Below are 72,089 nucleotides of genomic sequence, written 5' to 3'. Positions count from 1 at the left end.
GCGTATACGGTTCGTAATTACGGGTGAGGAGATGGTCCTGGGTTCGATACCGGCCTTTCTTAGCCAGCACGGTAGCTCAGCGTGTTCGTTCAGAGGGCTGTGTGGCCTCTGTAAAAAAAAAAAAAAAAAAAAAAAAAAAAAAAAAAAGTTGCGTAAACGAATCAACGTTCAACTTGAACGGATGTCTTGTGACGTCCGCATAGACCAAACGCAACGCATTATATCGAACAAAATGGAAAAAAAGAAAAGAAAAGAAGGAAAAAAATGTGATCAGCGCGACAGAATGTCAATCCTGGGGGCACGGGTTCGATTCCCGGCTGGGTCGGAGATTTTTCTCCGCTCAGGGACTGGGTGTTGTGTTGTCCTAATCATCATCATTTCACCCCCATCGACGCGCAAGTCGCCGAAGTGTTATCAAATCGAAAGGCTTGCACCCGGCGCACGGTCAACCCGATTGGACGCCCTAGTCACACGACATCACAAACCATATAGAGACTATGTTATACATCGATAACACACTATTGCAAGACATAGCGTACTTTTACAGACTTAAATTACAGGGCGAAAGCAACAAAGTCCAACACACCATTATATACACGTAGGAATTCTACGCTGTGATACAGACAGAGACATGACAGACCAGCTATAAAATTCAATATTTAAGGACAACGAGGGGAAACATGTTTCAAATGACATAATTATTGCTCAGCATCTGACAGCTGAAATTTCGTCTTCCAACCTAGCCTACACAAACTAAGGTACAGAAGAGTCAGCCACCACAGACAGGTTTTTCGCTATCACATTCGGTGGCTTCGTCGAATCACAGCCAGACTGTTGCATTACAACCTGACCTAGACCTCGGGCTACGCTAAAGATCAGTCTTTCACGCGCGGTCTATCGACAGCGTTTTAGTTTTTATCCGTCATAGCAATATGGCGAAGGCTATTTAATTTTTCCTTCTGGACCTCCGTTTCAAGATGGCGTATTTAACAGACCATTTCCACAACCCTGTTTTTAACTGGCGTCTCTTCCGTCGATTGGGATTGACGTGTAGCTGTTTTTAACTCCTCTCTCTCTTCGTGTTTTGCAGTTTTGACATGGGTGCGTATGACACTAATTGTTTTTGCGCCCTAAAACAAAACAAAAGAAAACAAACAAAACAAAACAGTCCATCACGGACAGGTTTTTTACAGTCACACATATGTTAACAATTTCATGATATTTTACCAGTCAGTGGGGTAACCATAGGGTCGTAAACCTGCATTTACATTTATACTTTACTAATCACTTTGAACTGCTTTGCAAAGGGCACTTTCCATTGCACTAATTATTAGGGCTTCTTTCAGTTCCATTCACACTCTGATAGTCGAAAGAGTTGCAGTGTCACGGAATACTAAAGAGTTGGAAACGTGGAATATTGTCAAAGTTTCGTCGCCTATGCCGAGAGCCAGAGGCAGTAGGTTAGCCAAGAGGTAGGAGGATTGCACATATCGGAATGTGTCGCCTCGCAGGGGCAGTGGCCTGGCTACACACAACAGGCGAGAGAGAATTGCTTAGCACGCGGGTTTGCGTTAGACGGAGACTTTCGTAGAGTGCAAGACAGAGGTATAGCGTCAGCTGTACTGCATTTAACAACTTCGCGTAAGTCTGCCGCAACAACACGTAACTCTGTCGCAAGAACACCTAAGGGGTGAGTACGACAGATGAATCAGCAGTATAAGTGGAATGAATGCGGTCATTACAAACGAGCATGGCGTCAGGACGTCACTCGTGCTTCCTTTAAATACGCCAGCTTTGATAGCGACAAGGCACTCGCACTCGCAATTAGACTTGCAGTTAGGTGTGTACTGGGTCGCCGCGTAGCGCTCAGCTCGGTGATCGACATATTAATCTTTATTAGGGAGATGTTGCAGTAAGGGCGGCCCATCCAGCAGCAGACGTGAGGGGACAGTAGCAGCTCTGGTCCTCTAAGCTGCTGCTGTCAATCGTCGACCCAGGATTAGCAGACGTCGCGGCAGACTCGCTCACCGCCAATGCTGACCACATCAGTGAGCTGTCGTCGAGATCGTGTGGGGCCTAGGCCCTGTGCATCCGCCGTCACAACCGGGTGAGCCGACGACGCTGGGTGACTGCAGCCCGTTCCGCCCGTCCACCGCGGACGAGCCACCGGGAGGAGCAGGGAAGAAGACAGGGTGGGATAGAGTACACTCCGCACTACGAGAACGCTTCTGGTGACGACAGCGCCAGGGACTCCAACCCGGAGCCTCTACGCGCAGCAGCCTGCCGTCCGCCGCGAGCCAGCCGGGTACCACCATCCACGCGCGACCGAAGTAAGGACATTCCTCTGCTACCTCACAGCACGTGGCGCTGCGCTAGCAAGACTGCGCGGCCCGGATCTGATGTCATCGCTATGAGTCAGTGAGGACTCGGGGAAGGTCGTTGATATCACCAAGCCACATTGTACTCGGCAGGAATAAAGTTGTTATGAATTAATAATGTTTCTTTGGCGTTTCTGACGCATCCTCAGTCATTTCCTAGCATCATGACAACTGGAGAGGTCAGCGCTCAGCCATCCAGTCCACCGTAGGCGACCGGGACCACCGGGGCGCCTACAGATTTGGTGTCAGAAGTGGTCGCGCGCACCGCCTACAGAGTGATTTTGAAATCCCTCTGTGGGCTGTGATCAATCTCTTCCTCACTGTTCCTATGGAAGCGATATGTAGAGAGTTGTAGCACATTCTTAGATATTTCTAGATCAGAACTGACTGCGCCTATTTGTCACGATATTTTTGATAACCTTAATCCAGTAGCGTTTTACAGTTAGGCCGAACAGTATTTTTTAAGATTAATATTCAGTACCATCTCATATTTTCCAGCATCTGGAAGGTAACCAACAATTAATATATAAAACCACCGAAACCCTTATCATTTTCCCTAACACAGTTTTTATTGCTAATTAGAACCATAAGATACGGATAACAAAGATACTATTAGAATTATGACGAAAGTGCTTCCTAATTTTATTAATTCTGCATTATACGAAAGCCATTCCGTTTGGATTATAATTAGTCCATACATTTGCTGAGGATCTGTTTAAAATCAAAATATTACCATGGAGGGAAATCGTAAATCTTTTGTTTTGTAAGTGTGCATCTTTCTTCACCAGCATTGCTAGAACTGCCACAACCTAATAAAGTTCGCGCTTATTTTGGAAGAGGCACCACATACGTTTGTTTCTTATAAGGTTTGGCATTTCCGCCACCACAGGCGTCCCAAACGTCTTATAATTTCTGACTGGTTACATTACATTAATAACGCCATTTCGCAGTGATGTGGGACTCGTCAGTTAAACAGTTTCCAATGCACAATATTTTTTTCAGTTAAAATTTAATATCTAAAAATCTGTCTATTGAGTAGTAGTTGTTGTCATTCAGAAGTTCTTTTAATTTTTTAAAATATTGATTCACTATTTGTCAGACACTTGATGCTATTTGGCAAATGAGTGAAGATTCTTGTGGCAGCATAATTCACTCCTTTCTGCGCCAAAGTCAGATTTAACCCAGAATAGTGAAGATCATCCTTTCTTCTAGTGTTGTGGCTATACACGTTGCTATTATTTTTAAATTGGGATGAGTTATTAATAACAAATTTCATAAGTGAATATATGTATTGCGAAGGTACTGTAAATACCCTGAGTTCCTTGTCTGCATGGTGACCTCGGGTGAGCTCCAGCTATTATTCTGATTAAACGCTTTGGTTCAATAAATACTTTTCCTCTTAATGTCGAGTTACCCCAAAAGACGATACCATATGAAAGCAGTGAAAGAAAATAGGCATAGCAGGCTAATTTACTTATGTTACTCGCCAGGGTTGAGAGTCCAATACGTAACTTTAGCTGATTTGTACAGCTGTAACACTACCTTTAAGTAATTGTCAACCGAACATGGTGTAAACCATATTTGCTTAAGGTGTCTCAATTATTTTTCCTTGGCTAAGTTAATAGCAAAGTATCTACTTGATTGCGCTACCAGGGACCTGGTGCATATTGTTATGTTTACTGAGGAAAACAAATTGATAAAGTTTAAAAATGTTCATCAGCAGGAGCGATGCCCATTTGTCGTGTACATCGACTTTGAATGCTCTTCGCTCCTGTGACCTGCTGTGAAGGTGACTCTATAGCATCATGTACTAACTTTACAAAAAAACACATACCACATGACTGCAATGACAGATAGTGTTGTGTCACCTCACTTCCACGCATCTCCATGAGGTGAAGAATACGGGCTGAGCATAGAAAAAGGACATTATACTTCCGCTGATTGTGGAAGTGAGAGTAGGCAGCATCACACTGCTCACTGAGCTCGGAAAACTTCCACGGGAGTTGATAAGCTTTACAGCGACAACGTTCCCACGACCAAATCGAAAGAGAATGAAGATTTGTACAACAAAGCCATTGACTGTCATATTTGTGGGCTCCCATTAGACAGAAAAGCGGAAACTCCTGGTAGGGACCAAGGTCATCTTACGGGAAAGTTCTGTGGCGCAGCTCACAATACATGGCATTTCAAGTACCAGCTACCGATGCACAAACCCGTTTTCTTTCGTAATTTAAATGGGTTTGACGCTCACTTTCTAGCTGAGCGCTTTGCTGATCTCGGTATGGAGAAACGTCAGGTCAATGTCCTACCTGAGAGCGTCGAGAAGTACATTTCATTCTTCAAACAAATGACCCTCGTTGAAACTCCACCTTGGGGAGATACGCATACCACTCGAGCTGCATCTCCCGACGAGGAAAAGCTTCAACTTGTGACTAGGAAGGAGGTTTTCCCATACGAATATGTGGATAGTATATAAAAACTCAACGAAAGCAGGCTACCTGGCATAACTGCATTCTCCAGAAACCTTACAGGCGATGCCATAACGGATGCAGAGTATGAGCATGCCGTGAATGTCTGGCAGGAATTCAACATCTGCAATTCAGGAGAGCATGCATGGCTTCACATGGACAAAGACGTCTGCCTGCTTGCGGACGTTTTCAAGAAATTCTGGAGTCTATGCATGGCCACATATTCTCTGGATCCCGCTTTTTATTACACAGCACCTGAGTTGCCTTGGCACGAAATGCTCAAGTAAACGAAGTGCAGCATTGAATTATTGAGCAATACTGACATGCTTCTTATCTTTGAGTGATGGATCGGTGGGGGACTTTGCCGATGTGTCCATAGGCATGCCAAGACAAATACCTCAAGGATAGGTGATAGGTGCCCTTGGTTCGAATTACATTATGCACTTCAAGGTGAATAACTTATACAGGCACGCCATGCGACAACAACTGCCGATTGGTGAGTCTCGATGGGTGCCCAAAGACGAATTCGAGGGATTAGGTAGAAAAATCAAGGGTGATATGGGGGCTGATTCTGATGTAGGGTATGTGATGGAGGTAGGACTCACATACCCTATCAGTCTGCATGATGCACATGCCAATTTACTGCTGTGTCCAGAATAACTAGTTCCACGAGGAGGCCCCACCCTGAAACTGATGACAACGCTTGGAAATAGGTGGAGATATATTACTCATTATTGTAATCTCCAGCAGTGTCTCAACTTGGGGAGATGGCTAGAATCAGCCAGACTGTCTCCTTCAAGGAGTTCCCCTCGTTGAAGGAGTATAGTGATTTGAATACGAGACAGAGAGCTTCTGTGACATGTGACTTTGAGAAAGATATTTATAAATTAATGAATAATTTAGTTTTCGGAAAAGCAATGGAGAATTTGAGGGCATGGCGTGAAATTTTGATTGTAACCGAATGGGGTGGGTGACCGCATAAGAAAATACATCGCCAGACCAAAAGTTAAGTGAGTCACCATGTTCAATAAGAATTTGGCATCGAGAGCCCTCTCCATCGAAGATTATTTGCGGTGCCTCTACAATTGTTTTCGTGGTGCTGCACTGCAGCTACCACATATGGTATGGCAAACTGGTATTCGATCGAGAGTACATGAGGTGTACGCTGTGCTACAGTCTAAAGTCCACCCATCGCCTCGTGATGACAAAAGGGTCATTTTTGATGATGGGACTGACACTCTATACTCACACTACTCACTTGTAGTGAGAGATGGGGTGGGGCATTCTGATTAAGGGAAAGGGAGAGAATTAAAGAGAGAGTCTGTGCGGTAGTATGACACTTTTATCATAGTGTATGTAATTGTATGTGTGTGTTGTGTAAATATTTATTTATATGTTCCATATACACATGGATATATATGCACACCATGTGCAGGAAAAAGCATAAAACAAGGAAAAATATGTATACTGATATGTAAATATATATGCACATCACGTGTGTGGAAAAAAGTAAAAAAAAACGTTTAAAAATCTAAGCAAAAGCGTAAACAAAGAAACAAAAATTTGTATATTGATTCGTACACAGCATATATTTACTGTGTAAATATATATCCTATATCCACACACCATGTGCAACATGTAAACAGAGTGGTTTTTAAGTTTCACTTGCCACTAGCTATACAAAACGTCTAAGTGTACACAGTCCATCAGAATTACTGTTCAGTCTATGCTACTGGGACTGCAGAATTTAGTTGCAGTTAAAAAAGTATCTATGCAACCTTTAAGATAGATTTATAAAATAAAGTTGTAAATATTCTCATCGAGTGCTACTGTAAAAAAAATTGTAAATAATATTCTCAAGCAATCTTACTGTTCTAATCTGTAAGTTGAAAGTATCTCTGCACTGAAATATCAAAGTCAAATTGTACCTCAAGAACTGAATTGCATCTCAACAACTGAACTGTATTTCAAAAATCAAACTGTATTTGAATGAATTGAATAAATGAAGAAATATGTTACAACACATCTTTGTTGTTTTTATTTCAGAAATACATGTAAAGGATGTGCATGACACATTTGACATCAGTTTTTCTGAAGATGAGTGCTATTAAGGGGATAAAGTTTAAGATGGAAGATAAAATATATAGAATGGTTGCTTATTGCACAATACAAATTGACTTATGGGAGCAGGAGGCACGTGACCATGTCTGCTTCTAAAGACATATAGTGAACATGTCTAAAATTATATCACCTGTGCTTGAAGAAACTACAGACATAGTATCTGGGCACCACTGCATGCTATCAAAGGGAGGAGAGGGTGAAATCAGTAAAAAAAAAGTACACACGTATTATGAGGTGAAAATTCATTTATTTCTCATCCAACAGAAAGTAATTTTAAATTTGTAATCATACATAGCAACACTATTTTCACACATCTTCTTTTTGAGTTCATAGAGGACACCCGTAAAATTCCAGGTCTTGAATAGCAACAAACTTGAAGATTCGATGCAACCATGCGATCTTCTCCTTCCCCTTCACGTAGATGATGCACTCCATGAGGTCGAATAATTGAAGCGACGTCAGATCTTTATGGGATATGCCAGAAGCATCCCAGTGCATTACATGATAGAAATGTGTTAAGTATTTTGCACTCTTCCATGTTTTAGCACACTTCACATCCTTGAAAGACGTCAGTGTTGCAATGTTAGCTGATAATGTCTCTGTTCTTGCGGAATATTCTTTGTACATTACAAATGCAACATTTTTAAATATGAATTATGCTCATCGGCACTGAAACCCTGAGCATCTGCAGCTATGTTTACGCCTTGAGATACCATTGTGGAACGTTCATTTATACAGCATGTTGCCCAACGCTGGTGAGTGGGAAGTAGTTAATCGCATTATCAAATAGAACTAGACCATATGCTGCAGTATCTGGGAAATTTGCCTATGGTTCCAACTCAATTCGTACATCTACAGGTCCAGATTCAACTATATTTCAGTCTATCTTGAGCAGTCTATTACGATGACAGCTATCAGCTACTTGAATTTCCTAGATCTGAGTAGGCATCCCTTCTCTTCATAGTATGAAGCATGGAACCTCACATACACGTCGTATGCTAGACTGAATACATTTTCATCCCACTTCAGAAGTATATTATCATATGGGTATAATTCGGAGTTCAGGTAGACTCTGGCATTAGTTAACATGCAAATCTCAAATTTGGTGGAATCCTTTGCTATATTCCCTCTCCTATTAGCCTGAAACACAAATATGGAAAGGTAACTGTAGAAATACACTGCCATTCAGAACTTTTAAAAGCTTCAAATACTGTTCATCTGAGATTATTTTATTGATGGTGATCTCGTTCTGCTCTTGAGCTCCTTGTATGTACGAGTTGTTGTCCACTGCACTCTGTACCAGAATAATTACCTGTTTAACATTCAGAACAATTCACCGCATATTCTCAAAGTATCCCATGAGATATTTTAAAGGTATACATGTAGTAAATCTCTTGTAATCTTCCATTGTTCTAACCACTGGCCTGTCAGTGAAACATCCAGAATTTTATAAACTGCCCAAATCCGAGGTAGACTCAGAGACGTACGTTAAGAGCTGATGTTATGCCTACATTGCGTGTAAAATAAATCTCGACCCTATTAAGTTTATATCGTATCTCATGAAACAGTAACACTGAAGAATTACGTGTAAGGTTCGATGTCACTATACCAGTACCATACCTTTTCGTAGATTATCCATCAGGATACATGAAACTCTTGCATGGAAGGCTTGAAGCGTCTTGGTGCTGGATGACAATCCTAGTTTCATCGTTCTTGTTACATGTAGTTGGTGGATAAGGTTTATGCGAGAAGTATACCCGGTGTATAATACATTCAACATATTCCTCCAGCCTAGTTACATCGAAAGACGTCATTGCACAGCTTCAGGCCCACTGATTTAACACTTTAAGCTCTGGGACTTAGTACGACATTCTAGCACACGAAACTGGGGTTTTTTGTCGTTTTTCAAACAACCGTTAATTCAGGAACGGTTGGAGATAAATCATTACAGTTTTTTTATTTATACCTCTGTAACTTAAACTTTACAATGAAGTAACACATTATAATTACCAACTTCACTTAAATTTACACTGCTATCACAAGCTGATAGCTGAAACAAGGAAAATAAAAAAGTCTTATAGTAGGATTTATTGTTGATAGAAAGAATATGGCACTGGATTATGTTTTATAAAAGCAAAATGAAAGGTATTTATTTTTAAAAAATTACAATGCACAACTAAATTACATTACATTTTGTATAAATCATTTCTATACATAATTGCCTTTCGTATGAAATAATTTAAAGCATTCTGGCATGCACAGCGCAACATCTCATATTGCACAATAATAAGTTGTATCTTTCCTCTTCCACTTTCCAGTTTCTTTCTTAGCCCTGTCACCACACACTTTGCACGATCTGCATGGCCTCGCTTTGTTGTCAGTTGGAGGAATTTTTCTTCCAAAATGATGCCCAGTTAGTCTGTCACCTAAAGTCGAAGGGTTCACTCCCACTTGTTCCTCCCCTGCCATCATGGCCAGTTTTTGTCCAATCACAGACATGAATTTATGCAGAGAACATGGTTGTCTGTGTGACATTTTATACATTATGTCACTGTTTACTATTCCCCGAATGAAAAGATGGAAGAAAAGCTTCTTCCACCATTTCACACTTGTCTTTTTGAAGGGATAGTAAGCATCAAGTTGATCACTTTGATCAACACCTGTCTTATTTATATTGTAATCAAGGACTGCATCAGGCTTGAATTTTTTTATATGGCCCCCTTTAGACCTGACAGTTACGTCAGATACTGTTGCCCCATGTTTTGAAGACAACACTGCCACATCCCTGGTGTCCTTCCACTTACAAGCCATCATATGTGGTCTGTGTCTGAATGTCATTTCACCTTTCTTCAGTACAGCTTTTTTCAAACTCTTAGGCATTTCTTTTCTGTTTAGCATAACAGTGCCAACACCTAAAGTGTCTTTGCTCCATAAGAAGTCAATAACTTTAGGGCTAGTATAAAACTGGTCCATGTAAACAGTGTGATCTTTAGATAAGTTGGGTAAAAGTAGACGTTGAAACAATGGAATAATTGTGAAGTCATCACCTATGCCTGCATAAACATTCATATTTAGAACACACAAAGAACAGTTTGATGCCATACTTCTCTGGTTCGTTCTTCATATAGACTCTAAAATGTATCCTGCCTTTAAAGGCACACATTCCTTCGTCTATGGGCAAATTCTCACTTGGCACTAGCGAGTCTCTGAAGCTCTGCACAAGATAATCAAAGTATGGCCTGATTTTATGTAAAGGATCGTGATTTGACTGTCCAGGTTGTATGTATGTATCATTATTACTTATATGCAGCATTGCCAAAATTGACTTGAAACGATCTTGGGACACTAGTCTAGCTGCAAATGTGGAGTGAAGAATGGGAGCTGTAGAACAGTAATCTGCTATGGATGACTTCTTTACCAGGCACATGTAAATTTCTATAGAAAAAAATTTATACACCTCTGCTAAAGTAACAGGTTTCCAATGCGACCACAAACTGTGTTTGCAATAGTATTTGCAGCATACCTGTTTGTTACTTGTTTCACAAGCTTCGCCATATTCCTGTTGAAATTGTTTTCAAAAAAGTCAAATTCAGTTATGTGGCATCAAGTGGAACTGTAATTCTCTGAACTTCTCCATAAACAGTGTTCCTTAAAGGAGGTGCAGACACAGGAATGTCATCCCATCCCAAGTCATCATCGCTGTCTGCCCTGGGTCTTCTTACTTGATGCACTCGATGTGTAGATTGAGGTTTCAGTTGATGAACTAAAATGACAATATGAAAGTAGATTTGTAAATTTAAGGTGTCATAATTTTGCACTAATTCAACAGTATTCCTACTGGTAATGAGAAAGATAAGGTTGAGAATAATTACCATTTTCAACTTAATGATCAGGAGCAGCTTGCTCTACATGCTGGGGTGTCTCCACACCATCAGTTTGATCTTCAGTTTCTGTAAATTAGTCGTATGTAGGATTTGCTAACATGTATTGTATTATTTACCTAAATACCTAAACAAGTTATTACATAACACTGGCCAAAATTGTTTAGTTTTATTACAGACTACTGATTATTTATAAGCACAGAGGGAGTGAGAGCAATTACCATTCCGAAATTCGCGATTTATTGGACGCGTTTCCTGCTGAGATGTCAAGTCAACATCGTTCTGAAGCTCTTCTTCTGTAAATAAATAAGTCATATGTACAACTGGATAAACTTGTATTATCATATTACTCGAAATATACATAGCAAACGTGTATGAGCAGCCTACTGTTTCTTACATGTTTCAACGTATCACAGTCTAAATTCCAGTAAATATGTTATAATTACCTGTAGTATCTCTATCATCTTCAGAATCGTTAGTCAGTTCTCCTTCAGAACCCGAATCATTGAACAGAACATCCAAAATTTCTTCATCTGTAAGTCTTCGTCTACACTGTGACATCTTGCCGCCACTGCTAATGCACGGATGTGATAGAATCTACAGAAACGAACATTTCTCCAGTTGGTGCTGCTATCTGGCGGATTTTTCGCATAACTAAACCATCAAGCTGCTTAACGGAACACACGAACTGCGAGTATAGCCCCGTTGTCTGTTTTCTATTACTTTTTATACATCACTGCGGGCATAGCTCGTCGGCAACGCTCGCTACAGGGACTGCAGGCATAGCCCGCAGCTAGACCGCAAAGTGTTTAAAAACTCGTAGTTTTTACGGGTTACCACCTTGCTGTTCTGTTGTGAAGAGCTGCGCTGTGGATTTTGGTTTTACACCTTACGCCCATCCTCTCTTTGTTGACACTACAGGGCTGCTGTAATCCCTGACTTGTTGGAGCTCGCTACCAACGCTTCCAGTCTGGCAAGTTAAAGGTCGCCGATTCTGCATCCAACAGGTCTCGGCTGGTTGAAGGCCACTACCGCTTCTGCATATTCAAGGTCACAGCTTGTTCTGCTTTAGACGCAGCCATACATTCATTTCCTCGCCTCGTAAATCGACAAGTTGAGTGTCCTGGTCCACAATACGCAATTCCAGATGCTCCAAAGCCTGAACTGTTACTAGGAGGTAAATAGTGTTGGTAGGGGTCTCAACGACCTTATACCCTGTTCCCACTGATGAGAATAACCCGTAAATTATATGAATCAATCTGTTGTTGAGGTAAGTGTTTGTTGCAATGTTTCACTCAGATTGTACTGGCAAGGAGTGTGTCCACTGAATAGTCAGATCTGTAGAATTTACTACGATCCATCTTCAAAACCTGTCCTTTTGTGAAACCCAACAGCCATCCTCTTCATCTTTTCGGGTTAAATTCATTCGTTGGACTAATCGTCTTTATTTTAGATTGAAGTGTATCGATGTTTGCAAGAGCAATCACTTTTCCAGACTGTTGTAAAAAGTCGTTTAAATCGGCAATATCGTATGCACCAGGATCTATTTCCAACATTAATTTCCAAATGTAAATTGTTACCCTGTGATATTCGGAATGCTGTTATAAGTCTCCAGTCCAATACTTCCGTTGCTTAAATCAGTCGGAGAAAGCAATTCGAGTGTGATACTGACGATCATTCTTTTGAAGTCAGTGTGTATGTATAAGGAGGTGCATTAAGGCTCCACCTGTCAGCTAAGGTACACACACACACACACACACACACACACACACATATATATATATATATATATATATATATATATATATATACGCTTCTTCGTAAACGTTAGGAGAAACATGATGCACAGATGCCCACATAAGTAGGTATTGAAGTCTTGGTAGCGATGAAAATTGTAGAACACACGTCTTCTGTCAGTTAAGTATCGTTGTAACTCTTTCGGCGGCTGCAAGTCTCCAAATGAGTTAAAACAGTGACTTTATTTGTATTTATTTTCTTTAACATACGCCACCCAGTGGCTTCCTGGTCCCCCTGCAACATCTATAGTCACAATTCCACATTCCCCAATTTCCATGTAGTCTTCGGTATTGTATCACGCATAAACACGCCACAGAATCTTGGAAAGCAGAATTTTTTCGTGACAAAATTGAGCAGATCTGTATTTGTAAGCGATCTATCCAGTAGGGTAGCTAACGGGCTTTTTCTTCTTTTATTAATCAAGAGACCTATGTCTGGTTCGATTATAATGCGCAATTATTTCTGGGAGTATATATGTCCATTCTTATGAGATGCAAAGATTAAAATGCGTCCACATTTGACATTTTATTGTTCTGTTCAGATATTCCACGATACTCATCTTCAGGTGCGTGAATTTTGAGCAGTGATGTATGACATACCGCCCCATCATGGTCTTGAAATACCTTTGTAAAACCCTTCACTGCGATCGGTTTGGAGGTTGTCAGGGCATCGATTCGTCCCTGTCTGCAACAAACACTCAAACACATCTGCGACATTCTCCCCATTTTTGATCTAACAGGTAATATGCAGGCAAATTTGGAGTAAGTAATCAATAACCATTAAAATATACCTGAATTCACTATTCTTATGTGAATATTCACTGATATCTACTAGATCAGCCTGCCATAAACCATCCAAACCTTTATAATCGTAACATGCCTAGGAGGATATGTTTTGTTTTCTGGTTTAAGCAGTTCTCAAACTATTGTCTCCATACTTATTCGATTATATCTATCCCTCTCTTAGCTCTGAAATATTTGAGACAATTTCATTAGAATGAGTGATATTGCCCACAGCAGCTGATACCTTGAACAGTCATAGTTGATCTATTATCTCACTGGAGTCGTCGTAGTATATTTACTGAGGAGGCTGATTGGCTTACTCTTTCATGCTGAATGTCAATACCATCACCACTGCTATACAACTGTCTAATAACAATGGTTTTACAATGTCACTGTATTTCGCACTGCGTTGATTTCCTGTGCATACTGCTCAACTATAGTATTTCACCATACATCCCCAGATGGTTGGGTGAAAATCTCGGTTTTTCAGGGTTTTAGGAAAACGAGGTTCAGTAGACGTGTTCTTTGAAATTCCCTATCCCCTATGTGTATTGTTTTTTCATTTAACGTTGTAGGTTGTGTGTCCAACGTGTTCTTAGTTGCTTGCGAGAGATTTTTTGACCACAAACAACACGACAACCATGCCTCAGCCACCATATTCACCAAATTTGGACTTCTGCTCCTTTTTCCTGATCCCAAAACTGAAGAGACCTACGAAAGGACGAAGATTTTCAACGATTGAGGACATAAAAACTGCATCGCTGGAAGTACTCAACGCTGTACCGAAAAATTGCTTATGAGAAATGTTTTGAGAATTGGAGGAAACGTTGGCGTAAGAGTATTGTATCTGAGGGAGATTACTTAGAAAGGGACAACATGAATATTGATGAATAAATAAATATTTTTTCATAAAAATATAAAGTCACCTTACTTTTTGAACAGACCTCGCATATCTCTGCATTCAAATCTACTGTTAGCAGCTGACGCTGCAAATGCAGGTATTATTCTTACTACTTGATACTAGATGTAGAATAAATTATATTTCTGAATCCTACGTTCGTGAATGGCATCTCTTCCTCGCTCCTCTATCCACTGAAGAACTACACAGCGTGCAAAGGAAGACATAACAGAATGAAGCTATGATTTTCTATAGTAAGCACTTCAAAGCTGTTTCTATCACTTCGAAGCTATGAAATCAGTGATGGAGAACTTTTTCTACCGACCCTGCAATGTCTGTGAGTGAATTCTTGTCAGTATTCGCCAGTTCTAAAGTGCTCAGTCACTTCAGCTGACTTCCTGGCGGTATCAAGAAACTGGAGATTTCAAAGATGCCTCTCCAAGAGGCTGTGGCAATAAGGGAAGCTGCAGTTCGAAAGTTCAGTGTTTTACCAGGCGAAGTTGGTGGTGTAGTTTCCAGTAAACTGCAGTCTGTGCTACATAAGAACACTGACTATTCAGATCTAGTTATTTTGTCCCGCTTATTTGATGGTGAAATTGTAGAATCCCTGAAAATATTGTTGCTAACACATTACATCTGTATAAATATCCTCCATAGACATCTTGCCACGTTGAGCGATCTCTCTCCATTCACAACTGTCAGAAGACTGTACATGGCAACAGAACACTTGAAAAGGTACATAGATATTTATGTATTTCAACAATTTGGTTTCATATTTATGTACAAATTACTTAATCTCATGTTACATACAATCTGGGCTCTGGTTGTCACATAGTGTTCCCCCTCAGGGGCCTCACAGTTCTTTCGTGGGTTCATGCACGGCGCCAACGGGACATGTTACAGCATATCCTTCCTTCCTTCCTTCCTTTCTCATGCCCCTCCCTCCCTGTCCTCACACCTTTCCTTCTGCCCCTCCTCCGGGGTTCAGGTGGCTCTAAGCACTATGGGACTTTACATCTGAGGTCATCAGACTAACCCAACGCCAACGGGACATGTGACAGCATATCCTTCCTTACTTCCTTTCTCATGCCCCTCCCTCCCTGTCCTCACACCTTTCCTTCTGCCCCCTCCTCCGGGGTTCAGGTGGCTCTAAGCACTATGGGACTTTACATCTGAGGTCATCAGACTAACCCAAGGACATCACACACATCCATGCCCGAGGCAGGATTCGAACCTGCGACCATAGCAGCAGCGCGGTTCCGGCCTGAAGCCCCTAGAACCGCTCATCCACAGCGGCCGGACCCCCTCCTACCGCTGTTCTTATTTATATAGACCTGGCTGTCCACCTGGTTTCTTGAATTCTTTCTCGTTTTGTTTCCCTTCCCATTTCATATCATCTTTCAGTTTTGGTCCCCCTTTGGGGTTTGGCTCCACTTCTAAAGTTCCTCTCCATAATGTGAGCCATTTCTTGATCTTACTAGCATCTACAGCATCGATTCCTCTCCCTCCTCCTAATCCTCTTCCTACCTCACCATAGCGCTCCCACCCCACTAGGTCACCAGCACATGTAACCATTCTATGTGGTGAGGCTGTTATGTATCCATGACAGCACAGGGATCACACTCTGGTACTTGAGCTGTTACCTCCCCATGTATACGTAGGAGTGGTTGCTTGTCATTTTGGAGCATCAGAACTATCAGTAATGGCCACTTGCCAGAGGGGCCTTGCTGCGGCTGGGGGGAGGGGGGTTGCACGGAGAGAGAGTCTTTAACTCCAAAAAACTGGTTGCTCTTCTATGACTGTGTGTTCGGTTGGTAATGGATCATTTATTGCTGCTTATTATGACCCTGTTTCCTTCCCTTCCCTGACTACACCCTAGGAGGAGGCCCAGGCTCGCTGGTTTGGGGTGAAACATTGTCCCCATTACCTGACCTGCACTATGACTGATGGGAATGCGTTCACCGCCATCAAGCCATTATTTTTTGTGGCAAATACAGAAGACACGTTTGACGAAGTAGAGTCTGTCAGTAAGACGCAGTAGCATTTGATCAAAACTTCTTCCGACATCTAATCTGCAACCCCTCATGCTTGTAACCGTCTTGGCGACAACCTGGTGGCCATTACTCAAATATTTCAATATGGTTCCAGCATTCATTTTTCGTAGGGACCTCATCCTTCAAACTCCGGGCCAGTCTGGAACGACAGGGCATTCATTTTTTTCGTTCAGAAAGGTAATCATGACAATCGCACCGATACCGGCACTTTTATTCTGGCATTTGAGGAAGATACCGTATGTTACTTGTGTGGGGTGAAGCTGTATGTCCTTGCACTGTATGGTGGGCCTTCTGGGCAATGAATGTTAAACCCACCCCATCAGGGGAGCCCCTGTGATCCGCTCCCTGCGTACACTCCTGGAAATGGAAAAAAGAACACATTGACACCGGTGTGTCAGACCCACCATACTTGCTCCGGACACTGCGAGAGGGCTGTACAAGCAATGATCACACGCACGGCACAGCGGACACACCAGGAACCGCGGTGTTGGCCGTCGAATGGCGCTAGCTGCGCAGCATTTGTGCACCGCCGCCGTCAGTGTCAGCCAGTTTGCCGTGGCATACGGAGCTCCATCGCAGTCTTTAACACTGGTAGCATGCCTCGACAGCGTGGACGTGAACCGTATGTGCAGTTGACGGACTTTGAGCGAGGGCGTATAGTGGGCATGCGGGAGGCCGGGTGGACGTACCGCCGAATTGCTCAACACGTGGGGCGTGAGGTCTCCACAGTACATCGATGTTGTCGCCAGTGGTAGGCGGAAGGTGCACGTGCCCGTCGACCTGGGACCGGACCGCAACGACGCACGGATGCACGCCAAGACCGTAGGATCCTACGCAGTGCCGTAGGGGACCGCACCGCCACTTCCCAGCAAATTAGGGACACTGTTGCTCCTGGGGTATCGGCGAGGACCATTCACAACCGTCTCCATGAAGCTGGGCTACGGTCCTGCACACCGTTAGGCCGTCTTCCGCTCACGCCTCAACATCGTGCAGCCCACCTCCAGTGGTGTCGCGACAGGCGTGAATGAAGGGACGAATGGAGACGTGTCGTCTTCAGCGATGAGAGTCGCTTCTGCCTTGGTGCCAATGATGGTCGTATGCGTGTTTGGCGCCGTGCAGGTGAGCGCCACAATCAGGACTGCATACGACCGAGGCACACAGGGCCAACACCCGGCATCATGGTGTGGGGAGCGATCTCCTACACTGGCCGTACACCACTGGTGATCGTCGAGGGGACACTGAATAGTGCACGGTACATCCAAAGCGTCATCGAACCCATCGTTCTACCATTCCTAGACCGGCAAGGGAACTTTCTGTTCCAACAGGACAATGCACGTCCGCATGTATCCCGTGCCACCCAACGTGCTCTAGAAGGTGTAAGTCAACTACCCTGGCCAGCAAGATCTCCGGATCTGTCCCCCATTGAGCATGTTTGGGACTGGATGAAGCGTCGTCTCACGCGGTCTGCACGTCCAGCACGAACGCTGGTCCAACTGAGGTGCCAGGTGGAAATGGCATGGCAAGCCGTTCCACAGGACTACATCCAGCATCTCTACGATCGTCTCCATGGGAGAATAGCAGCCTGCATTGCTGCGAAAGGTGGATATACACTGTACTAGTGCCGACATTGTGCATGCTCTGTTGCCTGTGTCTATGTGCCTGTGGTTCTGTCAGTGTGATCATGTGATGTATCTGACCCCAGGAATGTGTCAATAAAGTTTCCCCTTCCTGGGACAATGAATTCACGGTGTTCTTATTTCAATTTCTAGGAGTGTATGTTGTCATGACTTTCATTATCTGTGCTTGCCAGGTTGCCCAATTTACAAGAAGGAAAAGAAGATACAGAAGTATTAAGTCACTTGATAATTTATCTTACAATTAGGCTCGTCAGAATATGGCTGACTTCGGCCTCTGTCAATTAATCTAACTTTGCCTCTGTTCCGCCCTTTCCCCTTCCTCTCTACCCTAGTCCTATAAACCTCTTCACCTCTCCTGCAATTCCCAGGCCCACGCCTCTGCATGCCGCTCCCCCTCCCCCTGCTGGGTAAGTGTCCCTTTCTGTGGCACCCACCATTGAAGGGTCTCATTCCTGGCACTTGAAGGTCAGAGGCCTGTTGCCACAAATTGGCCACAGAACACACTATCCATGAGCCTTGAGGTCACCCACTGATTTCCAGATGTTGCATAATCCTACTCTCCCTCCATGCCCTGCTCTCCCTGACCTATGAAAGAGAAGAAGAAATGTCTGATATCTTATTTATGGATGTCACCCTATCTTCGTTGATGCATGGTGACCTGGTGACGTGATTGGCTCCAGCCTGTTTGCCTTGCATATTCAATGGACTTTAATGGATACTATTGTCACCTCCTGTAGTTGAAATCCTTTAGTTGCATTTACTCAGCAGCTTGTGCCATTCTCGAGGAATCTCTTTTAACTGATGCTCACTCAGCAACCCTTCGTGGGTTCTGTCGGAACCTGGTCGGCATTTTGAGGGCTTCCGGTGGTCTTGGGAATGCTTTCTCCTCCCAAGATTGTTCTGCCCCTTTGTCATGGATGCGGACGACACTCCTCACCCTCCAAGATTGTCTGCAGCAGTCTTCTATTCTGGACCTTGCCCTTCCAGGTAGCCTGTGCATGGATTCATCAGCTGTTCCAGAATACCTCGTGACCAGATTTGTGATGGCAATAGCGTCAGCTTCGTAAGCAGTCACCTTCCTTGCCCCAAAACAGCACTGAGGCTTCCCTCGTGCTGAAACTCCTTGTCAGGAGTATCCCACAATGAACCTTTTACTGAATGGGTACTTCTGGTCGTCTCTTATTCCCACGATTCAGCCACTGGCCCTGATTACATCAATAATCTATAGCTAACACCTCAATCCTCGACAATGGCAATACCTACTCCAAGTGGTTTAATCGCATTTGGTTCCAAAGCATTTTTCCCCTCTCAGTGGAGAGACAGTATTGTAGTTCCTATCCTTAAGCCCAGCAAGGATCTGTTGTCTCTCGATAGTTACCGGCCCAACAGTCTGACCAACGTCCATTGCAAGAAGCTTGAACAGATGGCAGCTTGTTGGCTCAATCTAGTCCTCAAATCTCAGGACCTTTCACCTCCTTCCAGTGCAGGTTTTGGGAGGAATGGTTTCCGATCGATCATATGCAGTCAAGTAAGATTGTTGTCAAAACGAAGACCCAAGAAATGGCACTGGGGAACCATGGTCAGGTGTTTGGCGTTAAGATGGAGCTCCAGATCACGACGGACTGTAGTATGGTAACAGAAATCTATCGACCTCGATTTAGGGATAGAATTGAAAATGGTGCGAGAGTGCCCACATGCAAGCGCTCCAGATGGCACCCTGTAGCTGTCATTCTGCAGAGCCCTCCAAGTGGGATCTAGCGCAAATACAGAAATCATCCACATAATACAGCAGGAGTGACCAACGTCTGGTGGAGGCTGCAAGTCCATTAATAGTGATGGGGAAAAGGAGGACACTTAATGTGGAGCGCCATTCTCCTGGGTCAGGGGAGACCTGAGAATGATGCCACCTTTAACTCTGAAGTTTGGCAGGCCTTCTCTCAGTGCTGCCATCTTGTTGCAGTATTCTTCGATCTTTGTAAGGCCTATGAGAGTCCTCACATTCTACTTATGCTCCATGATGGGTCTTTGCTGCCACCTCCCGATTTTTACTTGCCAGTTCCTGCCACACCGGTTGTTCAGCCACATGTGGGGTGTTTACTGCAGAACTGATGGCCATCTGCCTTAATAAAACAGTCCTCCCTCATCCGAGTTTTGTTATGTACAGACTCAAATAGTGGCCTTCAGGTTGACGCTTGGGGTTTCTCCAGCTACACCTTGGTCCCTGCTAGCTGTGACTTCGCCGATCTCGGCAATGCTGCTTGTTTGGTTGATTTACTTTCGGTTCCTGGTCACATGGGGAAGTTTGGGGGTCACGGAGTGGTGTAGAGAACGGGAAGGGTTCGTAGAAGTGCTGGTGCCGCAACATACACTCCTGGAAATGGAAAAAAGAACACATTGACACCGGTGTGTCAGACCCACCATACTTGCTCCGGACACTGCGAGAGGGCTGTACAAGCAATGATCACACGCACGGCACAGCGGACACACCAGGAACCGCGGTGTTGGCCGTCGAATGGCGCTAGCTGCGCAGCATTTGTGCACCGCCGCCGTCAGTGTCAGCCAGTTTGCCGTGGCATACGGAGCTCCATCGCAGTCTTTAACACTGGTAGCATGCCTCGACAGCGTGGACGTGAACCGTATGTACAGTTGACGGACTTTGAGCGAGGGCGTATAGTGGGCATGCGGGAGGCCGGGTGGACGTACCGCCGAATTGCTCAACACGTGGGGCGTGAGGTCTCCACAGTACATCGATGTTGTTGCCAGTGGTCGGTGGAAGGTGCACGTGCCCGTCGACCTGGGACCGGACCGCAGCGACGCACGGATGCACGCCAAGACCGTAGGATCCTACACAGTGCCGTAGGGGACCGCACCGCCACTTCCCAGCAAATTAGGGACACTGTTGCTCCTGGGGTATCGGCGAGGACCATTCGCAACCGTCTCCATGAAGCTGGGCTACGGTCCCGCACACCGTTAGGCCGTCTTCCGCTCACGCCCCAACATCGTGCAGCCCGCCTCCAGTAGTGTCGCGACAGGCGTGAATGGAGGGACGAATGGAGACGTGTCGTCTTCAGCGATGAGAGTCGCTTCTGCCTTGGTGCCAATGATGGTCGTATGCGTGTTTGGCGCCGTGCAGGTGAGCGCCACAATCAGGACTGCCTACGACCGAGGCACACAGGGCCAACACCCGGCATCATGGTGTGGGGAGCGATCTCCTACACTGGCCGTACACCACTGGTGATCGTTGAGGGGACACTGAATAGTGCACGGTACATCCAAACCGTCATCGAACCCATCGTTCTACCATTCCTAGACCAGCAAGGGAACTTGCTGTTCCAACAGGACAATGCACGTCCGCATGTATCCCGTGCCACCCAACGTGCTCTAGAAGGTCTAAGTCAACTACCCTGGCCAGCAAGATCTCCGGATCTGTCCCCCATTGAGCATGTTTGGGACTGGATGAAGCGTCGTCTCACGCGGTCTGCACGTCCAGCACGAACGCTGGTCCAACTGAGGTGCCAGGTGGAAATGGCATGGCAAGCCGTTCCACAGGACTACATCCAGCATCTCTACGATCGTCTCCATGGGAGAATAGCAGCCTGCATTGCTGCGAAAGGTGGATATACACTGTACTAGTGCCGACATTGTGCATGCTCTGTTGCCTGTGTCTATGTGCCTGTGGTTCTGTCAGTTTGATCATGTGATGTATCTGACCCCAGGAATGTGTCAATAAAGTTTCCCCTTCCTGGGACAATGAATTCACGGTGTTCTTATTTCAATTTCTAGGAGTGTATGTTGTCATGACTTTCATTATCTGTGCTTGCCAGGTTGCCCAATTTACAAGAAGGAAAAGAAGATACAGAAGTATTAAGTCACTTGATAATTTATCTTACAATTAGGCTCGTCAGAATATGGCTGACTTCGGCCTCTGTCAATTAATCTAACTTTGCCTCTGTTCCGCCCTTTCCCCTTCCTCTCTACCCTAGTCCTATAAACCTCTTCACCTCTCCTGCAATTCCCAGGCCCACGCCTCTGCATGCCGCTCCCCCTCCCCCTGCTGGGTAAGTGTCCCTTTCTGTGGCACCCACCATTGAAGGGTCTCATTCCTGGCACTTGAAGGTCAGAGGCCTGTTGCCACAAATTGGCCACAGAACACACTATCCATGAGCCTTGAGGTCACCCACTGATTTCCAGATGTTGCATAATCCTACTCTCTCTCCATGCCCTGCTCTCCCTGACCTATGAAAGAGAAGAAGAAATGTCTGATATCTTATTTATGGATGTCACCCTATCTTCGTTGATGCATGGTGACCTGGTGACGTGATTGGCTCCAGCCTGTTTGCCTTGCATATTCAATGGACTTTAATGGATACTATTGTCACCTCCTGTAGTTGAAATCCTTTAGTTGCATTTACTCAGCAGCTTGTGCCATTCTCGAGGAATCTCTTTTAACTGATGCTCACTCAGCAACCCTTCGTGGGTTCTGTCGGAACCTGGTCGGCATTTTGAGGGCTTCCGGTGGTCTTGGGAATGCTTTCTCCTCCCAAGATTGTTCTGCCCCTTTGTCATGGATGCGGACGACACTCCTCACCCTCCAAGATTGTCTGCAGCAGTCTTCTATTCTGGACCTTGCCCTTCCAGGTAGCCTGTGCATGGATTCATCAGCTGTTCCAGAATACCTCGTGACCAGATTTGTGATGGCAATAGCGTCAGCTTCGTAAGCAGTCACCTTCCTTGCCCCAAAACAGCACTGAGGCTTCCCTCGTGCTGAAACTCCTTGTCAGGAGTATCCCACAATGAACCTTTTACTGAATGGGTACTTCTGGTCGTCTCTTATTCCCACGATTCAGCCACTGGCCCTGATTACATCAATAATCTATAGCTAACACCTCAATCCTCGACAATGGCAATACCTACTCCAAGTGGTTTAATCGCATTTGGTTCCAAAGCATTTTTCCCCTCTCAGTGGAGAGACAGTATTGTAGTTCCTATCCTTAAGCCCAGCAAGGATCTGTTGTCTCTCGATAGTTACCGGCCCAACAGTCTGACCAACGTCCATTGCAAGAAGCTTGAACAGATGGCAGCTTGTTGGCTCAATCTAGTCCTCAAATCTCAGGACCTTTCACCTCCTTCCAGTGCAGGTTTTGGGAGGAATGGTTTCCGATCGATCATATGCAGTCAAGTAAGATTGTTGTCAAAACGAAGACCCAAGAAATGGCACTGGGGAACCATGGTCAGGTGTTTGGCGTTAAGATGGAGCTCCAGATCACGACGGACTGTAGTATGGTAACAGAAATCTATCGACCTCGATTTAGGGATAGAATTGAAAATGGTGCGAGAGTGCCCACATGCAAGCGCTCCAGATGGCACCCTGTAGCTGTCATTCTGCAGAGCCCTCCAAGTGGGATCTAGCGCAAATACAGAAATCATCCACATAATACAGCAGGAGTGACCAACGTCTGGTGGAGGCTGCAAGTCCATTAATAGTGATGGGGAAAAGGAGGACACTTAATGTGGAGCGCCATTCTCCTGGGTCAGGGGAGACCTGAGAATGATGCCACCTTTAACTCTGAAGTTTGGCAGGCCTTCTCTCAGTGCTGCCATCTTGTTGCAGTATTCTTCGATCTTTGTAAGGCCTATGAGAGTCCTCACATTCTACTTATGCTCCATGATGGGTCTTTGCTGCCACCTCCCGATTTTTACTTGCCAGTTCCTGCCACACCGGTTGTTCAGCCACATGTGGGGTGTTTACTGCAGAACTGATGGCCATCTGCCTTAATAAAACAGTCCTCCCTCATCCGAGTTTTGTTATGTACAGACTCAAATAGTGGCCTTCAGGTTGACGCTTGGGGTTTCTCCAGCTACACCTTGGTCCCTGCTAGCTGTGACTTCGCCGATCTCGGCAATGCTGCTTGTTTGGTTGATTTACTTTCGGTTCCTGGTCACATGGGGAAGTTTGGGGGTCACGGAGTGGTGTAGAGAACGGGAAGGGTTCGTAGAAGTGCTGGTGCCGCAACATACACTCCTGGAAATGGAAAAAAGAACACATTGACACCGGTGTGTCAGACCCACCATACTTGCTCCGGACACTGCGAGAGGGCTGTACAAGCAATGATCACACGCACGGCACAGCGGACACACCAGGAACCGCGGTGTTGGCCGTCGAATGGCGCTAGCTGCGCAGCATTTGTGCACCGCCGCCGTCAGTGTCAGCCAGTTTGCCGTGGCATACGGAGCTCCATCGCAGTCTTTAACACTGGTAGCATGCCTCGACAGCGTGGACGTGAACCGTATGTACAGTTGACGGACTTTGAGCGAGGGCGTATAGTGGGCATGCGGGAGGCCGGGTGGACGTACCGCCGAATTGCTCAACACGTGGGGCGTGAGGTCTCCACAGTACATCGATGTTGTTGCCAGTGGTCGGTGGAAGGTGCACGTGCCCGTCGACCTGGGACCGGACCGCAGCGACGCACGGATGCACGCCAAGACCGTAGGATCCTACACAGTGCCGTAGGGGACCGCACCGCCACTTCCCAGCAAATTAGGGACACTGTTGCTCCTGGGGTATCGGCGAGGACCATTCGCAACCGTCTCCATGAAGCTGGGCTACGGTCCCGCACACCGTTAGGCCGTCTTCCGCTCACGCCCCAACATCGTGCAGCCCGCCTCCAGTAGTGTCGCGACAGGCGTGAATGGAGGGACGAATGGAGACGTGTCGTCTTCAGCGATGAGAGTCGCTTCTGCCTTGGTGCCAATGATGGTCGTATGCGTGTTTGGCGCCGTGCAGGTGAGCGCCACAATCAGGACTGCCTACGACCGAGGCACACAGGGCCAACACCCGGCATCATGGTGTGGGGAGCGATCTCCTACACTGGCCGTACACCACTGGTGATCGTTGAGGGGACACTGAATAGTGCACGGTACATCCAAACCGTCATCGAACCCATCGTTCTACCATTCCTAGACCAGCAAGGGAACTTGCTGTTCCAACAGGACAATGCACGTCCGCATGTATCCCGTGCCACCCAACGTGCTCTAGAAGGTCTAAGTCAACTACCCTGGCCAGCAAGATCTCCGGATCTGTCCCCCATTGAGCATGTTTGGGACTGGATGAAGCGTCGTCTCACGCGGTCTGCACGTCCAGCACGAACGCTGGTCCAACTGAGGTGCCAGGTGGAAATGGCATGGCAAGCCGTTCCACAGGACTACATCCAGCATCTCTACGATCGTCTCCATGGGAGAATAGCAGCCTGCATTGCTGCGAAAGGTGGATATACACTGTACTAGTGCCGACATTGTGCATGCTCTGTTGCCTGTGTCTATGTGCCTGTGGTTCTGTCAGTGTGATCATGTGATGTATCTGACCCCAGGAATGTGTCAATAAAGTTTCCCCTTCCTGGGACAATGAATTCACGGTGTTCTTATTTCAATTTCTAGGAGTGTATGTTGTCATGACTTTCATTATCTGTGCTTGCCAGGTTGCCCAATTTACAAGAAGGAAAAGAAGATACAGAAGTATTAAGTCACTTGATAATTTATCTTACAATTAGGCTCGTCAGAATATGGCTGACTTCGGCCTCTGTCAATTAATCTAACTTTGCCTCTGTTCCGCCCTTTCCCCTTCCTCTCTACCCTAGTCCTATAAACCTCTTCACCTCTCCTGCAATTCCCAGGCCCACGCCTCTGCATGCCGCTCCCCCTCCCCCTGCTGGGTAAGTGTCCCTTTCTGTGGCACCCACCATTGAAGGGTCTCATTCCTGGCACTTGAAGGTCAGAGGCCTGTTGCCACAAATTGGCCACAGAACACACTATCCATGAGCCTTGAGGTCACCCACTGATTTCCAGATGTTGCATAATCCTACTCTCCCTCCATGCCCTGCTCTCCCTGACCTATGAAAGAGAAGAAGAAATGTCTGATATCTTATTTATGGATGTCACCCTATCTTCGTTGATGCATGGTGACCTGGTGACGTGATTGGCTCCAGCCTGTTTGCCTTGCATATTCAATGGACTTTAATGGATACTATTGTCACCTCCTGTAGTTGAAATCCTTTAGTTGCATTTACTCAGCAGCTTGTGCCATTCTCGAGGAATCTCTTTTAACTGATGCTCACTCAGCAACCCTTCGTGGGTTCTGTCGGAACCTGGTCGGCATTTTGAGGGCTTCCGGTGGTCTTGGGAATGCTTTCTCCTCCCAAGATTGTTCTGCCCCTTTGTCATGGATGCGGACGACACTCCTCACCCTCCAAGATTGTCTGCAGCAGTCTTCTATTCTGGACCTTGCCCTTCCAGGTAGCCTGTGCATGGATTCATCAGCTGTTCCAGAATACCTCGTGACCAGATTTGTGATGGCAATAGCGTCAGCTTCGTAAGCAGTCACCTTCCTTGCCCCAAAACAGCACTGAGGCTTCCCTCGTGCTGAAACTCCTTGTCAGGAGTATCCCACAATGAACCTTTTACTGAATGGGTACTTCTGGTCGTCTCTTATTCCCACGATTCAGCCACTGGCCCTGATTACATCAATAATCTATAGCTAACACCTCAATCCTCGACAATGGCAATACCTACTCCAAGTGGTTTAATCGCATTTGGTTCCAAAGCATTTTTCCCCTCTCAGTGGAGAGACAGTATTGTAGTTCCTATCCTTAAGCCCAGCAAGGATCTGTTGTCTCTCGATAGTTACCGGCCCAACAGTCTGACCAACGTCCATTGCAAGAAGCTTGAACAGATGGCAGCTTGTTGGCTCAATCTAGTCCTCAAATCTCAGGACCTTTCACCTCCTTCCAGTGCAGGTTTTGGGAGGAATGGTTTCCGATCGATCATATGCAGTCAAGTAAGATTGTTGTCAAAACGAAGACCCAAGAAATGGCACTGGGGAACCATGGTCAGGTGTTTGGCGTTAAGATGGAGCTCCAGATCACGACGGACTGTAGTATGGTAACAGAAATCTATCGACCTCGATTTAGGGATAGAATTGAAAATGGTGCGAGAGTGCCCACATGCAAGCGCTCCAGATGGCACCCTGTAGCTGTCATTCTGCAGAGCCCTCCAAGTGGGATCTAGCGCAAATACAGAAATCATCCACATAATACAGCAGGAGTGACCAACGTCTGGTGGAGGCTGCAAGTCCATTAATAGTGATGGGGAAAAGGAGGACACTTAATGTGGAGCGCCATTCTCCTGGGTCAGGGGAGACCTGAGAATGATGCCACCTTTAACTCTGAAGTTTGGCAGGCCTTCTCTCAGTGCTGCCATCTTGTTGCAGTATTCTTCGATCTTTGTAAGGCCTATGAGAGTCCTCACATTCTACTTATGCTCCATGATGGGTCTTTGCTGCCACCTCCCGATTTTTACTTGCCAGTTCCTGCCACACCGGTTGTTCAGCCACATGTGGGGTGTTTACTGCAGAACTGATGGCCATCTGCCTTAATAAAACAGTCCTCCCTCATCCGAGTTTTGTTATGTACAGACTCAAATAGTGGCCTTCAGGTTGACGCTTGGGGTTTCTCCAGCTACACCTTGGTCCCTGCTAGCTGTGACTTCGCCGATCTCGGCAATGCTGCTTGTTTGGTTGATTTACTTTCGGTTCCTGGTCACATGGGGAAGTTTGGGGGTCACGGAGTGGTGTAGAGAACGGGAAGGGTTCGTAGAAGTGCTGGTGCCGCAACATACACTCCTGGAAATGGAAAAAAGAACACATTGACACCGGTGTGTCAGACCCACCATACTTGCTCCGGACACTGCGAGAGGGCTGTACAAGCAATGATCACACGCACGGCACAGCGGACACACCAGGAACCGCGGTGTTGGCCGTCGAATGGCGCTAGCTGCGCAGCATTTGTGCACCGCCGCCGTCAGTGTCAGCCAGTTTGCCGTGGCATACGGAGCTCCATCGCAGTCTTTAACACTGGTAGCATGCCGCGACAGCGTGGACGTGAACCGTATGTACAGTTGACGGACTTTGAGCGAGGGCGTATAGTGGGCATGCGGGAGGCCGGGTGGACGTACCGCCGAATTGCTCAACACGTGGGGCGTGAGGTCTCCACAGTACATCGATGTTGTTGCCAGTGGTCGGTGGAAGGTGCACGTGCCCATCGACCTGGGACCGGACTGCAGCGACGCACGGATGCACGCCAAGACCGTAGGATCCTACACAGTGCCGTAGGGGACCGCACCGCCACTTCCCAGCAAATTAGGGACACTGTTGCTCCTGGGGTATCGGCGAGGACCATTCGCAACCGTCTCCATGAAGCTGGGCTACGGTCCCGCACACCGTTAGGCCGTCTTCCGCTCACGCCCCAACATCGTGCAGCCCGCCTCCAGTGGTGTCGCGACAGGCGTGAATGGAGGGACGAATGGAGACGTGTCGTCTTCAGCGATGAGAGTCGCTTCTGCCTTGGTGCCAATGATGGTCGTATGCGTGTTTGGCGCCGTGCAGGTGAGCGCCACAATCAGGACTGCCTACGACCGAGGCACACAGGGCCAACACCCGGCATCATGGTGTGGGGAGCGATCTCCTACACTGGCCGTACACCACTGGTGATCGTCGAGGGGACACTGAATAGTGCACGGTACATCCAAACCGTCATCGAACCCATCGTTCTACCATTCCTAGACCAGCAAGGGAACTTGCTGTTCCAACAGGACAATGCATGTCCGCATGTATCCCGTGCCACCCAACGTGCTCTAGAAGGTGTAAGTCAACTACCCTGGCCAGCAAGATCTCCGGATCTGTCCCCCATTGAGCATGTTTGGGACTGGATGAAGCGTCGTCTCACGCGGTCTGCACGTCCAGCACGAACGCTGGTCCAACTGAGGCGCCAGGTGGAAATGGCATGGCAAGCCGTTCCACAGGACTACATCCAGCATCTCTACGATCGTCTCCATGGGAGAATAGCAGCCTGCATTGCTGCGAAAGGTGGATATACACTGTACTAGTGCCGACATTGTGCATGCTCTGTTGCCTGTGTCTATGTGCCTGTGGTTCTGTCAGTGTGATCATGTGATGTATCTGACCCCAGGAATGTGTCAATAAAGTTTCCCCTTCCTGGGACAATGAATTCATGGTGTTCTTATTTCAATTTCCTGGAGTGTACATAGCGTTTCTCATGCGCCCATGCTCTCGCCATTTCCCCCACCCCCCACCAATTATTTCCTCTTCCTGCTAGCACAATGTTTCGCCATTTCCCTCAACCCCTCCAATTCTTTCCTATTCCTGCTAGCAAAATGTTCTTTCACCTCTTTGTTTGCCTGTGCCGGCCGGGGTGGCCCAGCAGTTCTAAGCGCTAGAGTCTGGAACCGCGCGACCGCTACGATCGCAGGTTCGAATCCTGCCTCGGGCATGGATGTGTGTGATGTCCTTAGGTAAGTTAGGTTTAAGTAGTTGTAAGTTCTAGGGGACTGATGACCTCAGAAGTTAAGTCCCATAGTCCCCAGAGCCATTTGTTTGCCTGTTTTCCTTTCCTCCTCTTGAATCAACTGTGCTGTTTCTATCTTGGTTTCTGCCACCTTAGATCATGGGGCCGATAAACTCACTATATGGTCACTTCCCTCAATCATCTAACCAACCAACCAGCCATCACATTCCTATAATAAATTAAGCAATACTTACATCAGAGCAGCTGGTCATACCTCTTTGCTAGGCAAAAGGCGTCAAAAGTGCACAGCACAGCACAACAAAGCAAGCATTACCAAGCTGCAGTGATATCCATGCAACTCATTGAATTTCAACAATCACAAACCTCCACATAGCTCAGCTCATTACAGCCAGCTGAAAGCAAGCCAGGATTGCGGCCATTGTGTTGGATTGAGCGAGAGAATGGAGTCTGTCCACACAACACGGTATTGAGGGTGAACATTAAGTGTGGCGCTGCACGAGCCAAGTGGAACGAAAGTACATGCCTCTACTTAAAACAGTTTTTAGGAGTACACAAATTTTCTATTTACCAGAACAAAAAAATCCGTCAGCTTACCTGGTTTTCCCAGACGCCGGACACTGAATTAATATCCATTAAACTGGTCCCAGAATTCTGAGGAAGTGCTCTTCAATTTACCTTTAGACTTTCTACTAATGCATGTGTTGTCATTAGAAGGAGTAAGTCCCTCTCACCTTCGCCTGTTATCCAACAGAAAGATACAAACCATCTGCCTACCAAGTCTCTGATATTAACAGTGAGGTGTATCAATGTCCACTAAATTGAGGACCAAAGTAGGTTTTAGCTCCAACCCTCCATATTCACCTGAGTACAAACATAATGCCTTTGGGATACAAGCTATGCAGAAAATTTTCTCTTTGTCCACGTAACAATAGTACATGGCAATTTTGGCATAGTGTGTTCTCTTCAGTATAAAGAACTGAAAATTAATACAGCAATTGGTTATAAATGACTACGTTCAAAATTTCGATTGTTCAGGAAGTGCAGTGAATCAGACACTGGTACATGCTAAAGCAATGCCAGAAGCCATGTGAGAAGACTCGTTTGCTGCATGTCTCACTTTAAGTTGTAGGCATCCTTCCACAGAAGTGGTAAGGTAAACTGGCACAAATTCGAATATGGGGTACAGAAAAGACTGACACACAAAAGTTCATTTGTGCTGGGCGATGGCAGTACAAAAGTTGTATTGTCCATTTGGACTACATATAGCTGGACATGCTTGAGCATTAGCTAATGCTAAAGCTTGATACACATTACATAGATAATGTCACTCAGAGGGCAACCGCACATCGGGGTACATAGATTTGCACATTTTCAAATCAGTGTCATCCAAACCGATAACGTGATGACACTGTGTTCTCTCTTGGTCATCTACAGATTTCTTTTTATGGGGCTATGTGCAAAACCCTTTGTAAGTGACTCCTTTACGATAAAGAACCCCAAAACGCAAAATGTGCATTTCTAGTTTGGTCGTATTGACGACTCCACTCACACTTAAGAATGTACATCGTGAAATTGATTAGCGCTTTGATGTTGTCCATGTGATCAAGGGGAGTCATTCATGACAACTACGAAGTATGAAAAAAAATTGAACTTTCTTTTAAAATCTCTGTAAGTCTTAATTGTGTTGCTAAGTATTAAATAATTATGGCCATTTGTAATCACTATGCTAATTTTGAATTGCTTTGTATAGTGTTTTGCAGTGTACAAAAAGCTGTAAAGCCCTACACTCTTCAAATGTTTCACACGAGTCATACTTAGCTGAAGGATTTGTGAGCAATCAATGGTCCTTTCTTACGGACGTACCAACTGTTCACTGCACAAACGTCTGAGCTACTTACACCGAAAACACTTTTAATAACTTGAAACTGATATTCATACTTAACGTTTTATGTCTTTATGTCAGAAAGAACATTAGTATACATAATAAATGTGTTACAGTACCAACATTTTAGATACATTAATGTCTAGAACTGTTGGTTAGTGTTGTGGAACAGCTTCTCTTTTTCACGGTTGTAGTATTATTCAGCTTAAACACTGGATCAAACTGTAAAACACCCAGTGACAAAATCTCCAATTCATTTAATCAGCTTAGCGATCACTGACTTATCACACACTACACCATTCATTACAAATATTTACTTAATCTGCAAGCAAAAGTTAGGAACATTTTACTGCCTTCATCTTCCCATCTTCACTACTGTCACAAGGGTAATATTCTGTCATATGTGTATCAGATTCAAATTGTATTTTAGTGATATCTGTTCGCTATTTCAAGTGTGTTATTCTTTTAAAAAAATTAGAGTGCGTGTTTTATTCTAAATTGGTCATGGTTTCGCTATCTCACAATTCTGGAGCTAAATTTCATAATTTATGTTGCTCTGCTGTGAGGTAATGCTGACTGGTTTGTCTGCAGTAATCCCATTTGCCCATTTGACGATTCTGAGTGTCAGTCAAAAACTTCTAATATTAATTTAGGGAAGTTAAAAAGTTTATAACATGAGTAGAGACAGTTTCTGAATTCTACAAGATCCCTTACCCTTTGTGTACTTTGTTGTGTAGATTGAAATATTTCAGATGAAGTATTCAACAAAGTGATCTCAATATCTAATCAAATTCCTAATACTCAATTACCAATTGTACAGCTCATCTGGCGATAGTCCAGGAGACATATGGCCAAACAAGGAGAACTATTTGAAGCAACACCTGTCGAGTTCGTGCATACCATTTGTGTAAGCTCTGCTGGTATGACGCCTAGCTGAACTGCAGGCACGCATCAGCATCAGAAAGAACATGTGACAAAAGAGAAAGAAAAATGATGACTGAATGTCTTTTGCACAGTTATGATGGGGCGCATACAGACAGTCGTTTGTGAGCAAATTAATATTACTGGTGGTTGATAGTCCCACGTATCGCTGGGTCTTTCCATTTGCTACTCTAGCATTTTGCACTCCTAGAATTGTGTCTGGTTGCCAATATTCATTACACACTACCTACCATTTTACTTACAATGTTATTGGATTTGAAGTAAACAGTGTGTATGATAACATGTTATGAAACACTTTCTGCCATTAATTCAGTTTTGAATTAAGCTAAAGGTAGGTTTCTATCACAGAATGAACATGAGAAAGAAGAGGGTAAGGTGCAACGTAAGTTTCGCACAGCACCAAATAAGCTGGTACAAAATGTTTTTCAGCAATCACATATTATAGGGATGCGATGTTTGTTAGCAACAAGATGAGTGTTGGTTGATTCATACGGACTACTGAAAAGTTAGTGGTAGAAATAGTTTCAGAATACTACTAAAGAAGGTGCCCCTTGAGGCTTACATTAGAATCTAGGTTCTTGCTTCTTTCACTATAGTGTTTTTAGACTAATTATATGAGCTAAGTATGAATAAATACAAAAGAGTGACTAATGAATAAATACAAAACCAAGTGACTATAATATTATTTTCATTGAACATGTTTTATTTAAAAATGCAAAAAAGAGAAGTAGAAAAGTTCAGAAATGTTGTTGGGCTGGAAGATTTATTTCAGGATCTGCACCTGCAGCCGGAAGTTCCGCTGTTTGGCAGCTTCTAGGGGCGTCCTCCCCTTGTCATCACTGATGCCCGCACTCGCACCAGCCTCCAACAGCATAGCTGCCATCTTTTTATTGGTACGGTATACTGCATGGTGCAGCGGTGTTCGCCCCATCCGACCTTTGGCATTAGGGTTAGCAAAGAATGCCAGCAACAGCCGCATTACAGCCAAATGGCTCCTCTCTGCCGCCAAGTGAAGAGGCGTATTACGCAGATTATTTCTCGCGCCAACGTCTGCCCCCCTCTCCAACAGACATCTCACCATCTCCAGGTTCCCTGCGAGTGCAGCATAGTGCAATGCTGTGCACTTCCTCTTATCTGACACCTTCACATTTGCCCCTGCCTCTACAAGCACAAACCCCAAATCAGTGTGGCCCTGCAGTACTGCTTTGTGCAGCGCCGTCCTCCCTTCTATACATTTAATATTGAGGTCGGCAGAAGATTGCGCCAACAGCTGCACCACTGCCATATGGCCCCTCTCTGTAGCCAAATGCAGCGGTGTGAGATGCCAACTGTTCCTGGGTCCCACCTGTGCCCCACTGTCCAGCAAACACTTCACTGCCTCCAGGTCTCCATTTTGTGCTGCCCAGTGCAAAGGTGTCCGCTGGTTGCGATCCCTAGCGCCCACCTTCGCCCCATGGGCCAGCAGACACCTCATTATATCCAAGCGTCCATCGTACGCTGCCATGTGCAGAGGCGTCACGTGTGTGTCGTCCTTAGCGCCTGCATTTGCCGCACTGTCCAGCAGACACCTCACTGCCTCCAGGTATCCACTTTGTACTGCCAAGTGCAGAGGCGTCCTCCGATCGGCGTCCTTGGCATCCACCTCTGCCCCATTGGCAAGCAAGCACCTTACAGCCTCTAGGTGTCCGCTGAACACTGCCCAGTGCAGCGCGGTCATCCTGTAACATTTATACTTCATTCAGCAAATGGTCAAAAGAGTTTATGAACTTTTTTCGATGGTGAATTGTTGCTCAGTGTGGTGGCGCACAAGCCAATCAGTACTTTGTCTGTAGGATGACCAAATAACGAGATGTTTCAGAGAACCTGCTGACTGTTGAAAACAGTGTGGTGGCCGTTCTGAATATTTGAAACTAATAGGTCTTAGATATTAAAACGAAACAAGAGCAAGTAAATTAGACAGAAACAGTAAGTATATGCAAATAATATGTATATAAGGGAAGATACAAGTCCTTAGAAAAATGCCAGCTGACAAAAGGTGTTTGGAGGTCAGTTACAGAAGGTGAAGAAAATAGCCAATAGCTGGCCTCTATCGTACGAAGGCAGGCAAAGGGCCCAAGGAGAAGTGGGGGAACTGTATTGGATGGCAGATGCGTTAGACTATGAGTGTGAATGTGTTGGTGTCATAGTATAAACTTTTACAAATTTAACACTTTTGTCCTTTGGGTGTGAGTGTGATTGCATAGTTGTGTAAACTTTCAAAAACTGATTAAAAATTCGGATAATGAAGAATGTTGAACAGAAGGAAGTCGAATGTGAACATAACAATTGAGTGTGAATGTTGTAACATTAAAGTATAGCAACATCTAGTCAGGACTACGGGAGCAGTACCTAAAAGTCTTGTCTTTTGATGTGCAGAAAGCTGATTCCAAGTTTAAATGTGGAACATTCACACTAAGAAGAGCGTTAATGTGCTTGTTACGAAATACTGTGAACTGAATCTTTGACATAGCATGGACCCTATAATGTGCGAAGCACCTCTGACATCTCATTCAATATCAATTTTTTATTGTATCCATGGTGGATCATCCAAACAAGATACCACAGCGGTTGACTGGACATCGAATGCATTTTTGAGTAATTACAAGCAGTACTACCGATCCACTCATGGGTATACAACTTGGTTTTCTGCCTCCAAACTGATCCTATAGCGTCTTCCCGTCATGCAGAACAAATGGTCATCGAAAGGTAGAGAACCCGTCAACGCCTCTGCTGCCGAGGGGATTGGGTCACCAACATCACTAAGAAGTGAGTAATATCCATCACAATGGAAAGAAACATACTAGTGCCCAGTGAGAGAAACCTTAGCACATAAGTTTATCCAGGTAGTACACAGTAACTGACTTAAAATTTGAAGAATTGAAGGATATACAAATAGTTCTGCCTAACGAAAACCCTCGGCTATTCTTTTGTAGGTCTAAATAACTAAAATAACTACTTCTTTTTGTAGTCTAATAATCAGATTATTATATGTTCATATGCATCTGTGTTGTTCCAGACTTTTCCAACTCTGCAGATTTTCTTTCAGTTTTATACTTCCCCAATGAATTCGAGCAGTTAGGAGTACATGATGAAAGCACCGTTCTCAGGATTATGAATGTGATTACTTTTGATGTTGAAACAAATACTTGGGTAATTTCTCTTGCCAACTATGTAAGGGGCAGAGTTTTAACAGGAAACATGGAGTGAAAGTAGAGGCAGTGGTGTGAGGAAGGAGCCAAGAAGTCATAAAATTCCAGTTATCCAAGCAGCATGTAGTTGTTAGGCAGAAAGAGAATCTATAAACACTGGTGGCCTTGTTGTAGCTGAAACTGTGGGTGTAGATGGCACAAACTATGTCATACATAAATGCTAATATGAATAATCATTTGAATCCAAAACGATTACAGAATCGAGTGTTCGTACCATTCGCCACTAAGATCTCTACATGCTTATAACTACATACGTGATCTGTTGTGCACCGAGCAAGATGTACACAACAAATATAACGACGGGCCGCCACCACAAAGGTAAACCTCTCGCCTTGTGTCTCTGTTACGTGCATCACCCTCCAGATGTCACTCACAAACGTGATTCTCTTCCTGCTTCTGCTCCACTTCCTCCAGAGCGTTATACTCGTCCACCAGTGTTTGGACAGCAGCCACAGAGAATCTTGTCAACTGAAGGCTACTTTGCTTCCGTCTTGTATGAGCAGACATGGATATACTTCCACTGACTTGCTCAACACACGCTGTGCCATGGTCACTCAGTTACAATTCACCAATCAAACAGTTCACTTCAGAGTCTGCATTTAGCTCAGTACAATACTCTGAAGAGTACTGCCAGACTTAGCAGTCGCTATTTACTCACAGCTACGACCTGTAACAGGGTGTCTGCAAATATTCCTTTTAGTAAGACTTACAGGACCACAACTGCCGAGAGACAGGAGAGTTAGATATCCTTGTACTAAGTATATGACAAAGTGCCATTCATCAAGTTGTGCCCAAGTCATGTACCAACTCGTATCATACTTAATAAACGTTATTCGCTATTTCTTATTGTCTTGCCACATCGTCACGGCGCCACCCTATCAAACAAGTGTTTAAAGGAACCATAGCAGGGAAACAGTTTTATGCTACTGTGAATTTTTGCGCTGAATTAATAGTAACATTCAGTTACTATATTCACAACACGATCTAAGTGGGGAAAGTGATGGGCATCTTGGCTGAAAAACAATGAAATTAATCAACACTGAAACCCGATGTTCCTTGGAAGAGCATCTCGAATCGCTGTTACAATCCTGCTTCAGCCCGTCCACCCCACTGGCCGAAGCGTCTGCAGCTCCTGCACTTGACATTCCTTAGCACTGGCCGCCTGGAGTACCCTCCTATCCTACTCCTCTCTAAACACTGAAGGCCCTGTACTTCCTGCCAAATGTGCACGTCATCAGTTTGTGCCTTCCTAAAATGAATAACATGCATCATCTCGTCAGCAGATGCACCGGTAACTGGCACAGTCTACAGTCATATTGAGCTGGAAGTGGAGTACGCTATGGGTGTTCGATATTCGTCGATGTTAGGTAAACATCTATGTTTTTACAACGACTGTAAGTGCTCTAAAACATCGACACATCGGTGGATTGAGAATAATACCGGAACATCGATATTTCAATACTCAAGTCGTTGATCTTTTGTATTGCATTCTATTTCTTTGTTCAGTAAACTCATTCTTTTGAGCCTGTCAAACATTTTACCATAAATTCACAAACTACGTCCTTTCTTTTTTAGGTTATTTTGTGAAGAAACTGCCTGAGAATAAGTAATTGCTTGTTTTGCATTAAAGAAAAGGCGTCTTTTTTCGGTGTCGGCAGCTCTGGTTGAAGATGAATTAAATGCTAAACGTCTTTTGTACCGAATGGTGATGAAATATTGTCTAAAACGGTTTATTTGTTTTATGAGATGGTGTATAATTACAGCTAATGATTTATTTTTAATATACATGCTTTTAAGATACCGCCAAGAAGTAAATACTGGAAATATTTCAAAGAAGTAAATAATGCTACCGCCAAATGTTGTTCTTATGGAAAAATATTAATTACTTCTGGTAAAATTGCTAATTAGAAATGTCATATGGATTAAACATTCCCAAATTTATTATCTAATAACATTCAAAGTGCTCTCACGTTCAGGAAAAAAATCAAACACCTAGAATGACTAGAGTTAGGACGTTCATATTCACAGGGTGTGTACACTGTTATGTTCTGCAGAAAGGCCGGCCGGCATGTTCAAGCTCAACATTATATCACGGCGGCGAAACACCCCTACAGGTGAAGTGTGTCTTGTGGCTCTCATTACTATAATCAGAAGGCAATGGATCAGTGTGACTTGAGCAGACGTACTGGATGCCTCTCAGACATATGCACGGAACGCACCGTCAAATCAGTTTGAAAGAGGGCGCATCACTGATATGAGAGAACGTGATGCATCCATTTAAGAAATTACTTCTCATGTGGGATGAAGTCTTTCAGCTGTGCAACAGTTGCGTAGGCTGTAGAACATGATGAGCTATGTCAGGTTGCACCATCCAGACCATCCCCGTGAAGACCGACACTTCATCCAAAAACCATTGCAGGAGAGATCTATATCCCCCTCAGCTCTGGCGCAACAGTGGAACACATAGTACACTATGAGGCTGATGGTCTGTATCCGTTTCTTACGGCATGGGTTATGTGCACTTCGTCCACTTCTCCACCTACCTTTGACGAATGTGCAGAAACGTGATAGACGGCAATGATCTATGGAATGACGTCACTGGCAACAGGAATGACATCAGATAGTGTTTTCAGACGGATCCTGGTTCTAGTTGTTTGAAAATGACGGCCGCATTTCGGTTCGCTGCATGGTATTTTTGTACCTCTATTTTGTGAAGAGCTAAGTTACACTCCTGGAAATTGAAATAAGAACACCGTGAATTCATTGTCCCAGGAAGGGGAAACTTTATTGACACATTCCTGGGGTCAGATACATCACATGATCACACTGACAGAACCACAGGCACATAGACACAGGCAACAGAGCATGCACAATGTCGGCACTAGTACAGTGTATATCCACCTTTCGCAGCAATGCAGGCTGCTATTCTCCCATGGAGACGATCGTAGAGATGCTGGATGTAGTCCTGTGGAACGGCTTGCCATGCCATTTCCACCTGGCGCCTCAGTTGGACCAGCGTTCGTGCTGGACGTGCAGACCGCGTGAGACGACGCTTCATCCAGTCCCAAACATGCTCAATGGGGGACAGATCCGGAGATCTTGCTGGCCAGGGTAGTTGACTTACACCTTCTAGAGCGCGTTTGGTGGCACGGGATACATGCGGACGTGCATTGTCCTGTTGGAACAGCAAGTTCCCTTGCCGGTCTAGGAATGGTAGAACGATAGATTCGATGACGGTTTGGATGTACCGTGCACTATTCAGTGTCCCCTCGACGATCACCAGTGGTGTACGGCCAGTGTAGGAGATCGCTCCCCACACCATGATGCCGGGTGTTGGCCCTGTGTGCCTCGGTCGTATGCAGTCCTGATTGTGGCGCTCACCTGCACGGCGCCAAACACGCATACGACCATCATTGGCACCAAGGCAGAAGCGACTCTCATCGCTGAAGACGACACGTCTCCATTCGTCCCTCCATTCACGCCTGTCGCGACACCACTGGAGGCGGGCTGCACGATGTTGGGGCGTGAGCGGAAGACGGCCTAACGGTGTGCGGGACCGTAGCCCAGCTTCATGGAGACGGTTGCGAATGGTCCTCGCCGATACCCCAGGAGCAACAGTGTCCCTAATTTGCTGGGATGTGGCGGTGCGGTCCCCTACGGCACTGCGTAGGATCCTACGGTCTTGGCGTGCATCCGTGCGTCGCTGCGGTCCGGTCCCAGGTCGACGGACACGTGCACCTTCCGCCGACCACTGGCGACAACATCGATGTACTGTGGAGACCTCACGCCCCACGTGTTGAGCAATTCGGCGGTACGTCCACCCGGCCTCCCGCATGCCCACTATACGCCCTCGCTCAAAGTCCGTCAACTGCACATACGGTTCACGTCCACGCTGTCACGGCATGCTACCAGTGTTAAAGACTGCGATGGAGCTCCGTATGCCACGGCAAACTAGCTGACACTGACGGCGGCGGTGCACAAATGCTGCGCAGCTAGCGCCATTCGACGGCCAACACCGCGGTTCCTGGTGTGTCCGCTGTGCAGTGCGTGTGATCATTGCTTGTACAGCCCTCTCGCAGTGTCCGGAGCAAGTATGGTGGGTCTGACACACCGGTGTCAATGTGTTCTTCTTTCCATTTCCAGGAGTGTATTTCATTCTTCTTTCCTTATAACAGTTTCCTGTTATTATCATTCGTTTGATTAGGCACAATTTTAGTGCTAGTTAAAATTTTTCTTGTTTTGTTCTTCTAACTCCAGTATTGTCATTATTTCACCATTACTTTACTACTCTCATAGGTCTCTGACAGCATTCATACACAAGACATACAGCAGCAACTGAAGGCCTTATGGTATGGGGTGTTACTGGGTACAGCCACAAATCACAGTTGGTGTGTGTCCAGGGCACAGTGATCAGTGTGACATAACTGAATGATGTCCTGTGACCCATAGGCATAACCATTCTGCACAACACCCAGACGCCATATTTCAGCATGGCAATGTAGAACCACATGCTAATGCACGGACACTTGCCTTCTTTATGTCACTTGATGTCTGCCTTTTGCCCTTGCCCGCCAGATCACCTGACTTGCCGCCAATCGAAAATGTGTGGAATACGATGAAATGGCGGATGCATCCCTCTGACCCAATGCCAACTACCACTGACGAACTTTCGAACCAGGTGAATGCAGCATTCATTCCTATACCATAGGACACAATGTGCTCCATATACACATCGAAGCCATTACGTATGAAACAAGTTATCAGGGCATATGGCGGATCCTGTGCCTACGAGGCAACAGGACACATGTTGAAATGCTGATCGTTTCTGCAGAACATACTAATGTATGTGACCTATGAATATGAAGTCCTATAGGTGAACATGAGCATACCAGCCCTACTCCACCATCAACACCTACTATTCGAGAACCTAGTGCTGTGCCTTCAACAAGTGCTGCTAATGTAATATCACAAATAACTGAATCAGGAGAATTGGGATTCAGTAAGAAGTGAAAGGTCATTCTCTTAATCAACCCTACGCTCTAGTTTTCGAAACACATCTGCGTGTGCTTGTATGGGACCAAAAGGAGTTTGGTTGACAACTAGTATTTTATATAAGATTTATATGGATTCCCAACCTTTTCAAATTGTAAGACAACGAAGGTTATCTGAATTTGATGGAAGTCGCTAGCCCATTGTACAAGGTGCCTTCATAATTTACTATGAAAGGAATGTTCGAAACCAAGTAATGCGTTATTAGAGAGCACTGTGAAGAGAAACTTCAGAAAGTGAGTAGTTTGAGTTTACAATAGGCATTTAGACAGACATGATGCAAACAAGAAGTTTGTTGTGACTAGGCTGGGTTTTTTATGAGAAACGTTACGAGTTTACAATTTAACTCAATCCGATATTGCAGAATTCACAGCAAATACGTTACTGAACATCTGTGAGGAGTGGGATACTGGAATCAATAAAATTCAGGCAGTTGTCACTGATGCTGCCACCAACATCCTAAAGGCAGTAGATACTGCTTTTGGTAGAAATCGTCATATACACTGGTCAGGCAACATGTTGGATTTGGTGACACAAAACTCAGTTGAAAAATCAGGTTATCTGCCTGACTTAATAGCAGCAGTTAAAAGAATAGTAACATGATTCAAACAATGTGTTACTGCTAGTGATGAATTAAGTAAGAATCCGATCTGAAGTCGATTCACGATGTTTCCACAAGTTGGAATTCAGTATTTCATTTGATTAAAGATCTTGAAAGCTGCACCCTGGAATCAATAAAATTATTAACTGCCACACTAGTGCACCAGAAATGTTCAATGCAAAACAAGTAATTGATTTAATTGAAGTCTGCAATATATTACGAGCAATTGAGATGACGAGTTGGACAGTCTGTGGTGAAAAATTTTTAACTTGTCGTAAAATAATACCGCTTACCCGATTACTTACTACAAAAGTAACTAGCTTCCAACCAAAACAATAAGAGTTTAAAAAGTATCATAATTGCAGAAATTAAAAAAAAAAGATTGCCACATATTGAAAATGTTAATAACCTTGCTGTCATCACTCTCTTTGATCCTCGATTCAGGAATATGCATTTTCAAGACTCACTAGCCTGTTCAAGAGCCATGAAGAGTCTCGAGTGACATGGAGATTATTTCATAAATTGAGGTGCATGAACGAAGTGAAAATGAACGAAGAGGATGCCACAGATACATGGAGTAATCACTACAAACTTGTTATTGAGAAGATTAATGCTTAGGCTAAACAACGTGACACCAATATGCCAATGGACCTAAGGTATTTCCATAACACATCTTTATATAAGAATCTGAAGCTGACTTAAAACAAGATCCATTAATTTTATGGCAAGTCCGAGGATCCATCTATCCAAAGCTGAAGAAAGTACCTATTAAACATATATGCTCCGCATCGACTTCGACAACTTTGGAAGCCCTTTTTTCAAAAACTGGACAACAGACTTAAAGGAGAACTTCTGTCCAAAAGTTACTTTTTTTGAAGTGTGTACCCATAAAATACTGGGAACGTTAGTTTTTATCTAGTTTGCATAATGAAAACATTTAATAAATAAAATAATGGATTGTTTATTTTGGCACCCAAAACATCCACGTTCATGGGCATCGATGTTTTCCTTACGTATATCATACATCAATATTTATGAACTGATGTTAACATCAATGTTTTCCTAATATCGATCGCGCCAAGGGCACACCTTAACGCTGCAGTGCGTGCTAAGTCACAAGACTATTAAACCTAGTTTGAATTTTGTCAGGAGGGGCTGAGTTGAAATCAAATGACAAGCTTGACTTATAGTCAATAGGGTCGGGGACGATCGCTGGGCTTGTCATGGCTGAGTTGGGTGTATACCACACTACCAGCAAATCTGTTTTCATTACTATGCCAAACTCCTAGTGTAGTTGAAGCCAAAGTTCTAGGAAACCATGGTTTTCATGGAGTTTTGTTAGGAAACCATGGTTTTCATGGAGTTTCGTTCAAGACGCCACACATACACATTGCGTAGGCGAATTTTTCTTACATTTATGTTAGTAACAGCTTCTAGTAGCACTCACAATACAAAGTTTAGAGAAGGAGCACACTGAAAGGCCAAGCACAAAAAAATGTATACACAAATTAATGGTCAGGAGAAGTAATCAATAGAGTGCCAAAGTGTTCAATAACCGTCCGTGCCGTGGCAGTCAAGAACATTTACAAATGAAAAGGAGAATGTAAATTCATTTGGAAACTCTGTTGTTGTGAACTCTGGAGAAAAAAATTGAGACCAACCCGTGTGACAAATAATTACAGTTTTGAAACTTCCTGGCAGATTAAAACTGTGTGCCCGACCGAGACTCGAACTCGGGACCTTTGCCTTTCGCGGGCAAGTGCTCTACCATCTGAGCTACCGAAGCACGACTCACGCCCGGTCTCACAGCCCGCGAAAGGCAAAGGTCCCGAGTTCGAGACTCGGTCGGGCACACAGTTTTAATCTGCCAGGAAGTTTCATATCAGCGCACACTCCGCTGCAGAGTGAAAATCTCATTCTGGAAACATCCCCCAGGCTGTGGCTAAGCCATGTCTCCGCAATATCCTTTCTTTCAGGAGCGCTAGTTCTGCAAGCTTCGCAGGAGAGCTTCTGTAAAGTTTGGAAGGTAGGAGACGAGATACTGGCAGAAGTAAGGCTGTGAGAGCGGGCGTGAGTCGTGCTTCGGTAGCTCAGATGGTAGAGCACTTGCCCGCCGCACACTCCGCTGCAGAGTGAAAATCTCATTCTGAATTACAGTTTTGATGGAAGAGCAATAAGGCTGCGCACGTTCTATTGTGAATGGTTGAAGACTTCAAACCGATATTAGCAGACAGACGGGCATGTGATTTTGTTATATTAGTAATCCTGTGAAACTCTTCATCAACCGAGATATTGAAGCAAGTACGGTTTTGTGTTCACCTCGAACTAACGATAGGGAAGCATGACGGAGCATGGGCGTAGTAACTGATCAGTGATAGGCAAGCCTGAGCGAGCGTGGGTGTAGTGACTGGCCAACGAAGTGACAGCAAAACATAAGTGCCCTGGACAGGGACCGTGAACAGGCGAGCCAGCACTGACCAAGTATTTGCTGGGTCAGTGCATCTGGTGGCATTCCAAGAAGTTTGGCCTCAAAGCCTAGCTGGTAGTTAGATAACATATAACAGCCGGAAACACTATTCGACTCTGAAAAGAAAAATAGATAAATTGTTGAAAACAAGAGCGCTACTGATTGAATAATAAGTAACTGTATCATAACAAAAGTGAAGAGTGTATTCTAACATTTATTTAGAAAATAAATAATGCTTATAGAAAAAAATCCACAGCTTTTTTCAGTATGTACACTCCTGGAAATTGAAATAAGAACACCGTGAATTCATTGTCCCAGGAAGGGGAAACTTTATTGACACATTCCTTGGGTCAGATACATCACATGATCACACTGACAGAACCACAGGCACATAGACACAGGCAACAGAGCATGCACAATGTCGGCACTAGTACAGTGTATATCCACCTTTCGCAGCAATGCAGGCTGCTATTCTCCCATGGAGACGATCGTAGAGATGCTGGATGTAGTCCTGTGGAACGGCTTGCCATGCCATTTCCACCTGGCGCCTCAGTTGGACCAGCGTTCGTGCTGGATGTGCAGACCGCGTGAGACGACGCTTCATCCAGTCCCAAACATGCTCAATGGAGGACAGATCCGGAGATCTTGCTGGCCAGGGTGGTTGACTTACACCTTCTAGAGCACGTTGGGTGGCACGGGATACATGCGGACGTGCATTGTCCTGCTGGAACAGCAAGTTCCCTTGCCGGTCTAGGAATGGTAGAACGATGGGTTCGATGACGGTTTGGATGTACCGTGCACTATTCAGTGTCCCCTCGACGATCACCAGTGGTGTACGGCCAGTGTAGGAGATCGCTCCCCACACCATGATGCCGGGTGTTGGCCCTGTGTGCCTCGGTCGTATGCAGTCCTGATTGTGGCGCTCACCTGCACGGCGCCAAACACGCATACGACCATCATTGGCACCAAGGCAGAAGCGACTCTCATCGCTGAAGACAACACGTCTCCATTCGTCCCTCCATTCACGCCTGTCGCGACACCACTGGAGGCGGGCTGCACGATGTTGGGGCGTGAGCGGAAGACGGCCTAACGGTGTGCGGGACCGTAGCCCAGCTTCATGGAGACGGTTGCGAATGGTCCTCGCCGATACCCCAGGAGCAACAGTGTCCCTAATTTGCTGGGAAGTGGCGGTGCGGTCCCCTACGGCACTGCGTAGGATCCTACGGTCTTGGCATGCATCCGTGCGTCGCTGCGGTCCGGTCCCAGGTCGACGGGCACGTGCGCCTTCCGCCGACCACTGGCGACAACATCGATGTACTGTGGAGACCTCACGCCCCACGTGTTGAGCAATTCGGCGGTACGTCCACCCGGCCTCCCGCATGCCCACTATACGCCCTCGCTCAAAGTCCGTCAACTGCACATACAGTTCACGTCCACGCTGTCGCGGCATGCTACCAGTGTTAAAGACTGCGATGGAGCTCCGTATGCCACGGCAAACTGGCTGACACTGACGACGGCGGTGCACAAATGCTGCGCAGCTAGCGCCATTCGACGGCCAACACCGCGGTTCCTGGTGTGTCCGCTGTGCCGTGCGTGTGATCATTGCTTGTACAGCCCTCTCGCAGTGTCCGGAGCAAGTATGGTGGGTCTGACACACCGGTGTCAATGTGTTCTTTTTTCCATTTCCAGGAGTGTAATTTGATGACAAAGGGAGAGAGGAGCAATGATTTCCTCCTCCCACAGGCGCGGCGCTCCAGGCTCAGTCGGGAGGTAAATCATACCCATAACCTTTGCCCAACACCATCCGCAATCAGGGATTAACTTGCCTGCCAGCAGAGTCTGGCGTAGCCATCCTCTCGGCTCACAATGACTTGGACACGTTTCAACTCTCTGTGAAATGTCGTGGTTTTCTGCGGAGCAAGCATCGTCTCCAGTGTGAATTCGAAGGGCTAAACTTCCACATTCACCCAGTGGATTTTGTCTGCAACCTCAGGGAGATGTTCGATTCTTTCCCATTCCCCACTCTCAGAAAATGAGAGACCAAATTAACCTGTTCGGCCGTCATCTGATCTGATGGGTTGATACTGTAGCTGTTATCTCCAACTAAGTCAGTCAGAGTCGTGCTCAGCAGCAGAGGATGAGGAGAATTCTCATGATGGGTCCCACTTACAACCTCAGTGTAGGCACATAGTCTGAGTTTTCCTTGTAGCAAGTTCTTCATGCTTGCCACACAGATCCACCAGTATAACTGGATGAATTTGTCCCCCCTGAAAAATCACAGAATGCTCAAATGGGCAGCTTTATCCTCCGACTGCAAATATATTTTGGAAGAGCTCACACAGAAAGATTCAAGCGTTGCTGTTTGACAGTGGAACTGTAGAGAAATAGATTTAAGGTGGTTCCATAAATACTATGTCAGACACTTAATTGTGAATTTCAGAATAGTCATGTAGACGTAGGAGATCTCTCTGCTCTGGACGAGTTCCAAGCAGACAGGAAGAGAAGACATTTGCCGACAGTTGGCTCACGAGTATTGCAGGGACAGGTTCCCAGCAACAAGTGGCCAAATGCTAGCCACACTTCCCGTCCTATCAGCTGACCTGCCCAGAACGATCTGCAACCTGTTAGTCATCAGAAGAGCCGGCATGGGAACCAGGTAATGATAATGCAGCTACCAAAGAATAACTGGTAGCAGGTGTGGCCTCAGGATGGTAACAACAATGTCAATTAGCCCCCTACAATAATATAACTAACTGCTCCAGAAGAGCAAAATACTGCTGGCAGCGCAGGAAATCTCTAGGCCTATGCTTTAGCAGCTAGGAACTTGTAAATTCTGCTGCCCATAGCTCATTTGTCTTATTTTTGTACCTCTATTTTGTGAAGAGCTAAGTTATTTCATTGTTCTTTCCTTATAACAGTTTCCTGTTATTATCATTCGTTTGGTTAGGCATAATTTTAGTGCTAGTTAAAATTTTTCTTGTTTTATTCTTCTAACTCCAGTATTGTCATTATTTCACCCTTACTTTACTACTCTCATAGGTCTCTGATTCTAACGATTACATTACTGTATATATACTACTTTATTCATTAGCAACGCAATCCTAGATATATTGTTTTCTCCATCCTCCTTTTACATTATCACTCTACTTCACAATCATTTTTTGTGGTTGTTTCCTTTTACATGGCCGGCCGAAGTGGCCGCGCGGTTCTGGCGCTGCAGTCTGGAACCGCGAGACCGCTACGGTCGCAGGTTCGAATCCTGCCTCGGGCCTGGATGTGTGTGATGTCCTTAGGTTAGTTAGGTTTAAGTAGTTCTAAGTTCTAGGGGACTAATGACCTCAGCAGTTGAGTCCCATAGTGCTCAGAGCCATTTGAACCATCCTTTTACATTATTATTTTCTTTCATTACTTATTTTCTCGTGCTTTAACACTGTGTCTCCATGTATTGTCAATCTCTGCAAGATTCACGCACTCAGTATTGCCACACTGTCTCTGGGCCCACGTGCCCGTCCTTTAACATCACCCCCCCCCCCACCCTGCTGCCTTTATCACCCTGCTTCCACTCGCTGCGTCCCCATCCCCTCCTCGCTGCATTCCACAAAGCACTTGACTATGAATGGCCCTGATACCCCAGTTCCTTCTATCCGTCAGCTTATAGCCAGAAAAAGTACTGCATTGTAGATCCCCCATACTAAAGTTCAGTCTTTACCAGCCCACATAACTGAGTTCCGCTGCATATTCCAGGATCTCAGGTTCCACATTATACTCCTGTCAGAGATGTGGCCGAAGCCGTGTATCCCTTCTGGCTCTGTAAATCTTGATGGTTAATGGTTACATCTTTCTGAGGCATGACAGATGCAAGAAACGGGGGGGGGGGGGGGGGGCAGCATATGTAAGACCAAATTTATTCCCCAAGATTGTGCTCCCATTTCAGAATGAAGACAAACAGCCCGAAATACATGTTCATTGAAATTAAAACTTTAAATAGAAAATGTCTCGTCTCTGTTATATATAACTCCCTAAAGTTGGAGAGCTCTATAGTTTTGAATCTGCACTCTCAAATCTAGATTGCCTGTACGAACATGTAATAATAGTTGGAGATGTGAACATAACAACAGTCCTTCAGAGTCAAAATTCACGCGCATTCTTTCCTGTTCAAATCTTACACTTATTCCTCTCGGGTCTACTCACCATACAGTAGACACTCACGTATTTTGATATTTTTCTTACTAAAATTCCGAATAGAGTTATTCATACGGACCAGATCTCGGCACCTGGCCTGTCTGCGCATGATATAATATTCAATGCCCGAAGACCAAACTGCAAGTTGCTACTTTTAGGAATTTTAAGTGTACAAATATGTCTGAGATTATAACTGACACCTGTGATATCTCTTGACAGGCAACTTCTGGTAGAAAATGTCTCGTCTCTGTTATATATAATCTCCCTAAAGTTGGAGAGCTCTATAGTTTTGAATCTGCACTCTCAAATCTAGATTGCCTGTACGAACATGTAATAATAGTTGGAGATGTGAACAAAACAACAGTCCTTCAGAGTCAAAATTCACGCGCATTCTTTCCTGTCCAAATCTTACACTTATTCCTCTCGGGTCTACTCACCATACAGTAGACACTCACGTTTTTTGATATTTTTCTTACTAAAATTCCGAATAGAGTTATTCATACGGACCAGATCTCGGCACCTGGCCTGTCTGCGCATGATATAATATTCAATCCCCGAAGACCAAACTGCAAGTGGCTACTTTTATGGATTTTAAGCGTACAAATATGTCTAAGATTATAACTGACACCTGTGATATCTCTTGACAGGCAACGTCTGGTAATAGTTCCGACATAAATAACGATATGTCTTACGATAAACACGCTCCCTTAAAAACAGTGAGAGTAAGGAGAAAACCTTCTCCGTGGCTCACACTTAACCTCAAGCATCTAATGTCAGAGACGCAGCACATAGGACATACAAACGGCACTCGACCCCTGATAACTATTCCACGTACAAGCAACTACGCAATCGAGGCAGTCAGTCTGTGAGAAATGCAAAACTCAGGTATGCCCTCGCATTAACTGAGCGCATCCACAGGCCTGCTGTCTTGTGGAAAAATCTTCAAGGCCTAGGTATGTGCAAACCTAAATCTGCTGATGAACCTCTCATTACAGCTGAGGATCTAAATGATTACTTTGCCACCACATCTCCACTCGACCAAGGCATAAGGGCTCGAACCATAAGATGCTGGCCCTTAACGTTTCAGTGCGTGGTACAAAATTTTTTCTGCAGCCGGTAAGCCCTAACAGTCAGGAAACCCATAGCGCGAATTCATTCGGCAGCCGCAGCACATGATAATATAACAGCGCAAATGATCAATTTTCTTGTCGACCCATTACTGCCCAAAATAACTGACATCTTTAACCGCTCTCTAACGTCCAGCATGTTTCCTACTGCGTGGAAGAAGGGTCTCATAAAACCATTACCAAAGAAGGAATCTGCCAAACGACCTTCTGATTACAGGCCGATTTGCATTCTACCAGCACCAGCACCGTCCAAAGCGTTAGAATACATAGTCCACGAACATGTTACCAATTATTTAACTCTGAGTAACCTCTTAGATGAATACCAAGTCTGGTTTCCGTAGTGGGACCATACGTCCCGATTAATCGGGATTGTCCCGTTTTTGAGGCTCAAAAATTTGTCCCGACTTTTGTTTAAAACAAGCAATTTGTTCCGATTTTCAAGGATTATGTTCAGACATTTACAAAGTGGTTAAAATATTTTCTGAGTGTCGATTTTATAAACTATCAATTGAAACTGACATTCCGTACGTTGGTACCCCCTGATAATGTACAGCTTAAGCACTATAATTGTTGCGTACTCTTATTTTCTTTGCGTTTGCTTGCCATTGTTGTCAGCACTCAGCACTCAGTTTCGTGAAGTGCTAGCACGTCGTGGCGATGCCGAAACGAAAATCAAAGTTTTCGGAAGAGCTTCAGAGGAAATTTCCTTGCTTCACTGCTACAGACAATGACTGTTCAGCAAAATGTAACGTATGTAACTGTGCTGTATCGGTGTCTCATGGTGGTGCTGCAGATCTCAAGCATCATATGGAATCAGAGAAACACAGGAAGAATCTTCGATCGGCAGGTTCCCCGCAAAAAATGAAGAGATATTTTGAAACTTCAAATACACAGGGACAGAAAAACGTACATGTAGCAGAAGGAACCCTGTCATTCCATGTTGTTAAACACCACCAAAGCTATCGTTCTAATGACTGCAGTGTTCAACTAAACACAAAAATTTTTCCTGGTTCTAAGATTGCAGAAAATGTTTCGTGTGGAACAACAAAGTGTGAAGCAATTATCAACAATGTTATAGTTCCGCATTCCCAGAAACAGGTAATAGCTGCTGTAAACAGTGTGAAAAATACTTTTCATTCAATATCTACTGATGCTAGCAACCATGGACATCAGAAAATTTTTCCTGTGATAGTTGAGGATGAACTGCAGACGAAATTTCTTGATCTTGATGAATTGCAGAACTAAAAGTTCGAAACAATTTCCAGTTATCTTTCTGATGTTATACAGTCATTCAGTATCATCTCAAAATGTGTTGCATTTGGTGCAGACAATACTAACTGTAATTTTGGGGGGTTAATGAAAAAAGAGGGTAATAATGTTTTCACACATCTGAAAGAAAAATTAAAAAACTCTTAACACTGTTGGCATAGGTTGTCCAGCACATGTTGTTCATAACACACTTCAAAGTGCTTGTGATGTTTTACCTGTTGACATTGACTGCATTGTCATGAAGTTGTACAACCATTTTCATATTTTTTCTATTCGTGTTGCAGAACTCACTGAATTCTGTGAATTTGTTGGTGTCACTTACAAAAATTTACTTTCCTTTTCCAAAACAAGGTGGCTTTCATTATTGCCAGCCCTAGAAAGGATCTTGAAAATGTATGAACCTTTGAAATTGTACTTTTTGTCTTAGTCTAACTCAAAGTGCCCTGCAATCTTAAAAAGCTTTTTCAGTGATCCTATAAATGAATGTTATTTACTTTTTGTACATTCACAAATGAGTGTTTTCCAACAATCCATTCTGAGCATTGAGAAACAGAGTAATTTCTTATGTGAAGTATTAGCAGTCTTAAATAAAGCTTTGACAAGTCTAAATTCTAGGAAACATGAACATTTTGTACCACTAAGTGTAAAAAAACTGCTGAATGATTGTGATGACCAGTCTGTTAAAAAATTTGACATAGCAGTATCAACGTTTTATGATGCTTCAGTAGACTATTTATCCTCATGGTTACAGGGAATAGCTGAGTATTCTCATGGATGATGCTCACAGAACCACCAGAATGGTCAGTAGTTGAAAGTACTTTAATGTGGCTAAATGAAAAGAGCATTCTAGTAAATGACAGCCTCTTATTTGATGCAATAATTCATATACAGTCATTTGTAAAACAACAAGTGTAAACAGACAGTGAACAATGGAATCAGTTGATGACACATGAAAAATGGTGTAGGTTTTTCAGATCTTGCCAGTGTAACGAACAGTTCAGAGAACTGCTTAATATAGCACAGTACTTCTTTTCACTCCCTGCCCACAATGCAAATGTTGAAAGAGTTCTCAGCTTACTATCGTCACAGTGGGCAGATGAGAGGAATAGATTTACAATGAGGAGCGTTAAGTGTGTTTTACTGACCTGTTTAAACTTCAGTAAATACAGTTGCACTGACCTCTATTCATACCTATTAGGCAAACCTGAGTTGCTGAATGAAATTTCATCTTCGAAGAAATATGATTGCAGTGTGGAATCCACAAAACCACAAATTCCTTGTGTTCACTACTTTTTTTGTAGTGATTGTTACTGCATGTCTTTCTACATTCTGTGTAATAAATGTTACATTTCTTAATAAGTAAATTTCTGAAAACTTGAAATGTACTTTTTTCCAGTCTTTCCAGTCTTTGGTTTTGTGTACGCACTCACACACACACACACACACACACACACACACACACACACACACACACACACACACACAAATATCAGTGAAGGCTATATTTGCAGAGGAAGAAGAAATGTTAGCATTAAAAGTGATATTTAACGAGAACTAAAAATTGTCCCACTTTTTGGCCAAGAAAATGTATGAAAGTCCCACTTTTGTCCGAAGAAAATATGGTCACCCTAGGTTACTGGCAAAATCGCAGCACAACGACTGCTCTTATAAAAGTGACTGACGAAATAAAATGTGCCATGGCTATATGCTTCCTGGACTTCAGCAAAGCTTTCGACACCGTTACCTTTGACATTCTGCTTGCTAAAATGACATGTAATTTTTTTTTTCAAGCACTGTACAGTGGTTCCACTCGTACCTTCATCCTGCCAGCAGCGTGCAATGGTTGGTACTAAAAGGTCGCAGTGGAAGGATGTTGTATCAGGAGTCCCACAAGGATCAGTATTGGGTCCATTACCTTTCTCATTATATGTTAATTATGTGTCAACTATTCTCTCCCACTGCAGATACCACCAATATGCTGATGACCTTCAGTTATATCTCAGTGCAAGTCAAGCAAACCTGCACACAGCCATCGATCATGTAAATGCTGACTTACTTGCTTTATCAGAATGGCCGCAGAACTTAGGTCTGAAACAGGGTGTATACGGCCCGGGACATCCGGGAATTCCGGGAAAAACCCGGGAATTTTTTCATCCGGGACAAATCCGGGAAAAACCCGGGAATTTTTTAGAATTCCGGGATTTTTCGTTGTTTTAGATTGCAGTTAAAGTTTTGTAGGTGTGACGTGTAAGATCTGATACGCTGACAAAGAACTTTAGTCCACTACTGCTAAATAATATTGCACCAATGAAACACAAATCACAGAATAACACCAAAATAAAAGTTTAGTTGCATAGAAAATGGGTAAATAGTGTCAGAGGATTTAGGTCGAAGATTATGCAGTACGTCCGTAACAACTAACATGCATTCGATGTGTGTGACGTCACAATTGTTTACATTTCTAACAGATCACCAGAAATTATTACGAATAGTGGCTTGAGATGCGTTACTTTCGAAGTAAATTTCCACGCAAGATGATTTATGTTACGTGTGAGAATGTGCAGTGCATTTCTTAAATCACAGGGCGTTATAACTCTCATTCAAAACGTAAAACTTTGAGGATCAGCCATTTGAAAAATGTCGGGCCCAGAAGATAAGTCATTTATGCCACTATTTAAAATTTTACCGGCACATTTGTATTTGATATGACTTAACGTGTAACACACGCTAAAAAAAGACCGAGCTTCAAGTTAGTTTTCATATTTAATGTTGTTCTTTCATAGATAAAAAATTATGCAATCGATGGCAAAAAGTTCCATTGACCTTCACAAAAATGTGCATAATGTGTTACTGAGCAATGTCTCAAGTCCCTTCATGCCAGAACACTTCGACTTTTCTAAGCAACTGATAATCATTTTGGCACGATTTTAATTGCCAAATTAGAGCCTGTTAGTAGGCCTACGGACTTCCTATCATTGTAGGACTAATAACAGTGGATGCCAATAGAGGATGCAATTCTCGTTCGTACATACACATCTGCTTACGAGTTAACCGGTGCAGAAACGCACTTTGCTGAATTGAGCAAGCTCGGCCTACCTTCGTAACGTACGCGCCGCGGCCTGTCTTTCTCGTAGGCCTCGTGCTCTGAATAACTGCCGTCATTCGCTAGCGAGGTACGTGACATGAGCTATGACTGGCTGACAAAAGTGCATCGCTCAACGCAATCTCTATTTTAGAGTTTCGGAAGCTACCGTGCTGTAATTTGTGGAATTTGTGTATATACTTAAGCAATACGAAAATAAACTCTGTGCATATTGTCTCGCATCAAACAACTTTCCAAACGCATTGTTTTTCCTGGATTTCGTTTCCTAAAGTGCTGGGACGTCCTCCGCCGGTATAAAACCTTTAAGATTCAAAGGACTGATAGGTTTTACAGCTCCGAGGGAAAGTATACTGTTACTTAACACGGACGTATTTTCACCCGCTTTATACGTAATTTCATCCGGGAAAAATTGTGTTTTTTTTTTCTTGTCCACGTAGACACCCTGTGAAACTAAACCCTTCCAAAACGCAAGCAATCTTAGTCGCCCACAAAGACTTATTACAACACAGCACAGAGAATCTATTCCATGCTTAATTTTAAATGGCACCGAAATAACTTTTCCTCCTTCTGCAAAGAATTTGGGGATAATCCAGGACCACCACTTAGACTGGACTGAACACACTACTGCAGTCTGCAAGAACGTTTCTGCATCCCTTCATTGTCTACAGAAATATAGAAAAGTATTTCCATTCGAGCTGAAGAAGAAGCTCGTAGAATCTCTAACACTCCCTATTCTCGTCTATGGTGATGCTATTCTTCAAGGACTTTCGTACGAAAACTCTCGCAGGCTTGAACTGGTGATGAATGCTTGCGTACGATATGTTTGTGACGTTCGTTAATACGATCATATCACTCCAGCCTATGAACAATTATCGTGGCTATGTGCTGATAAACGTAGGGACTACCAGACTTTATATTTACTCCATCGTCGTCTCAATCATCAGACTCCTTCTTACTTACCTTCAGCCATTACATTACAATCTGAACAGCACCGGAGAAATACCCGTTCTCAACTAAGTAAGATCCTCTCAGTACCACCACACAACACCGTCATGTTTACTAAATAACTTTCTATATCCGGAACCCGACTTTGGAACAATCTTCCTCAAAATTTCAGAGAAAATAAATCACTTCCGGCTTCAAAAAGCAGCTAATGGCTCACCTTCTCTCGCAATAGCTATCTCTCCCACATACTGGTCTGCAGCCCACACTCTTCAGTCCCCCCTCCACCTCCAACTTTTCCCTTCTCGCTTACAGAGTTATTTACTTAAATCAAGTCCTCTCCTAACAGCCCCTATTACTGTCATTCTAATTTTCTTGTTCTTCATCCTTCCTTTTTCTGACAATACTAAACATGATTTAAGTTGTTCTAAACTAGTCTATATTATTTTTAATGCAGTTTGTTTTATTATTACTGTTATTATTGCCATTTATCCTTACTTTCATTTTTGTCAACTATTATTATTATTGTTGTTATTATTACTATGCTTATTATCATCTCTAAGATTATCATTTTCATGAATGTTTTGGTGATATATCTGTATGTGTTGTTCCTGATCAGATGTAAGAGAGGGCCTTAAGGCCCTAACCTGGTCAGGCTAAATAAGCAAATAAATAAAAATAAAATAGTTCCGGTACTCCTGCTCCTGTATTGGCCAGATAAGACAACGAAACATCACAGTATACAGGACTAGTTTCTATTACGCTGTAGCAAACCATACCAGCAGAGATTCTTAACCTTTTTGAGACGATTATCCTTGAACGAGATCATATATGCTCACCAGACAAAAAAGTTATTCACTCTGCTGCACAGGCACTCATGATCTTTAAACTTTTACGAATGGCGCAGCGAATTACTTTCTCAACTGCGAGTGCACTGCCTCGTCTACGTTAGCATAAGGAAGTAGTGACAATTACGTTTCAAGCGGGCATGTACGTAAATAGCGGTAAATATAAGGGCGTTACCGAGTGGCAAAAACGGGCAATCGTGTTAGCCATACCCATGACCACACAGTGTGCGAAGTTGCTGGATTTGTTGGTGTTTCACGATGGACTGTTCAGCATGTCTACAAGCAGTGGTACAACTCATGTGGCCACGAAACACGGCGTCAGAATTATGATCAGAAAAAGATCCTGAGTGAGAGGGGACGGGGACACGTTTCACAGCTTGTGAATGAAAATCGCTACCACACTCGATATAAATTCCTACAGGCAGGGAATAAATGTCCATCCTCACCTGTTGAGAGAACACTCCGACGGGAGCTGTCTACAATGAACGTTATGAGTCGGTAAGCTCGCAAGAGGCCATTGTTCACACAGACACATGAAGCTGCGAGCCTTCAAAGAGCTAGAAATCATCGAACGTGGGAAGTATCTCACTGGAGGAACATAAAGTGGTCCTACTAATAACGTCTTTGCCTTATGTTCAAATGACGTACGTCGTCGACTGCACCGAGCACCAAATGAAAGATCCCATCCTGAATGTATGTAAGGGTAAATTCGCCCGCATCTCGTGGTCGTGCGGTAGCGTTCTCGCTTCCCACGCCCGGGTTCGATTCCCGGCGGGGTCAGGGATTTTCTCTGCCTCGTGATGACTGGGTGTTGTGTGCTGTCCTTAGGTTAGTTAGGTTTAAGTAGTTCTAAGTTCTAGGGGACTTATGACCACAGCAGTTGAGTCCCATAATGCTCAGAGCCATTTGAACCATTTTTTTGTAAGGGCAAATTCAGGCCTGAAGTTGCTCTATGGTGTTTTGGGGTGTTTTTCTTGTCATGAATTGGGTCCACTCACCAAGGTGATCACTAACATTAATCGGAATGTTGATTTAAACATTATGAATGATCAGCTGTTGCCTTTCGGTTCGCATCTGCATGGTGAGAATGCTATTGATACCCCTATTTATCAAGACGACAATAGAAGCATCGATTGGCCTGCAAAAGCAGCTAATCTGAGTCCCACAGAAAATCAACGAGAATACTCTGTGATACCAATCCGTACAGGGAAAGATGGACAGTCATAATCGTAAATTCTGCACTATGATCTGTGTGTTGGAAATATGTAGGTGAACTAACTACATTGGTATAAGGCACTGTATGGTATTCTTTGGTGTATATGATGAATGGACATACTGCGCAATCGTCTATTTGCATTCGTTAATCTAGTGTATGGTACTTGCAACGTGGTGTAGAGGTGATTTAGTGATGATACAGAAATTGGAAAGCACTCTGCTGTCATCAGCTTGAGTCGAAATTACGGGAACAACTGATAAAATTGCTAAAATTGTTCATGCTATCAACTGCAGTGCATATTATACTATATTGTCCCATTTCAACAGTATCTTTCCCATCCCATCTTTCCATTAGTATCCTGTTGATTACCATATAATGATTGTCTGACATCACTTGGGTGAGATGGAGAAAGCCTTGGTGGAACACTGGATATCTGTTACTTGTCAGTGTGGGGCATGGGATTAACAGGTCACCACATTCAGATAGTTGTCTGGAATAGTTTCTCAATGCTGCAGATTCGTCGTATTTTCATGTGCTGCTGCCATGCTCTCCAAATTTTTTCACCAATAAGATAATAGTACCTCTTTATTTCTACTTCCCCGTGCATGCTATGAACAGCACCTTTTGTTGATAGTCAACACCGGAACAGTAATCATGTACGTGACTGCAAAATGGGAAATAATCTCTTTGAAATGGAACACCGAGACATCTGGTTCCCCGTCACTGTGAAGATGAGGTTAATTCAGGGGAAAAGGAAAAAAAATCTCGGATTTCCCGCTTAAAAATACATTTTCTTCTGGGTGAAAACGTACTTTTTCCCTGTTAACTGACAGCATATTTTCTCTCTGAAGTGTATAACTTATCAGTCCTTTGAATGGTTATGGTTTTCTACATGGGCGTAGAATTTCCCGGCCCTTTAGAAAACTAAACACAGGGAAAAAAAAACACGTTTTGGAAACATCTTTGATGTGCAGCAACATGTACAGTGCATATTTTCGTATTACGAAAGTATAAATTCGAATTCCACCAAACACTGCATGTCACTTTCCGAAGCACTGAAATCGAGATTGCTATGCGCTTTTGTAAGCCAGTCATAGCTCATGTCACGTGATCTCGCCAGCCGATGACAGCGGGTATTCAGCGCTTAGGACACGTGATGTAGTCAGCCTACAGCAACATCACTGTTAGGTAGGCATCATGCACATGATATTTGTTCTCTCTCTACTAGCTGACATTAGGAGGTTCTGTTACAGGACATGCTCTCACGATTTGTTTCGTAAAAGCCAGTGCAATACAGCATTGCACTGGCAAAACAGGACCTGCCATAGTGTACAAAACAGCAACATCCTCTTGAATGATAGCTTGTTGTCGTTGAAGATAAAAATGGTTGTATTTTTTTCCGACATGTGGCATTTGCAACGGACTGCTGAATGATCATATTTCTACCAAAATACTTCTCACATAAGGACTGCAAAGGCAACATAATTGACACCAGGGCTTGCACCGAAGCATATAGACAGCCAATCTCCCCTGGATCAATTTCCAAGTGGCACAGGAACAGGAATGGTAAGGAGTGGCAATGACTAGGAATGTGCAAGGTACACTCCGCCACACACTGTATGTGGCTTGCAGAGTCTGTACACTGAGGTGACATATGCACAAGCACAGATGGTGGTAATACCGCATACACGAAGTGTATGCCTTGGCAGAACTCTCATTTGTACATGGGTGATTCACGTAAAAAGGTTTCCGACACGATTATGTCTGCACAAACGGAATTAAAAGAGACTGAACGCATATTGGTAGCTCGATTTAGACGCTTGGGGCAATCCATTTTGGGAATCGTCTGGTAAGTCAATATTCCGAGATCCCCATTGTCGAGTGTGTGCCGAGATTACCAAATTTCAGACATTATCTCTCACCGCTGACAACGCAGTGACTGGCAGCCTTCACTTAACGACCGAGAGCAGCGGCATTTGCGAAGAGTTAGTGGTAACACACAAGCAACTCTGTGTGAAGTAACCGCACAAATCAATGTAGGCCATACGATGAACGTATCCGTTAGAACAGTGCGATGAAATGTGGCGTTAATGGGCTACTGCAGCACATGACTGTTGCGAGTGCCTTTCATAACAGCATGACGTCGCCCACAGTGCCTCTTCGGGACTCATGACCTAATACACTCCTGGAAATGGAAAAAAGAACACATTGACACCGGTGTGTCAGACCCACCATACTTGCTCCGGACACTGCGAGAGGGCTGTACAAGCAATGATCACACGCACGGCACAGCGGACACACCAGGAACCGCGGTGTTGGCCGTCGAATGGCGCTAGCTGCGCAGCATTTGTGCACCGCCGCCGTCAGTGTCAGCCAGTTTGCCGTGGCATACGGAGCTCCATCGCAGTCTTTAACACTGGTAGCATGCCGCGACAGCGTGGACGTGAACCGTATGTGCAGTTGACGGACTTTGAGCGAGGGCGTATAGTGGGCATGCGGGAGGCCGGGTGGACGTACCGCCGAATTGCTCAACACGTGGGGCGTGAGGTCTCCACAGTACATCGATGTTGTCGCCAGTGGTCGGCGGAAGGTGCACGTGCCCGTCGACCTGGGACCGGACCGCAGCGACGCACGGATGCACGCCAAGACCGTAGGATCCTACGCAGTGCCGTAGGGGACCGCACCGCCACTTCCCAGCAAATTAGGGACACTGTTGCTCCTGGGGTATCGGCGAGGTCCATTCGCAACCGTCTCCATGAAGCTGGGCTACGGTCCCGCACACCGTTAGGCCGTCTTCCGCACACGCCCCAACATCGTGCAGCCCGCCTCCAGTGGTGTCGCGACAGGCGTGAATGGAGGGACGAATGGAGACGTGCCGTCTTCAGCGATGAGAGTCGCTTCTGCCTTGGTGCCAATGATGGTCGTATGCGTGTTTGGCGCCGTGCAGGTGAGCGCCACAATCAGGACTGCATACGACCGAGGCACACAGGGCCAACACCCGGCATCATGGTGTGGGGAGCGATCTCCTACACTGGCCGTACACCACTGGTGATCGTCGAGGGGACACTGAACAGTGCACGGTACATCCAAAGCGTCATCGAACCCATCGTTCTACCATTCCTAGACTGGCAAGGGAACTTGCTGTTCCAACAGAACAATGCACGTCCGCATGTATCTCGTGCCACCCAACGTGCTCTAGAAGGTGTAAGTCAACTACCCTGGCCAGCAAGATCTCCGGATCTGTCCCCCTTTGAGCATGTTTGGGACTGGATGAAGCGTCGTCTCACGCGGTCTGCACGTCCAGCACGAACGCTGGTCCAACTGAGGCGCCAGGTGGAAATGGCATGGCAAGCCGTTCCACAGGACTACATCCAGCATCTCTACGATCGTCTCCATGGGAGAATAGCAGCCTGCATTGCTGCGAAAGGTGGATATACACTGTACTAGTGCCGACATTGTGCATGCTCTGTTGCCTGTGTCTATGTGCCTGTGGTTCTGTCAGTGTGATCATGTGATGTATCTGACCCCAGGAATGTGTCAATAAAGTTTCCCCTTCCTGGGACAATGAATTCACGGTGTTCTTATTTCAATTTCCAGGAGTGTAGTTTGAACTTTTGACAACTGAAATCCGTGGCCTCGTCAGGTGAGTGACTATTTCAGTTGGTATGAACTCATAGTAGGTTTCGAGTTTGGCGTAAACCCCATGAAGCCATGTCAACAAGGCACAGTGCAAGCTGGTGGTCGCTCCAGAATGTAGGCTGTATTAACATGGAATGGGCTGGTACCTCTGGTCCAACTGAAACTATCATTGGCTGGACTACCTGGAAACCATTTGCAGCCGTTTATGAACTTCACGACAATCGAATTGCCACTGAGCCCCAACTGTGCGTGATTGGTTTGAAGAACATTCAGGACAAATCGAACAAAAGATTTGGCCACCCAGATCGCCCAACATGGAACCCATCAACAATTTATGGGTCATAATAGGAGAAGTCAGTTCCTACACAAAATCCTGTACTACCAACACTTCCGCTGTTACGGGGGGCTACAGAGGCAGCATGGCTCAATATTTCTGCAGGGGACTTCCAAAGACTTGCTGAGTCCATGCCACGTCGAGGTGCTGCACTACGTGGGGCAAAAGGAGGTCCGACACGATATTAGGAGGTATCCCATGACTTTTGTCACCTCAGTGGATGCAGATGTTAAGAGTAGGAAGGGGTGAAGCACTCAAAATGGTTCAAATGGCTCTGAGCACTATGGGACTAAACTACTGAGGTCATCAGTCCCCTAGAACTTAGAACTAACCTAAGGACATCACACACATCCATGCCCGAGGCAGGAGTCGAACCTGCGACCGTAGCGGTCACGCGGTTCCAAACCGACGCGCTTAGAACCGCACGGCCACACCGGCCGGCAAGGTGAAGCACTGACGAAAGTAATGTGGAGAGGACGTTTCGAGAGTCGTGCCGCCACAGCTCAGTCAGAACAATTGCCCCAGGATGTTCCACAACAGTGCAGAGTGAGTATGCATTTTGGAAACCAGGATCACAAGCTACTATAGTTAATTCTTTTATCTTGGCGGCTCGCGCCTGCCCGCCCAGACGTGGGAGATTGCTGCGTTGTCAGTTGCAAACGACGCACGCGCCAAGAGAAGTAGCGCCCTAGTACGAGTACAGTATAGTTCGCAAACTTACGCGCAGTTTATGAAGTAAAGCCACAACGGCCGCTTTAACCCTTTCGCTGCTACAGGGACGTGCTCCCCGCATTCCGCGCCGTGCGCGATTTTGTCATCAGTGCACTGCTCGCCTGTGCAGACACATGGTGTTCTAACGGCTTTGACACACTTATCACTCGATTTCACAGAAACTATTTGGCCCAAAAATTTGGTTTTTGACACATCTTCTTGACTGATATCTTCCCCCCATAAATGACTTAATTTTGTTTAGATATTTAGCGCAGTTATTGTGCAGCATTAAATGTAGTAAACCATTGCACGTAATTTTGAAGAGTTTGCAGAGGTGAAAGTCCATAGCGTATACTTTCCGTATGGTCGATTTTATTTGCGACAGTGTTGTGAGAATGAAATGTGGAGAAGACACCGAAGTTTCATATAAAATTTACTGTATAACAATATCTCATTTAATATAAGTACCAGATAGGTGTCGTATGTAATATTGAGAAATATTCCGTCGTTCGCGACTGTAATAAAACTTTTATTTATACCAGAGTCATTTCGCTTTTTTCTAAAACGTTTTGATTAAAACAAAGTTGGCGAAGTACACAAAACTGAATTGTGGACGTAATACAACATAGGCACAAAAAATATATTGTCAGTCAGTGAGACGCAGTGCGCAAACAATTTGTGTTTGTCACAAAGGACAGCAGCCCGCATCTCGTGGTCGTGCGGTAGCGTTCTCGCTTCCCACGCCCGGGTTCCCGGGTTCGATTCCCGGCGGGGTCAGGGATTTTCTCTGCCTCGTGATGGCTGGGTGTTGTGTTCTGTCCTTAGGTTAGTTAGGTTTAAGTAGTTCTACGTTCTAGGGGACTGATGACCATAGATGTTAAGTCCCATAGTGCTCAGAGCCATTTGAACCATTTTGAACGAAGGACAGCAAATACTTGCCAAAACATAGGTAGACGAAAACATTGAATATGACGTTGCCAAAGCAGCGAAACAAACAACTGCGTCAGACAATCAAGTAGCTCAGCAACGTACTAGCCGAAATTCTGCTCTAAATAATAGTATACATACTGTCGCAAAAGAATATATCTCAATATGAACAGTAAAACAGCGACTGCAGAAGAGAAGATATACAAACAAAACAGACAACATGAATATTGTATGTGTGCCTTTTCATTGTTTTTAGTTGCTGTGAAAAGAAATGTTGGAGGACAAAATTAGAAAAACCGAAAACTTATTGTGATTATAATGAAGAGACAAAGCACTAGAAATTTCAAAAAATTACATTCAAACGAATAAAATTCATGACGTAAGACACTTCGATATTGTTTCTAAATAAATATTAAGCACCGAACAACTCTGAACCTTGGACTTAGCAGCCAAACACCTTAACCATTTCACTAACGCAGCTCGTCGTTCAACCGAACTCCTGGAGGACTATAAAACATCACGCAAAATACCGACAAACACTGGTGGTAGGACTATGAATTACTGACGTTACGTCGAAGTACAATAGAAAATAAACAATTATTGCTGTTCTTTATTGCAAAAAAGCGGTTCGTGAGAATTATAGAAACACCTTTCCTTGCTATCGCCTGAATTAGGAGGCTTATTTGATTTAATTAATTAATAGAATATGAAGCAACTGGTATAAAGAATGCTTTTTCCAAACTTTCTAGAAAAGAAAGTCTGCTATCAAGACACCGCTTTCGTTCAATTACTTTATTTATGACTGAACGTTTCTAAAACTGAAGACACTCGTCCGTGCTCTGCACTGCAACCGAGCTCTGGCAACGTCGTGTTTTGTGACGTCAGATGCGCAGAACAAACCTAAACTCGGCCGCCGTCGTAAATGACGCGCACTATAGAATGGAGAAAAAAATATGGAGCTCAAAGGAATAGGCAAGCATCTTGTGTTCTTACCTGTCATCTGCAAGCAGGTTAATCAACTCCTGTACGGCGTCAGGATGATGGTGCACAGCTTTCAGCCAGTCCTCAGAGGCCATTACCTGGTCCCTGTAAGACTTTATGAATGTGACGGTGGCCTCTGTGAGGCTGGGGCAAGAATGCCTCAAGGCTAGGACGGCTGTGGCCGCCGCGCTGTCCACGGTCACCTGTGCAGCCACCTGCTGCTCGCACGCAGCCTTCAATCCTGAAATGCCATACTTGTCCGCAGCTGCGAGCAAGTCAGGGGCCGTGCTGGCAGACTGGGGGACCTGGAGGGTGTAGAGGTACACCACCAGCTGACGCAGCACTGGGCCCTCGACGTCCGGAATCACCACCCGGCCTCTGCTGGCCTCCAGTGTTTCGTGGCGGAACATGGCCTCAAACACGGGACTCCTTGCCACCAGCACGGCCCTGTGCACCACCAGTTGAGTTTCTCCTGCCACCAGCGTGATTACGGCGCCCTCTACTGCGTCCAGTAGGGCGCCTAGGCCGACATTCACCAACTTCTGACGTTTGTGGGTAGAAGACATACCGAAAGAACCTGAAACAGCGTCATTGAGAAGTCTTTTATCCTCTTTTACACATATACGGATTACTGTAACCAGAATCTGTATTTAAATTTACATTTCTTGAAAGCTGGCGAACAAATGACACTACTGAACTTGATTACTTCCGGTATACAGGGAGTTCAAAAATTCCCGTTACAAACTTCTAGGACTCGTAGAGATGCGTGAGTACACAATATTTTGAATCGGAACTCATGTCCAGTAGACAGACAGGACGAATGGGTTTCTGCGGACCTCTTGTGGTGAAACTATGGCGAAAGCGTTCGACGTCTGTGTCAGACACTCGGGGACGGCCCGGCGATTTGCCTTTACACGAATAACCTGTTTCTCGGAATTGTTCACGCCATCGCCTAATGCTCTGTCCTGTAGGAGGGTCCACACCTTACCTATTACAGAAGTCAAGTCACGCATAACAGTTAACTGGCACCCGCACTGCGCTAAACGTAGAACATAAAATGCTTTCTGTTGGCCCGAGACCATTATACTACAACAGAGCACAAAACTCTTTCTATTGTCCCGACACCATTTTTACTAGAACTAGACTTGGCCACTGTTTCTATGTTTCGATACAGTGTATCGATACGTGGGACTGTTTCAGTGTTTCCGAACGGCTGTGGTTCACTGTTTCGAAACAGTGGTGTTTCATTCCGCCCCTGTCTCGGATAACCGGACCAGATTCGATCTCGAGCCAGACACAGAAACTGTATCGTTGTTTCAAAATAAGGCTGTTTCAGTCCACCTGTGTTTGGAACGGACTAATTGTATCGAAACAGTGATGTTTCATTCCGCTGTGTCGGACGAGATTCGGGCTCGGCACAGGTACTGAAACACAACATACCACTTCGTGAAAGACTTTCAAGAGTGTCGAAATCTTCTTGGCAAGCAATAGCATGAAGCTTAAGATATCCGAAGATAAAGCTTCGTTTCTAGCTGACTGTCCTCTTCCGAAATGACATAACATCTGCTTTATAAACACTAACCAAACAATAAAACAACGCATACTATTCACATTCAAAATAATAAATATGTGAAAATCATTCAGTTAAATTACACTTTTTTATAACATATGCTTCTCTGTTCATGTACAGTAATCATATTAAGAAACGCAAGTAAGCCTACTACATTTTGAATAAAAAAAGGCGTAGAGTGACAATTAGACATATATACAAATTTGATGTAGGTATAATTGCAATCAATCTGTTTGACCTATCACTGATAGTGTAATGGTGAACGGAAAGGGCAAGGAAGCATGGTGAATTTATAGTAACGGTTCGAAACACTTTGAAAGACAATTTTTTTGCTGTTATATTTTTTGTTATTTATTCGAATTATTTGGCATTATTTGTGAGTCTATAGTCACTGTGCCTATTATCCACTTTGTGTGCATGGAAATTAGCAGGATGGGTATATTACCCATACTACCGGAATGTGGGAATCCCAGTAGCATATCCGTAGTTTCTGCAGTTCGCTCCCACCTCCAGTTTCGTTCGTGGTGGTTCTTCTGTCTTCAGCTATGGCTGTCCTCAGCCAATTGAAAAGTATGAAAGTCACACGACACGAAAGCAGCGCATTTGCTGCATGAAATACGAAACTGCCAAGACGCCTAAGTGATAGTTTCATACTTTCTGCGATCGCTCTCGCACCTCATTTGTGTTTATATGGACATACTTATACATACAGTAGGCATTCAAGATGATAAAATGTGTAGGTTTATTAAATTACAAAACACAAACTGTTTCACTGTTTCAAAACAGAGTATCGAAACATTACATTGTACTGTTTCATTTGTTTCGAAACAGTTACGTGTTTCAGTTTGCCCATCTCTAATGTCCAGAAACGTACCGTTTCCGTTCTACGACGGTTTCATTTCAAATGTATCTATTTTTACTTGGGTAATTGAGTTAGGAGTGACGCAGTACAATTATTAGGGAACAATTCGAAAGGAAACATAACGAAACATCTATTTATCACTTAATCACAGTTGTTTGTATTAACACTTAAAACATTACATGTTTACATTATTCCAAAACATTATTCTGCACCTACAGAACAGAACCAATGCATTACAACTGCGGCTCCATGTGGCGACCACCAAAGTTGTTACAGACATTTTACCTATGAAGCATGTTCTGGTACACACTCTTATCCCACCTGGCGTCTCTTCAATTTCTAGTGCAGCGGACAGAACTCGTGCTAGCAGATCTTCTTCTGTCTCTACAGGAGTCTCGTAAATTAAACTTTGCTTATGACCCCACAAGAAGTAGTCCACAACAGTGAAATCTGGTGTTAGCGGCGGCAACACGGCCTATCCATCTTCCACCGTATCAACTGTTGAGATGTTTCCGGTACCGCACGTGACAAGATGGTACACCATCATGCTGAAACCGTACTTCCTGACGGACACTCAGTGGGCCAGCTTATAAGAATGTGTCCAATGCATTGTGTAAGAAGATCGAATATGTAGGACTAGGTAGCTTGAGTGGAAGCAGACGTAGAAGCGTTACACAACTGCACTCAAACTATATGAGAATGCAGGCTTTCTCGGCGAATCTCGATCATTAAATTTTCTCAGGTTGACAGCTGAGTCAATGAGTCGTTCTCCAGCTATGATTCAGAAGGACGAGACGTGAACTCGATACTTCGCCTGAACATGGCAAATAAGAAACTTACTGAAACGTGGAATGGAATGAAAATAGCAAACAGCTGGTTTATGAATAGAGAAAGTCATGTTATCACCAGATACAGTTGGGATGGAAGAACGAAGAGTGTAATTGATTATATTCTAGTAGATAGGGAATGGGGAGAGAAAGTAACAAATGTGAAGGTAATTCCAAGTGTGAGAACTGATGGAGACCATGGGTGGGACAATGGAAAATGAATCAGTGTGTGAAAAATAGAAAACAGAAGAAAGTGACGAGGATACGGGATTGGAAATTGAAGGAGAGTGAATGTGCTGAGAAGTACAGAGAATTAATAACACAAAAATTTCCAAAAGAAGTTTTCTGCGATGTAGAAAAAGAATGGAGCTTATTCAAAGACACTTTAGTCGAAGCAGCACAAAAAGTATGTGGCAGAACATCTGGAAAGGAAAAAATAAGACAGACAAGTTGGTGGGATGATACCACAATCCAAGCAGTTAGAAGAAAAAATGGAGCATGGAGAAAATGGTGGAAAACTAAAAATGACGAAGACCATAAAAGATATATAGAGGAAAAGAAGAAGTGCAAAGAAATAGTGGAAACAGCAAAGAAAAAGGCATGGGAAGAGTTTACAAAAAAACTTGAAGAAGATGTGAAGAGCAATAAGAAAATGTTCTATAAAATGATGAAAAATAAAAGGAAGGCTTCTGAAGTACCAGTAAAGATGGAAACAGAGGACGGTACCATTATTGAAGATCCAGGGAATATAAAAGATCTCTGGAAAGAACATTTTAAGAAGCTGTTAAACGCTGAGGACCAGGTACATGAGGAAACAACAAATAATGGTGAAATTGAGAGAAGTTGGGAAGCAGAATTAGGACAAATTACACAGGAAGAAATGGAAAAAGCTGTGAAGAAGATGAATGGGGGGAAAGCCCCAGGACCTGATGAAGTATCAGTGGACATGATAAGAGCAGCAGGTCCAGTGGGAATGCAGTGGCTGTATAGAGTACTATCAAGCGTGTGGAGAAATAGTAAAATACCTGGCGACTGGAGAACAGGAGACATTGTTCCCATCTTCAAGAAAGGCAATAAAAGACTTTGTAAAAACTACAGAGGAATAACCCGAGTCATACAGCCAAGATTTTTGGAAAAATTTTACTAAATCGAATAAGCGAAAAGATAGAAAAGGAGCTGAGTGAAGAACAGCATGGGTTTAGGAAAGGAAGGAGCACAATCGACCTGATATTTTCTATCCGTCAACTGATGGAAAAAAGTTGGGAGTATAACAAAAGGGTGATAATGGTTTTTATAGACATAGAAAAGGCATATGACTCAGTTGACAGGGAAAGACTCTGGGAAGAACTGAAGAAGATAGATATAGAAGATGGATACATTAATGTTATAAAGACAATGTACAGAGGCCACAATTGTAGAATTAGAACACCATTGGGGAACACTGAATACTTCGAAATAAGACAAGGACTTAAGCAAGGAAGTATTCTATCTCCTGCGCTTTTTAATGTTGTGATGGAGGGAATGAATAGGGCAGTTAAAGATATAGCAAAAGAAAAAGACAAAAAGATGATTTTTGCAGATGATATGGTAATATGGGGTGATAAAGAGGTAGATGTACAGTTACAGCTTGATGCGTGGAAGGAAATAATAAAAAGGTATGGATTAAGAATAAATAAAGATAAGAGTGAAGTAATGGAATTTGGAAGAGAGAGAGGTATCAATGGAAATATTACCTTGAATGGAGAACCCCTCAAAGTGGTAGAAAGTTTCACTTATTTAGGGAGTGAAATATCTAGGGATGGAAGAATAACTAACGAAATAAATAGGAGGTTACAGAAGGGAGGCAATTTCTACCAAACAATAAAACATCTGATTTGGAATAATGAAGTTTCAGAAAGAGCAAAACTCCTGATGTATAAGAATTATTACTTCCCTATTGTCACCTATGGTGGAGAAACATGGACAATGAAAGAAAGGGACTGGAGCAGACTGCAAGCAGGAGAAATGAAATTTCTCAGAGCAGTTAAGGGAAAAACAAGAATGGACAGAGTAAGGAATGTAGAGATTAGAAAGGACCTCAAACAAGAAAGTATGAGAGAAGAAATTGAAAGAAAGAGATTAAGATGGTCTGGGCATGTTAAGAGGATGCATGGGCAGAGACTCCCCAAAATTATGGAAGAACTAAAGATGGATGGGAAACGACCTAGAGGGCGCCCAAGAACACGGTGGAAAATGGGAGTGAGAATATCTGTTGAAAGGAGAGGTGTGACCTGGCAGCAAGTGGAGGAAGAAAAGTGGTGGGAGGACCGAGCCAAATGGAGAGGACTCGTCAGCACCCAGACCCGGCAGTAGCTGGAGCGGGATTCGGATATAGATAGATAGATAGATAGATAGATAGATAGACTGAAACGTTGCAAAAGAACGACACATTGATTCAGCTGTCAACCCGAGAAGATTTGGTCACTGAACTGAAACTGTCGTAAAATGGTAACGGTTTCCAGACATGGGTTCCTATTCAAAATATTATATGTCCTAGATGTTTTAAATGGGAATTTACGAACATCCTGTATCCACTGATGGGTCAAGATACAACAATACTTTAAATGCCTCTGTGCACACTATAATTAGTCTAATATTGTCTTCGTGATCTCGATGAGAGCGATACGCAGGGGATTGTAGCATATTCCTGGATTCATCACTTAAAAATTATGGTATGTGGCAAAATGATGGATCAAGCCCCAAAAAACAGGTTGACCGATAATCAAGACTATGTGTATTGCACTTACACAAAAGCAGTATACAAATTTGGGAACACTCCACAAACACAAAAGCTACAGTTTTCTTGTAGTGTATGTGTTTATTCAACGTTAGTTGGTTTAAGAAGAAAACTATGCAAAATTTGTAGAAAATGAAACGTTCTGTGTGCAATGGCTTACACATAAATACTGATAAGTGCCTTCACACCCATTTTGACTCATTTCACAAGGTCCTTGGAAAACCACTTCTACTCTTTCGCTTCTCTTTTCTTCAGACAAGCTAGGTTATCAGTATTAGCTGCACCTGTTAAAAATCACGTCCCTCTTCAAGATTTAATGTTCCTTAAATTCTGCAGTTGCACTAAGAGTTGACGCCGTAAAAGTCTGTTTCTTGCGTTAAGAGTCTCTGTGTTGTGTGCATGGCTTCAGTGGTGAGGCGAACTAGATCTTGTGGAAATTCACATACATTTAGGCATATCGTTTCGCAATGTGAGCAAAATCACGATCGCAAGACATAATTTGCTATTAGGTAAACCGGCAGAAACATCATCGTCTTATTTTTGTCTCCCCACAGCAGGCGTCATTCCACATTACGAGTTTCTTTTAACTCTTTTAACTAGTAAGTTTGAACGTAAAGACTCTGTGTACGCGGGAAGCAATTTCATACCCACCCCTGCCACATACGGTCTCATGTGACTGGTTTTTGATTGGCACCAACGCGAATGCAAAATCTGTTATTTCAGAGTTGCCTCAGATATTACATTTCACTGTGCCTTACTTAAGTAAGTCACATTTTGTAAATGCATTGTAGCTGAACATATTTCCGAATTAGGGCCTTGACTCTTGATTGTGTCACCTTCCATGGAATCCATAGCTTCTTTGCTTTTCGGTGGTGGGGTTCTAGCTGCACTTTACTATCTATTATTGGGATCACACCTCAAAGTGTTTTTAAGAATATCACATTTACAACATGTCACTTGACAAACGATGATATTTTAGTTTGTAGAATTTATCTGTAAAGGCTTTTGCACAAAAGTGGTGTGTGATTTTAGTGTCTTCATGTTGCTTTTGAAATTCCTCAAACAAACGAAAAACCGTTAAGTCTTCACTTAAGTATTCCTTGTCAGCTACTTTTTCCCTCGAATAATGGCTTTCTTGCCATGGTATGGGCTTAATATGATCAACAAACAGTTCTTCATCGTCTTCTGTATATTCCCAGTATTTTGCCTAATGTCCTTACTTCTCTTCATAGACAATCTCACCACTCTGCTTCTACAATGTTAATGTCTGAACTTTTCTTTTGGTCAAACCGAGATCTCACTAAATGACTCCGTACATTCTCTTATTGCATTTCCCTCGTCATCAGATAATGTGTAGCATTAAGTTATCTCTTCCTTCTTTGGTGTTACCAGCTGTTCAGCACCTTCCTCAGTACACAGCTGAGCAGTTTCGTTACTATCATTATTTACTTTTGACCTTCGCTTCTTTACTTTGAAAACACGTATGTGAGATACTGCATAAGTATTTTGCTTCATTGTATCTTTTAGTGAGTAAAAATCATTAAGCAACTCAAGTTTCTAGTCATATGAAAGCTGTCAAGATTTACAGAGAACATGAAAGTGTTAAGCAGTATATATAACAACATATTTAAATGAACGTACCTGAACCTTTGCAAATAAATAAATGATTCCGTGCAAGTAGTCAGTTATAACGACAGTCAAGGCCTACCTGGCGCTTGGCAGTCTCTTTAGACAGAACCACAATGTTGTTTTTTTTCCCCCTAGTTTTGGTGCAGTTTTACTTTACATGTTACAATATTGTGTATTACGTATCTGTAATAGTTACTTCATGTACGCGCGTTACTTCATGAATTGTTGCAAACAACAACACAGCTATTTTAGTTGCCAGCAGTTCCCACAAGTACATCCCAAGACACCAACAGGGACCAGAAAGTTGGCGCATGACTCATTGTTTGAACATCGACGTTAGTGTTAGACTCGAGTCTTGTGACAGCTGTAAAAACTGTTTCCCGCTGTTCTGCCACGTGTATCTGAATATATGTTGTTGGACCTGGCTTTTACATAGTAATGTCATCAGTAACTCAAATTTACATTTTTTGGCGCTTCATCTGTTATTTACCTTCATGGCACAATTGTTCAAGAAACTTTGAAAGCAGGCTTTCCCTTGGTAGTTTTAAACAACTGGCGGTTCAGTTTCTTCAGCATCTCCGTGACATTAACCTTTGGGTGAAAGAAATCTGTGACCATTGCTGTCCTTCTCTGTGCACGTTCAATATCCCCTTTTAGTCCTATTTGGTAGGGTCACTACTCTCGAACAACATTTTAGGAAGGGTCACACAAATGCTTTTCGTAAGCAATCCACTTTGTAGACCGAATTTCCCTGGTCTTCCACCAGCGAACCTATGCCACCTGCTTTACTTGCGACTGAGCCTATGCCAATCACTCGATTGCGGATACTACTGATCTGCGTTTTATGAAGTTCATCATTTTACATTTTTGAATTTATAAAAGAAGTTGACAATCTTTACATCCCTTTGAAATCATACCAACATGCGAGCGAATATTATATCAGTACTGTCTCCCACGTCACTAATACAACCTAAGACAAAACAAAAGACGCACCACGAAGGAATTGTCCGAATGGGCGGATATCGATAGGTGTGCTGTGTGGTGTCACCGCCAGACACCACACTTGCTGGGTGGTAGCTTTAAATCGGCCGCGGTCCATTAGTACATGTCGGACCCGCGTGTCGCCACTGTCAGTAATTGCAGACCGAGCGCCACCACACGGCAGGTCTAGAGAGACGTACTAGCACTCGCCCCAGTTGTACGACGACTTTGCTAGCGACTACACTGACGAAGCCTTTCTCTCATTTGCCGAGAGACAGTTAGAATAGCCTTCAGCTAAGTCCATGGCTACGACCTAGCAAGGCGCCATTAGCCTTACAGTGCTCGTATTTAAAGACTCTCAATTGTATCGTAAAGAGCGATGTACCACAATGATGGAATAAAGTTAAGTATTCAGGAGCTACGTACTTTTCTTTATAGCATTCATAAAGTATCCTGTTTCAGACCTCACGCCAGCCGGCGTGTGTGTACGCGTGCATTTCGGCTACTTCCGAGTGGCGTGGCTGTCTTGCAACGCCACAACATGCTGCACATGTACAGACAGGCAAATGATTATAATTTCTGAAA

The 72,089-nt window shown here is 44.2% G+C and overlaps 1 protein-coding gene across 1 annotated transcript; it reads right to left on the bottom strand.

Moving 5' to 3' along the window:
• Positions 1-32,978: 32,978 nt before the first annotated feature.
• On the bottom strand, positions 32,979-63,425 carry LOC126191177 (ankyrin repeat domain-containing protein 65-like). Its single transcript, XM_049931952.1, has 2 exons — positions 62,872-63,425; positions 32,979-33,933 (listed from the first exon to the last, which is right to left on the bottom strand). The coding sequence occupies exons 1-2, from the start codon at positions 63,423-63,425 to the stop codon at positions 32,979-32,981; spliced, it is 1,509 nt and encodes a 502-aa protein (XP_049787909.1).
• Positions 63,426-72,089: the final 8,664 nt, after the last annotated feature.

Source organism: Schistocerca cancellata, chromosome 6 (assembly GCF_023864275.1).
Source record: "Schistocerca cancellata isolate TAMUIC-IGC-003103 chromosome 6, iqSchCanc2.1, whole genome shotgun sequence".
Classification (NCBI taxonomy): domain Eukaryota; kingdom Metazoa; phylum Arthropoda; class Insecta; order Orthoptera; family Acrididae; genus Schistocerca; species Schistocerca cancellata.
Note: the sequence above shows the minus strand (reverse complement) of the source record. Positions and strands in the feature narration are given on the sequence as shown.

Excerpts from the sequence above, each read along its gene's own strand:
- LOC126191177 (XM_049931952.1), bottom strand. The coding sequence starts at position 63,425 with ATGTCTTCTACCCACAAACGTCAGAAGTTGGTGAATGTCGGCCTAGGC. Across the intron at positions 33,934-62,871 it reads AACCTGCTTGCAGATGACAG|GATGACCGCGCTGCACTGGG; the intron begins GTAAGAACACAA and ends TAAATGTTACAG.